The following is a 72,089-nucleotide window of genomic DNA, read 5'->3' as shown; positions in this document are numbered from 1 at the left end:
GACCGTCTTGATCCATTTCCAAGGACTGGTCCCACTGCAAGTTCTGTGACATGTTAATTATGAAAAATTCTCCCAGTCAGTACCCACACAGAAGTCCCCGTGACTGAGGATATGGGGAGCTGGCTAGTTCTCCCTCTGAATCAATTGTTATTCAAAGGATGAAAAGTTGGATTCTGGTGGGAGGAAATGATTCTGGGCGTGAAGGGCTCAGTGAGTGCCGTGTTTGGAAACCTGAAGCCCACACTGCTTTGTCGAGTTTGAGGGAGTTTCTGCCCTTTATTCTGCACTGGGCTCCGTACCGAATGTGATCAACCTAAACCTACTCCGAGGGTAGGCCGAGGTAGCCTGGCCTCCCTTCACTCACGCGCGCATCTTCTTCCTCCTAGCGCAGCGTAGCCGGCCCAGGCCTGAGTCGCCAGCAGCCAGAGCCGCTGGCTCGGGGACCGCAGCCATCAATGGCCTGAGCAGCGGATCCAGATGCGTCCGCAGCTGCATCTCCTTCTGGCTCCGCTTCGGGACAGAGGGAGTAGCTGGAAGAGCAGAAGGCTGGAGGCGCCCCGGTGCCCGTTGCCCCGCACTCCTCAGGGGCCTGCAAGCCTCTCGGCCGCCCTGCCCTCCCCTACAGGCGGCTTTGTCCTCCCGCTGTGCAGAATCTCCCTTCTCCTCCCCCTCGCTTCAGATTCCCGCCCGCCTTTCTGCGCCCCCCGCCCCTCAGCCTCCGGAGGGCCCCTACTTCCCCCGCGCAGGTGGCGCCAGCGAGGCGGCGACTAACGGGTTAACCAGGGGTTCTTCCAGGCGAAGGGGGCGCGCCAGAGGGGGCGCTGGGGCCATGTCGGTGCTGAGACCACCCCAGCGACAAAAATGCCCGCCCGAGGCGGCCCACCGGCTCCGTTCCCGGAGACGGCCCCCTCGCCCGGGAGGAAGGGGCGATCCGGACGGTGGGCCGCCTCCCTCTTCTGGACTCAGAGCCCCTGCTCTGGGTGAACCAGAGGCGCTCTCCCCACTCAAGGAACTGGAATCCGGGTGGCTGGATGCTACTGTGGGGCGGCTGGCAGTTTCGGGCTGGCGACGGGGAGACGAGTGACCCTGGCCCGCGCCCCGACTCCCGCGCTACCGCGGGGAACCTCTGGCCCGGTCTGCACTGGGGAGGGATGGGGGCCGCGAGTCCGGGATCGCGAGTCTGCGGGCGACATGGGGGTCTGGGGCCGGGGCCCGGGCTCGGGGGCGCGTGGGCCAGAGCGCGGCTTCCGAGCCCAGCGAGCCTTGTGGTCTCGGTAGGTGCCGAGCTGGTGGTCGGCCGGGGGCACGACGGCAAAAGTGGGAGGAAGCCAAGCCAAGGGAGGAGGATGCTGGGCGACAGCGAGACGTTGTTTTCTTTTTAACAACGGTCCTTGGACCCGCTTTCTGACTCCAGGGCCCCGTTGAGGATATCCGGCGGCCGCTCGGACCTGGCCCTGCCACAGGCGCCTTCCCAGCATCAGGGCCATTCTATGCTTGAGGGGCGAGCGGGTCACTTCTTGTCTCTACTGGCCGCCGCTGCTGCCCAGCTGGCAGGGATGCCCAACTGACCTCTTACCCGGCCTGGGCTCTTCCGCCTCCCGCCCGCACCGCTTTGGGAACTAGTAGGGGACCTTGGGAATCAGCCCGGCGCCCCCAACCTTCTTTCTCTTTCCTGACGCCCTGCTCCATCTGCCCACTCCCCACTCTGGCTTTGGTGGTCTCTCACTAAACCTTTTTCCCCAGTTTAGGACCTGCTGGAAGGGGTCCTAAGATGAAAGTCAGCCGCAGCGCGTGGCCACTGTAGAGACCTAGGAGCTGAACAACCTGCTCCACTTCAGTTCGGTATGAGAACTTTCCGCGGCATGTTGGAAAGCTGCGGAAGTTTATAAACAAAAAAAAGGCAAGAAAAAAATTGCGGGAAAAAAGCGATCTGGAGGTTAGGCAGCTTGAATTCCACCGGCTTTGAGCAATAGTTCTCGGGGCCAGAGTCCAGCTTCCCTGACTCGGACATCTGAATTTTGATGTAATGTCTAGACTTGCAGATTTAAAACTTGACTGCCAGAGGGGTCATTTGATTTAACCAGTTGAAAACAGTGAAATCATGAGTCACTCTCTGACCCTGATACCTATTAGGAATTTAGGTATTTAAAGTATTATATGAAAAAAGGTTAATTTTTTTTTCAATATCCCTTTCAAGTCCCTTCTCCAAGATCAGATTAATACAGTTAATGCTATCTGGGCTTCCCAGGTGGCGCTAGTGATAAAGAACCTGCCTGCCAATGTAGGAGATGTAAAAGACCCGGTTCAATCCCTGGATGGGGAAGATTCCTCTGGAGAAGCAAATTATAGCCCACTCCAGTATTCTTGTGTGGAGAATTTCCATGGACAGAGGAGCCTGGCAGGCTATGGTCCATAGGGTTGCAAAGAGTCAGACACTACTGAAGCGACTTAGCAGGCATGCAGGTGACATCTGAAAGATGTCAGTTATAAGAAAGTACAGGGCTAGAATTTTCAGCCAGTTTTAACTGGGCACTTTTATTTTAAGACTGTTTTGGCTTTTTATTTTTGACATAGGAAATAATTTAATACCTTAAAAACCCCTTTGGTTTTGGCTGATATTCTTTGTTGTTAAATAGTTGATTTTTGTTGTTAACTGCTGCATAAGAGGCAGAACCAACACTTGTTCTATCAAACTGTCATATGGTGAATCTTTACTGTGTGTGGTAGTGTCATTCGACACAATTTTGACTGCATATATGTAAATGTAGAGTAAATGTAGTGAGATATTCTTTCTTCCAAAATGAAGCTCAGAGGTAAAAAATTAGAATGCAAATTTAACGATCTTAAAATCTCTCATGTAAGTGACTAGTTTTTCAAAACAGAACCACTGTATTGTTGGAAAGTCAAATCACTCAATGCATTTGCTGTATATTTGTGGACTATTATTTACAATGTTAATGAAATAAATGATACAAATAAATAGAAATTTAGATTTTAAATTAAATGAGATTTTTATTGCTAGATTAGTGCTGTCTTGAAGTTTACTTTCTGTGTATTTATGACTAACTCCATTATTAAACATTTAGCCCATTTTTGTACTTTGTTTTTCATACTTTTGAAACATAAATTTTTATCAACATTCCAGAAGCAAGGTCTATCTTATCTGTAAGGGGAGTGTGAGAATTACATAAAAGAAGCTTTATAAATTGTTTAGTAGAATATCTGGAATTTATTAAGCACTCTATAAACACTCAGTCCTCTTTTTACTTCTGTTCCCATGAAAAGTTACAAATTGATTTTGATACAAACCATGTTGGGAACTCTTAACAGTCTTGGATGCTCCTTGGAGAGGCAGCTGTTTTGAATTCCTGCAGTTTGTTCTGAGCAAGATATGGACCTCTTAACCATTTTTTTTAAAGTGCTCAACCAAAGGTTGTGTAAGTCAGGAAAATTAAACTCTGTAAAATTGGAGACATTGGAGAAGTTCCCTACATTAAGAGGTTTTTCTTGGTTTGGGAAGTTATTGAGAAAAAAACTGAGTCAACCCAGATTCTTATGACAGAATGCAGATTCTTAGAAGACAGAACGCCTCAGTTTCTCAAATCTTTTTAAAGGCAAGGGGAGCTATTTACCTCACAGGGTAGTTATGAGACCTAATGGGGTGTGTCTGTCAAGAGTTTGTCATGCTCAATAAATATTAGTTTCTTTCGTTTATTTATTTTTGGTTGTGCTGCGTCTTTGTTGCTTCCTGCAGGCTTTCTCTAGTTGTGATGAGTGGGGGCTACTCGTCCTGAGGTGCATGGGCTTCTCACTGGGGTGGCTTGTCTTGTTGTGGAGCATGGGCTCTAGGTAAATGGGCTCCGTGGTTGCGGCTTGCAGGCTCTGGAGCACAGGCTCACTAATTGTAGTCCATGGACTTTAGTTGCTCTACAGGCTTGTGGAGTCTTCTCAGCCAGGGATTGAACCTGTGTCCCCTACATTGACAGGCGGATTCTTATCCCCTATACCACCAGGGAAGTCCTTCTTTTTGTGATGTGCTTTTGTTTTCATATATTCTAATACTTTTATTTTGAGAATAACAAGCTTGAAATGATTTCCCTCAATATATTGAATCTCTACTGGTTTATGATATATATCCAGTGTTACCTAACTGAAATGATTATTTTAATGTTAATATGTCTTACTGTGCACTTTTTTTTTTTTTTGCATGGAGCAAGGCATTTTCTTGGCCTTTAGCATAGCTAATTATGCAGTAAGGTACCAGCTGTCCTGAACCAAATATCTTCTCTGAATTAAAGATACCACTGTATCTAACTGTTTCTTCTTTCCTGATTTCTTGCTGTGCTGTTCTTAATTTCCCACCAATCCTGTCTCCCTCCATGGTATCACTTTTGCTCAGTATCTTTTTTCCAACTTGGAGTCTTGTACTCTTAGATATCTGTTCTCTTGTCCTTGGACTGTTTACATAGAAATCTGCCCCCTCCTTTCATTTGTGAAACATTTATTGATATTCTGTCATATTCAAGTCACTGGAACTGCGTGGACAAAAGAAAAATGATCAGTTCACATTCCCTGGGCAGGAGTGCTGAATTTCATGGGAAAGACAAGTGATTGTACTATATGCTGATAAGTGATATAATACAGACAGCCCATGGAGTAGTGGAAACACAGACATACAGGCAACACTTGTTTAATGAAGCCTTCAAAGCATACACCAAACTGAATGAAAATGATAATCTGTTGTGTAATACAAGGAGCAGAAGATTTCAGCCTGGAGACATGTTCTATTATTCAAGTGGTCTTGATCAAGTGAATCACTCTATCTAGATATCCCATTCCTCGTGTGTAAAGCAAAAGTTTGGAACAAGACCATGGTTTCCAAAGTGTATTTTATACAATATTACTAGTGTGCAGATAAACAGCTCCATGATCAAATATATTTGTGATTACTGGGTGAAACCAAATTAAGCAGATTTGTTTATTGTTGAATTTCTCAGTTTTTGATTGGATATTGTAAATTATACATCTTCAAGAGAGGAATCTAATTCTTTACATTTTTTATACCATAGAATCCTTTTGTATCAGAAATTAACTGCTACATAACATTTCAAGAAAGATTTATCCTTTAGGTCTGTGATTCATTGCGAGTTTATTGCTATATGAAACATAAAATGAGTGATTTTTTTTGAGTGTAAGATTATCCAATTTTTACAGCATCATTTATTGAAAATATTATCCTTGTCACCTCAGTGGAAAATCAGTTGACCATACATGTATGGGTCAACTTCTGGACCATCTGTTCTGTTCTGTTGATCACTGTGTCTATCCTTCCAGCAGTACTATTATGTCTTGATTACTGTACCTTTATGATAAATCTTGAAATCAGATAGTATAAGTTTTTAACTTTGTCATTCTTTTTCAAAATTGTTTTGTCTATTCTAGGTCCTTTGCATATCAATTATGAATTTTAGAATTAGTTTATCAATTTTTACTGGAAAGCCTCCTAGGATTTTGGTTGGTATTGTGTTGAATCTATTCCTCAACTCGAGGAGAACTGACATCATATCAATATTGAGTCTTTCAGCTCATGAGGATAGTATCTCTTCCTATTTAACCAGTCTTTAATTTTGCTTAGTGATCTTTCATAGTCTTGTAGTTTTCAATGTCTAGGTCTTGCACATTTTTCATTCCATCTATCCCTAAATATTTCATATTTTGCTGCAGTTTTAAATTATTTTGAAAATCTAAATGTCTAATATATGAAAATACAATTGACTCTTGTATATTGACTTTATATGCTGTAATGAGCCTTACAGCCTTATATGCTATAAATGAGCCTTTCTAGGCTCATTTGTTAGTTGTTGTAGCTTTCTTGTATTAATACATTCTTTAAGATTTTCAGTTTCAACAATTTATCATGTTTGAATAATGAGAACTTAACATTTTCCTTTCTACCCTAGATGCATTTTTTCTTGTCTTACTGCTCTGACTAGAATTTTTAGTATAATATTGAATACAAGTGGTAAAAGTAGATTGCTTTGATTTGTTCCTGATGTTAAGGGAAAATCATTCAGTTTCTTATTAAATATGATGTTAGCTATAGGATTTTCTTCAGACTGAGGAAGACCTCTTCTATTCTAAGAGATTTTATGCTTTTGCTAAGAAATTTTATGCTTTTGTCCAATGCTTTCTGTGTCTAATGAGATGATTATATATTTTCTTTATTCTTTTATTAATATGGTGAATTACAGTGATTAATTTTCTTTTTATAATTGAAGTACAATTTGCAATGTTGTATTAGTTTTAAGTGTACAGTAAAGTGATTTAGTTATACATATTCTTTAAATTTTTTGTTTTTAATTGATTTTTTATTGAAGTATGATTGACTTATAATGTCGTGTTAATTTTAGGTATACTGCAAATTCATTCAGTTATATATATACATGTGTGCATATATATTCTTTTTCAGATTCTTTCCCCATATAGGTTGCTACAAAATATTGAGTATAGTTCCCTGTGCTGTACAGTAGGTCCTTGTTATTAATTTGTTCAGTATATAATAGTGTGTATTTGTTAAACCCAAACTCCAAATTTATCCCTTCCCTCTACTTTCCTCTTTGGTAACCAAAAGTTTGCTTTCTATGTCTGTGAGTCTATTTCTGTCTTATAAATAAGTTCATTTATATAATTTTTTAAGATTCCACAAAGTGATATCATATATTTATTTTTCTCTGACTTACTTCACTTAATATGATAATCTCTGGGCCCATCAATGTTGCTGCAAATGGCATTATTTCATTCTTTTTTATGACTAATATTCCATTTTGTATGTACCACATCTTCTTTATCCATTTATTGATGTACATTTATGTTGCTTCCATGTCTTGACTATTGTAAATAGTGCTACTATGAACACTGGAGTACTTGTATCTTTTCAAATTACAGTTTTCTCTGGATATATGCCCAGGAATGGGATTCTGGGATCTATGGTAGTTCTATTTTTAGTTTCTTAAGGAAGTTCCATACTGTTCTCAATAGTGACTGCACCACCAATTTACATTTCCACCAACAGTATAGGAGAGTTTCTTGTTCTCCACACCCTCCAGCATTTATTGTTTGTAGACTTTTTGATGATGGTCATCTTGAATGGTGTAAAGTGATACCTCATTATAGTTTTGATTTGTATTTCTCTAGTAAGAGTGATATTGAGCATCTTTTCATTTGGCCATCTGTATGTCTTCTCTGAAGAAATGTCTATTTAGATCTCCTGCCCATTTTTTGATTGGGTTGTTTGTTTTTTTGCTATTAAGCTGTATCAGCTACTTGTGTATTTTGGAAATTAATTACTTGTTGGTCACATCATTTGCAAATATTTCTGCCCATTCTGTGGGTGGGCTTTTCATTTTGTTTATGGGTTCTTTTGCTGTGCAAAAGCTTTCAAGTTTAATAAGGTCTCATTTGTTCATTTTTGTTTTTATTTCCATTACTGTAGGAGACAATCCCCCCCAAAAAATGTTGCTGTGATTTATGTCAAAGAGTGTTCTGCCTATGTTTTCCTCTAGGGGTTTTATATTATCCGGTTTTACATGTAGGTCTTTAATGTGTTTTGAGTTTATTTATGTATATATATAATTTCATTCTTTTACATATAGCTGTGCAGTTTTCCCAGCACCACTTATTGAAGAGCCTGTCTTTTCTCCATTGTATATTCTTGTCTCTTTTGTTGCACACTGTGCTGTGTATTTAGTCACTCAGTCATGTCCGACTCTTTTGTGACCCCATGAACTGTAGCCCGCCAGGCTCCTCTTTGCATGGGGATTCTCCTGGCAAGAACACTGGACTAGGTTGCCATGCCCTCCTCCAGGGAATCTTCTCAACCCAGGGATCAAACCCAGGTCTCCCACATTGCATGTGGATTCTTTACCATCTGTGCCACCAGGGAAGTCCAGGAATACTGGAGTGGGTAGCCTATCCCTTCTCCAGGGAACCTTCCTGACCCAGGAGGTCCAACTGGGGTCTCCTGCATTTACCAGCTGAGCTACCCGGGAAGCCCTTGTTGTACATTAATTGATCTTAAGTGCATGGGTTTATTTCTGGGTTTTCTATCCTCTTCGATTGATTTATGTGTCTGTTTTTGTGCCAGTGCTATACTGTTTTGATTACAGTGATTGATTTTTGATAGTCAAACATAATCTGCATTCCTCAGATAAATCCCACATAGTCATGATGAAGCATCCTTTTTACATATTGTTAGACTTTACTTCGGAGAAGGCAATGGCACCCCACTCCAATACTCTTGCTTGGGAAATTGCATGGACGGAGGAGCCTGGTAGGCTGCAGTCCATGGGGTCTCGAAGAGTTGGCCACAACTGAGCAACTTCCCTTTCACTTTTCACTTTCATGCATTGGAGAAGGAAATGGCAACCCACTCCAGTGTTCTTGCCTAGAGAATCCCAGGAATGGGGGAGCCTGGTGGGCTGCCATCTATGGGGTCACACAGAGTTGGACACGACTGATGTGACTTAGCAGCAGCAGCAGACTTTACTTGCTAAAATTTTGCTAAAAATTTTTGCATATAAGTTCTTTAGGAATCTTGTTCTTTCTTTTCTTTCTTATAATGTCTTTGAATTTACTGCTAAGTCACTTCAGTCTTGTCTGACTCTGTGCGACCCCATAGACGGCAGCCCACCAGGTTCCCCTGTCCCTGGGATTCTCTAGGCAAGAACACTGGAGTGGGTTGCCATTTCCTTCACCAATGCATGAAAGTGAAAAGTGAAAGTGAAGTTGCTCAGTCATGTCCGACTTAGCGACCCCATGGACTGCAGCCTACCAGACTCCTCCGTCCATGGGATTTTCCAGGCAAGAGTGCTGGAGTGGGGTACCATTGCCTTCTCCGGTCTTTGATTTTGATTCTGGAGTAATGCAGGTCTCACAGAATGGGCTGGAAAGTAATTCGGTAGCTTCTATTTTCTGGAAGAGTTTGTGTAGAATTGCAATAATTTCTCACTAAATGTTTAGGAACATTCACCAGTGACATCATCTGGGCCTAAAGTTTCTTTTGTGGAAAAGTTTTTAAACTACAAATTAATTTTTGTAATAGTTGTAGGGCTAGTTGCGTTGTTGATTTCTTCTTTTGGAAGCTTTTTAAAAAATAAGTTAATTTTTATTGGAGTATAGTTGCCTTACAATGTTGTGTTAGTTTGTGCTGTACAGCCAAGTGAATCAGCCATATGTATACTTATATCTCTTTTTTCTTTTCTGGATTTCCTTCCCATTTAGGTCACTACAGAGCATTAAGTGGAGCTCCCTGTGCTATACAGTAGGTTCTCATTATTTATCTATTTTATTGTACTAGTGTATATTTGTCAATCTCAGTCTCTCAATTCATCCCACCCTCCCCACCAGTATCCATATGTCTGTTGCTGATTTCTTTTTTTCAAGACTTATTTATTTATTTTTAGCTGCACTGGGTCTTCGTTGCTACACTCAAGCTTTGTCTAGCTGTAATGTGCGGGGGCTACTCTTCATTGCAGCGCATGGACTTTTCACTGCAGTGGCTTCTTGTTGCAGAGTACAGGCTCTAGAGCCTGGGCTCAGTAGTTATGGCACACAGGCTTAGTTGCTCTGAGGTATGTGGAATCTTCCAAGATCAGGGACCAAACTGGTGTCCCTTGCATTGCAAGGCAGATTTTAACCACTGGACCACCAGGGAAGCCCCTGATTTCTTCCTGAATGAGCTTTGACAGTTTGTGTATTTTTTAAAAATTTTCCATTTATCCTTTTCATTATCAAATTTATTATCATAAAGCTGTTGATAGTATTTCCTTATCATTTTACATTCATACTACTTAGCTATTTCTAAATAATAAATTACCCAAAACTTAACAGCTTAAAACAATACATATTTATCATCTCACAGATTCTGCAGTTCAGGAATTTGGGTACAGCTTAGCTGGGCTTCCCTGGTGGCTCAGATGGTAAAGAATCTGCAGTGTAGGAGACCCAGGTTCAATCCCTGGGTTGGGAAGATCCCCTGGAGAAGAGAATGGCAGCCCACTCCAGTATTCTTGCCTGGCAGGCTACAGTCCATGGGTTCACAAAGTCGGACACAACTAAGCAACTTAACACTTTCACTTTCACTAGCTGGATCCTCAGTTCAAGGTCTCCCATAAGGCTGTAATCAAAGGCCCTGTCAGCCAGGGCCAGGGTCTCATCTGAAGACTTGACTAGGGAAGAATCCAATTCTATGCTCACATGAGTGTTAACATGATTCAGTTCCTTGTGGGTTGTTGAACTGAGGTCCTCAATTTTTTGCTGGATGTTGGCAAGAGGGGCCCTCAGCATGGCAGCTTGTTTCATTCAAGTCAGCCATAGATGGGGTTGTTGAACTGAGGTCCTCAATTTTTTGCTGGATGTTGGCAAGAGGGGCCTCCAGCATGGCAGCTTGTTTCATTCAAGTCAGCCATAGAGGGTAGCAAGATGGAGTCATAGCCTAGTTATGGAAATGACATCCCCCTACCTTTGTCATGTTTTACTGGTTAGAAGCAAGTCACTAGGTCACTTCAGACTCAAGGGGAGAGGACTACACAGGGGCATGAATACTGGGAAGCAAGCATCAACGGGGATCATTTTAGACACAATATTTGTAGGATCTATGTTTTATAGTTTATTGACATTCTCAAAGAACCAGCTTTTCTTTGTTTTTCTGTTTTCATGGTGTTTGGATTCTGTCATCTTTATTTTGGGTTTATTTTCTTACTTTAAGTTTAATTTGCTTTTTATCTTTTAATTTCTTTTTTCTTTTTTGGCCACACCATGAAGCATGCAAGATCTTAGTTCCTTGACCAGGGATCAAGCCCATTCCCCCCTGCAGTGGAAGCACAGAGTCCTAACCACTAGACCACCAGGGAAATCCTTTTTAATTTTTTAATGTGAAAGCTAAAGTCATTGTTTCCAGGTCCTTAATGTTTTCTAGTATAGGCATTTAGTGCTATAAACTTTCTTCTAACAATTGCTTTAGCTACATCCTATAAATTTTTATGATTTCATTTTCTTTTTAGCTGTAGAATATTTATTTTTATTGAGGTGTAATTGGCATATAACATACTAGTTTCAGATGTACAGCATAATGATTTAGTATTTGTATATATTGTAAAATGCTCACCACAATAAGTCTGCTTATTTGTGTGTTCATAATTTTCAGTTGCCAACAACTGGCCATGACCGGAAAACTCAGCACCCTAACATTCTAGTTGACTCAAGCAATGAAAATGGGTTCACGCCATCAATCTTGATATTTCTGTGTGAAGCAACCCTAACAAGATGATACAACAGTGACTGCTACTCCAGGTGTACACAACAAAATCATCAGTCCATTGGTGATATAAAGAACACTCTGACAGACACATTCTTTTGGGTTGGCTAAGGATCAGTTATGGTTCTCTTGGAGACAGGCAAGGAGTAAGTTACCAAGCCTGCTGTGTGAACTCTTCTACCCACAACATGCAAACATGAGATTTCCCTATTGTTAACTCCTGCAGTTTGAGGCACAGGTATCAGTGATGGGGCAGTGAAAGAGGGTCAGGGATTGGGCACCCTTTGAATCTATAATCACATATAACCTGGGGCCATTTGTTTTAATGGAAATTACTCTCTTCTTCATTTAAAAATAAAAATGTGAAGAATAGATACCTCCGTTTTTTGTGGGTTTGCTCTTTCCTGACAATGTCAACTATCTCAGACTCTTAGAATAAAATCCAAAGTTGTTACCAGGGTGTTATAGCCCTACATGGTTTGCCCCAGCTCTTATGTTTCTGACCTCATCTCCAGCTGCTGTCCCTCTTTATCCATCTGCTCCAGCCACCCTGGTGATCTGGATGTTCCTCAAACACACCTGGCTCGCTCCTGCTTAGGGGCCTTTGCTATTGCTGTTCTCTTTGCCTAGAATGATCTCAAAGATCCTGAGGGCTCCCTCTCTCACCTCTTTCATGCTTCTCTTCAAATATCATTTCATTAGAGAGGCCTTTCTGACCATTTAATCTAAAACAGCAGCCCCTGCCATTCTCTGTGTCCTTTCCTTGCTTCATGTTTCTTTACACTTAATAATATGTTATTAACCTGAATATTTCCTTCCTTTTTGCCTGCTCCTCCCTCAACCAGACTGTCTGTTCCATGGTGGCAGGGGCTGTTTTTAGTTCATCACTAGGTTTCCCATGCCCAGCAGAGTACCTGGCACACAGTAGGTGCTTGTAGGTACTTATCAGTGAATTAATGAATGAATCTGATATACAGACATATGTCTGTCTATCTAGATGTATTTATATATGTATCCATAGATATAGAGAAGGAAGGCATTTAGAACACAAGATTCTTTATCTTCAGCTCCAGACTATAGAGGAAAAAAGCTTAACTAAAGCCAACTTTTCTTTCAGGATTTGAGTATGCAAATATATTTAGTATCATAAAATCTCTTTTATAAAGATGATTTTTTTTTAACTGTTTTCAGATTAGAAGTAACACTTTCAGAAAAGAAAATGTAAGCAATGCAGAAAGGACTCAAATGGAAAGTGAAAGTCCTCTGGACTGAAGGTGAGGAGAGAGAGCAGGCCTGGAGACTGAATTGCGCTGTGCATTGGGATGGAACACTGGGGAAACCGCAGCTGCACTAGAGTAGTTGTGTCAACAGGGCTCATCAGAATATCCCCACAGAAGCACTGGCCACATCAGAATGTCTTGCTTTGCTGCTTATTATCTTCTGTCCACTATTCTAGGAAAATAACCTTTCAGCGTTTGTATTGTTTTAAGTTATGAAGCTCATTGTATACTAAAGAGCTTTTAGTCTGTCAAATTTGTTAACAATTTTTTCCCTAAATTATTGTTTATCTTCTAACTCTTTGGTGTTTTCTGCCATTCAGAAATGATTTTTATTGTGTTGTCAGTTCTAATAATCCTTTTGTTGTCTCTGCCTCTGATAGCATGCTTAGAAACTCTTCTTCAGCCCCACAGTTATAGAAGTGTTCACTTGAATTTTCTTCTACTACTGTCATAGTTTGGTTTTCTTTTTCATGTTTAAATTTTCAGGGGACCTGGAATTTACTTGGTGAAAAGGCATGTCTGGAATGCTTGTGGTGTGCCAGGTTTTATTCCAAGTGCCTTACATGGATCATCACATTTGAATGCTCAGAAACTCAGGAGGTGGGTGCTAATAGGAGCGTTGTTTTCACAGGGGAGGAAATTTAGGAACAGGCAAGGTGGGTACTTGTCCAAGACCACACAGCTGGTGAAACCTGGCCCATCAGTGGGAAAGCCTAAACAGAGTTAAGGAATAGAGTCGGCATGTGAAAAGTTTCTGAAATATAGAAGTCAATAGAAGGTAGAGGTTTTTTTTTTACTACTTTTATTATTACACGGTTCTCATAAACATAATTTCTGACAGCTGCAAATTATTTGAAAAATCATGTATATTTAAGGCAAGCACAACTCTAAAATACTATTCCTTCAAAAACATGTTTAGAATTCCATGGTAACAAAACCTTTATTTAGAGAAACAGTTGTCATAAAAAGAAATTCAGAAAGAACATTTATCAACATGTGAAGAATTTTATAGGATATCGGATTATAGATTTTTACAAAAATCTTATCTTTCCACTCCAGTTTTCTTAAAAGAGGATATTTTTAAAATGTTCTGATCAGAAATAAAGCCACAATAACTGTTCTTATTTTTTTTAAAAAAGCTATAACAAAATAATGAAGCTGCTATGAAAAGCAGTTTGGTAGTTCCTTGAAAAGTTTAACATAGAATTACCATATCGCCCAACAGTTCCACTCCTAGGTGTAGGCCCAAGAATTCAAAGCAAGGAGCCAACCAATATAATTCAAACCAAGGAGTCAAACAGATTCTTGTAACCAGTTTTCAAAGCAGCATTATTTACAGTGACCAAAAGGTGAAAACAACCCAAATGTCCATCAACATATGAATGGATAAGCAATATGTGGTACATATATCAGTTCAGTTCAGTTCAGTTGCTCAGTCATGTCTGACTCTTTGTGACCCCATGGAGGGCAGTACACCAGGCTTCCCTATCCATCATCAACTCACGGGGCTTACGCAAACTCATGTCCATCAAGTTGGTGATGCCATCCAACCATCTCGTCCTCTGTCACTCCCTTCTCCTCCTGCCTTCAATCTTTCCCAAAATCAGGGTCTTTTCCAATGAGTCAGTTCTTCACATCAGGTGGCCAAAGTGTCAAGAGTTTCAGCTTCAGCATCAGTCCTTCCAATGAGTATTCAGGACTGATTTCCTTTAGGATGGACTGGTTGGATCTCCTTGCAGTCCAAGAGACTCTCAAGGGTCTTTTCCAACACCACAGATGAAAAGCATCAATACTTCAGCACTCAATTTTCTTTATAGTCCACCTCTCACATCCGTACATGACTACTGGAAAAATCATAGCTTTGACTAGACAGACTTTTGTTGGCAAAGTAATGTCTCTGCTTTTTAATATGCTGTCTAGCTTTTCTTCCAAGGTGTAAGCATCTTTTAATTTCATGGCTGCAACCACCATCTGCAGTGATTTTGGAGCCCCAAAAATAAAGTCTTCACTGTTTCCATTGTTTCCCCATCTATTTGCCATGAAGTGATGGGACCAGATGCCATGATTTTAGTTTTCTGAATGTTGAGTTTTAAGCCAGTTTTTTCACTCTCCTCTTTCACTTTCATCAAGAGGCTCTTTAGTTCTTCTTCACTTTCTGCCATAAGGGTGGTGTCATCTGCATATCTGAGGTTATTGATATTTCTCCTGGCAATCTTGATTCCAGCTTGGGCTTCATCCAGCCCAGCATTTTGCATGATGTACTCTTTATATAAGTTAAATAAGCAGGGTGACAATATACAGCCTTGACTTACTCCTTTTCCTATTTGGAACCAGTCTGTTGTTCCATGTCCAGTTCTAACTGTTGCTTCCTGACCTGCATACAGATTTCTCAAGAGGCAGGTCAGGTAGTCTGGTATTTCCATCTCTTTAAGAATTTTCCACAGTTTGTTGTGATCCACACAATCAAAGGCTTTGGTTTAGTCAATAAAGCAGAAGTAGATGTTTTTCTGGAATTCTATTGCTTTTTCAATGATCCAACAGAAGTTGGCAATTTGATCGCTGATTCCTCTGCCTTTTCTAAATCCAGCTTGAACATCTGGAATTTCTCAGTTCATGTACTGTTGAAGCCTAGCTGGAAGGATTTTTGAGCATTACTTTGCTAGTGTGTGAGATGAGTGCAGTTGTGCAGTAGATTGAACATTCTTTGGCATTTGCTCTTCTTTGGGATTGGAATGGAAGCTGATTTTTTCCAGTCTTGTGGCCACTGCTGAGTTTTCCAAGTTTACTGGCATATTGGGTGCAGCATTTTCACAGCATCATCCTTTAGGATTTGAAATAGCTCAACTGGAATTTCATCACCTCCACTAGCTTTCTTCATAGTGATGCTTCCTAAGGCCCACTTGACTTTGGACTCCAGGATATCTGGTTCTAGATGAGTGATCATCGTGGTTATCTGAGACATGAAGATCTTTTTGGTATAGTTCCTCTATGTATTCTTGCCACTGCTTAATATCTTCTGCTTCTGTTAGCTCCATACCATTTCTGTACTTTATTGAGCCCATCTCTGCATGAACTGTTCCCTTGGTATCTCTAATTTTTTAGAATAGATCTCTAGTCTTTCCCATTCTATTGTTTTCCTCTATTTCTTTGCATTGATCACTGAGGAAGGCTTTCTTATCTCTCCTTGCTATTCTTTGGAACTCTGTATTCAAATTGGTATATCTTTCCTTTTCTCCTTTGCCTTTAGCTTCTCTTCTTTTCTCAGCTATTTGTAAGGCCTCCTCAAACAACCATTTCGCCTTTTTGTATTTCTTTTTCTTGGGGATGTTCTTGATCACTGATTCTTGTACAATGTCATGAACCTCTGCCCATTGTTCTTCAGGCACTCTATCAGATCTAATCCTTTGAATCTATTTGTCACGTCTACTGTATAATCATAAGGGATTTGATTTAAGTCATACATGAATGGTCTAGTGGTTTTCCCCATTTTCTTCAATTTAAGTCTGAATTTGGCAATAAGGAGTTCATGATCTGAGCCACAGTCAGCCCCCAGTCTTGTTTTTGCTGACTGTATAGAACTTCTTTATCTTTGGCTGATTTCAGTATTGACCATGTGGTGATGTCCATGTGTAGAGTCTTCTTGTTTCGTTGGAAGAGGGTGTTTGCTATGACCAGTGCGTTCTGTTGGCAAAACTCTACTAGCTTTCGACCTGCTTCATTTTGTACTCCAAGGCCAAATTTGCTTGTTACTTCAGGTATCTCTTGACTTCCTACTTTTGCATTCCAGTCCCCTATAATGAAAAGGGCATCTAAAGGGTGTTAGTTCTAAAAGGTCTTGTAAGGCTTCATAGAACCATTCAGCTTCAGCTTCTTCAGCATTACTGGTTGGGGCATAGACTTGGATTACTGTGATACCAAATGGTTTGCCTTGGAAATGAATAGAGATCATTCTGTTGCTTTTGAGATTGTATCCAAGTACTGCATTTTGGACTTCTCTTTACTATGCTGGCTACTCCATTTCTTCTAAGGAGGTCTGCCCACAATAGTTGATATAATGGTCATCTGAGTTAATTTCACCCATTCCAGTCCATTTTAGTTCACTTATTCCTAAAATGTCATTGTTCACTTTTGCCATCTCCTGTTTGACCACTTCCAATTTGCCTTGATTCATGGACCTAACATTCGAGGTTCCTATGCAATATTGCTCTTTTCAGCATCAGACTTTACTTCCATCACCAGTCACATCCACAACTGGATGTTGTTTTCACTTTTGGTCTGCTGCATCCAGATCCCTTGCTTATGCGGCAGGCCATTGCTGACCTGTACCTTCACAGGAGATACCTAAACCCATTTCAGGCTCAGTCTCTGTGGGGTCTCTGGGTCCTGGTGTGCACAATGTTTTTTTGAGCCCTCTGAGCATCTCTGGCAGGTAAGGGGTTTGATTCTAAATGCAATTTTGCCCCTCCTACTGTCTTGCTGGGGTTTCTCCTTTGCTCTTGGAAGTGGAGTATCTTTTTTTGGTGGGACCCGGCATTCTCCTGTTGATGGTTGTTCAGTAGTGAGTTGTAGTTTTGGTGTTCTCGCAGGAGAAGATGAGCGCACGTCCATCATCTTAATTAATCTTACTCTATAATGTTGGTACATATATACAATGGAATAATTATTGTACAAAGGAAGGAAATTCCGAAATAGAGTACAACATGGATTAACACTGAAACCCTGTACTAGGTGAAAAAAAACTAGATACAAAAGGACAAATATTGTATGATTTCACTTATATGAGATACCTAGAATTGTCACACTCAGAGAGACAGAAAGAACAGTGGATATTAAGGGCTGCGGCGAGAGTAGAAGGGGAAGTGATTGTTTAATGGGCTTATGTTTGAAATAATGGGAAGTTCTGGAAATGGATAGTGACTCATTCCAGGTGGCAGTGGTAAAGAACCTGCCTGCAATGCAGGAGAGGCAGCAGGAGCCACAGGTTTGACCCCTGGGTGGAGAAGATCCCCTGTAGAAGGCAATGGCCACTCACTCCAGAATTCTTGCCTGGGAAATTCCATGGACAGAGGAGCCTGGTGGGCTACAGTCCAGGTGGTTGCAAAGAGTCAGATACGACTTAGCCATTGAGCATGCATGCAGTGTTGTTTGCACAACACTGTGAATGTACTTAATGTCACTGAACTATTAAAATGATAAATTATATATATTTTACCATAAACAACAATGACAGCAGCAACAATGACAAAAGGAGTCAAAATTAGACTATTTCATAGAGTTGTAGTTGCTAAGTTGATAAAGTTTGCTCAATTTCGTATGCATTGAGTCGGTGATGTTATTTAACCATCTCATCCTCTGCCACCCCTTTCTCCTTTTGCCTTCAGTCTTTCCCAGCATCAGGGTTTTTTCCAGTGAATCGGCTCTTGCATCAGGTGGCCAAAGTATTGAAGATTCAGCTTCAGCGTCAGTCCTTCCAATGAATATTCAGGGTTGACTTCCTTTAAAATTGACTGGTTTGATCTGCTTGCAGTCCAAGGGACTCTCAAGAGTCTTCTCCAGCACCACAATTTGAAAACATCAATTCTTTGGCACTCAGCCTTCTTTATGGTTGAACTCTCACGTCTCTCCACGACTATTGGAAAAAACATGGCTTTGACTATACGGATGTTTGTCTCAGAGTGCTGGGCTTAAATGAGATAATTCTTGTGCTGTGCTTAGCCTAATGCTGGGCTTATGGATAAATTTCTAATACTTGGAACCATTTGAAGATGGAATGGGCTTCCTTAGGGATGGGATAGTGAGTGAGTCCATGCTACTGGATGTGTTTAACAGGAGGTGAATCAGACTTAAGTTTCCTATGCAAATGAATCACCTGGGGATAGTGTTTAAATACAGATTCTAATTTAAATAGGTCCTTCATGGGGCATGAAATTCTGCGTTTCTAATAAGCCCCAGGTGATGATGAAGATGCTTAGTGATGAAATTTGAATAGCAGGGAGCTAGATGATTCTTTCGAGTGAGGGGATGCTGGAGAAGGTCTGTGATCCTCCATCAGGTGGAACATTGAATTAGATCTCTGCTGTCCATTATGGTGGCCACATCACCATATGTAGCTGTTTGAAATGTATCTTGTCTGAGATGAGTTGTGGGTGTAAAATACACAAGAACTCAGTATAAAGAAAAGAAACTGTAAGACAGCTCATTAATACTTTTTATATTGATTGCATTCTGAAATGATATTATTTTGGTTATGTTGGGTTAAGTAAATATTGTTAAATTTTTTACAAGGGCTGTGAATAGAAGGTGATTGGGCAATAACTAGAGGGTGTCAAAGGATTAGAAGAGGATTTTCTTGCTTTTGCAGCCTGGAAAGAATATGAAGCTAATAAGAAAGGGAGACTTTGGCTCTCCAGGATCGGCAAAGTGGGTGAGTGAGGGAGTGAGGTCTATAAGAAGGAAAGGAGGTTAAAACAAGGTTTGTGTGGCTTGTATTGTTGTTTAGTCGCTAAGTGGTATCTGACTCTTTGCGACCCCATGGACTGCAGCACGCCGGGTTTTCCTATCCTTTACTCCTGTGGGTTGTATACAGTTATATAAAAGATGGTAAGACTGGAAGGAAACATGTAGAAATGTTAACGTTGCTTTGCAGGCAGATTCTTTACCGTCTGAGCCACCAGTACTTCTTTGTATATGTTTTTATATTTTCCTTTTTCTTCCATAAAGATGCATAACTTTTAAAATTGGGGAAATGTGGAGGGACCAGAAATTAGAGGTAGCTTGGAACACTGACTTTAGCACATGAGGAACACCCCAGAGGAACGTGTGACAGGAGCACACAAGTCACAAGAATGATAGTATAATAAGCAAATGTGTAGGCATAGAAAGAAGACTAGGAAGAGGTGCTCCACACTGTTAAGAGGAGTGTCTGTGGATATTAGGATTTCAGGTAATTTATTCCATCTTTTCACTCCCAATCCAGGGATTGAACCCAGGCCTCCTGCATTGCAGGAGATTGTGGATTCTTTACCAGCTGAGCCATAAGGAGAGCCCTAAATATCATCTTTTGACTTTTGTGTATAATTCACTTTTTGTGTATAAAGTTTAAAAATGATTATGTACTTTTTTATAATCAGAAAAAGAAGCTACTGTACTTTTGAAAAATAAGCATGTTCTTGCCTCACAGAAATAATAGTCCCACTATATCCTGTGTTGATAAAACCACATCTTAGGCTCTCATCTTCTACCAGCTTGGAAGAAACAAGTGGCCTATAGAACTGCCTGTGAACTGCCTATGGAGAGGGCCAAATCACGGGAAACTGGGCCTGCTACAGGGGCTGGGAGTGGCCTCTGGCCAACAGCCAGCAAGAAAGTGAAGCCCTGGTGGTACAGCTGCATAGAAGTGAATTCTGCAACAATCTGAGTGAGTTTGGACATGAATTCTTCCCCAGTCAAGTCTTGAGATAAAAACACTGGCTATTTACAGGATAGGAGGCAGGCGGTCACTACAGGTGGGTCACTGCAAGATTATTGCATAACACGCAATAATTTGGAGAGAAAAGGGAGGAGGGAATGTCTTTTAGGGCTGTTTAAGAATCACTGAAACAATGGAATATTACTCAGCCATAAAAAGAATGAAATAATGCCATTTGTAGCAGCATGGATGGACCTAGAGACTGTCACACTGAATGAAGTAAGCTAGAGAAAGATAAACAGCTGATTCTTAAACAGCCCGAAAAGACACTCCCGCCTCCCTTTTCTCTCCAGACTTTTATGAAGTGTCTTTTAAGTATTTTTCCTATTAAAAAAAAAATGAGTTGCCTATCTTTTGATTGCTGAGTTTAGGAGTTCTTTATTTATACTGGCTATGAGATTTGATGGGATACATGGATTAAAAATCTCTTCTCCCAGCCTGGAGCTTACCTTTTCACTCTCTTAATTGTGACTTTTAATGAAAATAAAAATGTTATCAATATTATTTATTTTTTCCCTCAGTTTTATTGCAATATAATTGACATAATATTGTATTAGTGATGTGAACTTCACCTCAATTAATTTAAAAAAAGGGCTTCTGACTCCAAATAAAATTCTTTTTTCATTTTTTTAAGACGAGGTGTTTCTCTTGGGACAGTAGAAAGATGAAAGCACTTTTTGGTTCAACATAAGTGAGAGTTTTCAAACAGAACTATTGAAGAGCTTAATGGGTTAACTTGTGATCTATGCTTACACTGGAAATATTCTAGCAGGGACTGGACAACTGTCTGTAATGAGTATTATAGAAGGGAGCTCTAAGTCTCCTTCTGATTTGAAGATTCAAGGATTCTATTCACTTGACTAGCTGATCTCGGAGAGATCAGAATTTGAACATTCCTGGCACCTATAACTACTACATAACCCAAGACAGAGTATAATCAAATTTGGGTTGTGTGGTACAGACTATAAACAGAAAGTGATTAAAAAGTGGCCAACTTTGACAAATTAGATTTTTTTTTAATTTGCAGTTTAAAAAAATTTTGGAAACTAAGCAAACAGCAAATGTGTTAAATAAAAGTGTGCTATATGTTTATAGTGTTGTTTCTACAAATGCTATTTTAAAATTAATCTATTGTAGATCTTTTAAAATAAGTCATTTGAAAACAGTGCTTCTTTTAACGAAGTTTACCTAGGTGTTGGTGAGATTATCTGGCAGTGGCTGAGGTGACAAAAGTGCAGCGCAGTCTTGTAGAAAAGCTAAGAGAGTGATTTGGTCACAAAGAGAGCCATAATTCTACAAGGTTGGGCAGTCTGGATGTGAGGGACAGGCCCAGGTCACAGCTACAGCTAGACATACGGTTCATGTCACTGGAGAGAATATAGTCCTTCCAATTTAGAAAGACTCTAAGCTGTAACCCCCTTAGTCTGGCTGGAAGAGAGTACTTTGCTGAGATGTAAATTTAAGGGTATTTACATTTTGGAATGCATGTATAGGTTTCTCATATTATTTTTAGTAAGGAAGTTTCTGAAGGTAACAAGGCTATTCAGTTCAGTTCAGTCGCTCAGTCGTGTCCGACTCTTTGTAACCCCATGAATCACAGCACGCCAGGCCTCCCTGTCCACCACCATCTCCCGGAGTTCACTCAGACTCACGTCCATCAAGTCCGTGATGCCATCCAGCCATCTCATCCTCTGTTGTCCCCTTCTCCTCCTGCCCTCAATCCCTCCCAGCATCAGGGCCTTTTCAAATGAGTCAACTCTTCGCATGAGGTGGCCAAAGTACTGGACTTTCAGCTTTAGCATCATTCCTTCCAAAGAAATCCCAGGGCTGATCTCCTTCAGAATGGACTGGTTGGATCTCCTTGCAGTCCAAGGGACTCTCAAGAGTCTTCTCCAACACCACAGTTCAAAAGCATCAATTCCTCAGCGCTCAGCCTTCTTTACAGCCCAACTCTCACATCCATACATGACCACTGGAAAAACCATAGGCTTGACTAGACGGACCTTAGTCGGCAAAGTAATGTCTCTGCTTTTAAATATGCTATCTAGGTTGGTCATAACTTTTCTTCCAAAGAGTAAGCATTTTTAAATTTCATGGCTGCAATCACCATCTGCAGTGATTTTGGAGCCCCCCAAAATAAAGTCTGACCCTGTTTCCACTGTTTCCCCATCTATTTGCCATGAAGTGATGGGACCAGATACCATGATCTTCGTTTTCTGAATGTTGAGCTTTAAGCCAGCTTTTTCACTCTCCACTTTCACTTTCATCAAGAGGCTTTTTAGTTCCTCTTCACTTTCTGTCATGAGGGTGGTGTCCTGTTACTAAAGTTGAAAGCAGTGTGGCATAGTGGTAAAGAGTTTGGGCTCTTAAGTCAGAAATGAATTTGAATACCAGCTTTGCCACTCACCATGATACTCTCTTAACTTAAGACCTCACATTTCCTATCTATCAAAAGGGGGAAATAATAGCCCCTGTCTCATAGGGTAGTTTTGTGCACATGAAAGCTTTTGGCACCACCCTTGGTAAGTATTCTATAGTGTCAGCTGATACTATGTGTGCTGCCTGAATAAATTTTTTAAGTGGGGGCAAAAAACCAAAATGTGAACTAAAATGAGAATGATCCTTTTGGAACAAAGGTATTCTGAACATTCATTCATTTAACAAATGCTCATTTAGAGCCACGTGCTTTGCATTGACTTTTACTCAACATCTAAACCATACTATTTTGTATTCCCGTGTGATTATGGATCCTTCACACAAGAGGCTTAAAAATGTAGCCCATTGTTTTAACGTAATCACCTAGGGTGATTTGAAGTTGTCCCTTCTGGTTCCTGGGGGTGGCTAGAGCCCGAAGCTGTTCACCAGGCCCTCATATCATTTGCTGGCTGATTGTGAGGTCCGGATTAACTCTCAGACTCCCCTGTTATATTTACACTCTTTATTTTATCTAAAACTTTTTATGGTTCCCTTTTTTGCTTCTAATTTGCTCTTTCTTAACCATGCTTTTGGTTCCAAATAGGAAAAGGAGTACGTCAAGGCTGTATATTGTCACCCTGCTTATTTAACCTATATGCAGAGTACATCATAAGAAATGGTGGGCTGGAGGAAGCACAAGCTGGAATCAAGACTGCCAGGAGAAATATCAATAACCTCAGATATGCAGATGACACCACCCTTATGGCAGAAAGTGAAGAACTAAAGAGCCTCTTGATGAAAGTGAAAGAGGAGAGTGAAAAAGTTGGCTTAAAGCTCAACATTCAGAAAACTAAAATCATGACATCTGGTCCCATCACTTCATGGGAAATAGATGGGGAAACAGTGGAAACAGTGTCAGACTTTATTTTTCGGGGCTCCAAAATCACTGCAGATGGTGACTGCAGCCATGAAATTAAAAGACGCTTGTTCCTTGGAAGGAAAGTTATGACCAACCTAGACAGCATATTAAAAAGCAGAGACATTACTTTGTCAATAAAGGTCCATCTAGTCAAGGCTATGGTTTTTCCAGTGGTCATGTATGGATGTGAGAGTTGGACTGTGAAGAAAGCTGAGTGCCAAAGAATTGATACTTTTGAACTGTGGTGTTGGAGAAGACTCTTGAGAGTCCCTTGGACTGCAAGGAGATCCAACCAGTCCATCCTAAAGGAGATCAGTCCTGGGTGTTCATTGGAAGGACTGATGTTGAAGCTGAAACTCCAGTACTTTGGCCACCTGATGTGAAGAGCTGACTCATTTGAAAAGGCCCTGATGCTGGGAAAGATTGAGGGCAGGAGGAGAAGGGGATGACAGAGGATGAGATGGCTGGATGGCATCACTGACTCAGTGGACATGGGTTTGGGTAGACTCTGGCAGTTGGTGATGGACAGGGAGGCCTGGCGTGCTGCGGTTCATGTGGTCACAAAGAGTCGGACACGACTGAGTGACTGAACTGAACTGAACTGAACCATGCTTTGAGGGCCTGGCGACCTCAGACCTGATGCTGAGGTTATTTGCTTACTTGATGTTTATTTCTGTCTCCTCTACCCCGTCTCCTCCCTCCGCACCCGCCCCCCCCCCCCCCCCCCCCCCGCCAGCTCAGCTGCTGCTGCTAAGTCACTTCAGTCGTGTCCGACTCTGTGTGACCCCATAGACTGCAGCCCACCAGGCTCCCCTGTCCCTGGGATTCTCCAGGCAAGAACACTGGAGTGGGTTGCCATTTCCTTCTCCAATGCATGAAAGTGAAAAGTGAAAGGGAAGTCGCTCAGTGGTGTCCGACTCTTCGCGACCCCATGGACTACAGCCCAGCTCAGGCACCCCTCTAAATACCACTCATGCCTTTTCCCACTTTTAAGATCTTTGCCCCGCCTCCTCACGCTCCCTTCATTCCCGTACTCTGCGCGCAGGCGCCCCACCCCTCTTCTTTCCCTAGACCTTGCACGCACGAGGTGGGTGGTGATACTGTAACAAGGCATCACTGCGCCCACGTTAGCTGCAGAAGCTGCTACATTCTCATGCCTTAGCCTCTTCTCCCTGCACTTCCCTAAAGTCAGGTTACCACCTCTGGGCCTTTGCGCTGGTAGCCTGCCCAACTCCCCCGTTAAGACCCTTGTCATTTCCGCCTCTTCTTTTCGCGCCTCCGTTTTTAGGCTTACAGGGGCGGAGTTGGGATGGCTGTACCACCGTTGCCGAGGCGACAGCTTGGTTACTTCCGTTGGTATCAATGCTTCCGGGTTGGCGTTGCAGTGGCGCTTCCGACTGTGGGAGCCTCGGCTTCCCAGTCGTCCGATGAGCCCGAGCAGGTGAGGGGGAGCTCCTGCACTTCCAGGCTGGGGAGCGGGGCTGGGCCGCGCCAGGCCGCGCGGGGCCGGGCTGGCCTGGTTCCCGACCTGGGAGGGGCTTAACGGTCCTTTGATCTCTCTCTCCCCTCAGCTGAGTCCCTTCCCTGTTTTTCACTCTTCTGGCATCGGTGGTTTTACTTCTTCGATTGAACCCTGCTTCCTCGACCCCCCAGGGAGGCCGCCTCATTAAGGCGCCTCCCTTCTCTCCACGAACTCGCTCTGACAGCTGAGGAACTGGCAAGATCCTGCTACCCAGAGGGTGAATGGGTATCTTTCCTGGAATAATCCTAATTTTTCTAAGGGTGAAGTTTGCAACGGCGGCCGTGATTGTAAGCGGAGTAAGCAAACACCTCCATTGTATTAGTGTGAGGGATGCTGTTGAAAGGTGCTCCCTTTCAATTTCTAGCCCCTGTCACTCTTGAGATCAAGGCATTGAAGGCATCTATTAAAATGCAGTTCAGCTAACTGATTGGGATGACAGCCATTATGAATATGAATTAGCTTCTCAGACAAGGTAACAGCAGGGACATTTGTAGTTCTCTGTCAGTGTTTCCTTGTTTTTTTGTTTTTTGATTTTTTTTTTTTTCAGGCCAAGGGTGCTTCAAGTCATCATCAACTCTTCCCTCACCTTCATTCCCTACATCATCAAGTTCCTTTGTGTCTCCATTTTAGAAGTTTATCTCTAACCTTGCTGCCAACAATCATCTTGTCTGCTTTACTTCACACCATCCTAAGCTAGTTTCCCTGCCTCTCCTGTTTGTAATGCATTGCTTGCTGCAACCCTAGTAGGCTAACTAAAATGTGGTCGATTTCATCAGGTCACTAGTCTATTCAAAAATTTACAGTATCCCTTCCACTCTGCCACACTCACTTTGATTTCATGCCTTTCAACTGAATCTGTTCCTTATCATACTGTTTGTCTGATATTGTTTCAATATAAACAATATGTAAACAACATATTGTTTCAATATAAAATAATTCTCTGTTCCAGTTAGGTTGTGTTCTTCCTTCTGAGAACAAACCATACTGATGCTTGCCTCCACATCCTGTGTTTTTCCCCAACTTTGTGTCTATACAGCCTGTTCTCCCCTTACTCTCTCCTTTACCTACACCTGTTAATATTCTACCTGCCCTCTATCATGGCCCACTTTAAGTTCTCTCATCTCCATAAGCTTTTTCAAATTATTCAAGCTCACGTGGATTGGTTCCTTTTCCATGCTTGTCCTGCTCTTATAGTTTGTGCTATATAGTTTAGCACTTATTTTTTTTCTCTGATGAACTACTTTGATTTCTTCCACCGGATTATAAGCTCTTGAAAGGCAAGTACTGTATTTCATACAACTTTTATCCCCACACCCATCTCCTTAATTATCCAGGAAACATAAATATTGCCATGGTGTTAGAACATGTTATGTGGTTTTTTTTTTTAAACTGGCATTTGCACCTGTAGCACATTTGGGCATTTAGTATGCCTTCAATAAGCATTTGCTTGAGTCTCTATTTTATCTTCTGAATCTGAGAATATCTAATGCCTACTCTTTCTTAAAGGGGAAACCAAGAAAAGCGCCTGGATTTTTCTGACCAGAGCTTTGCAGTAGTGTGACAGGATTATGTAACTTGTGTTCTAGGACATTCTTCTCACTCTTTAGGCTATCAAATTTTCCTTAGTCAGATTTCAGAATACATGTCTGCATTTTGAAGGCATTTTTCATTGGCTTCTTTACACAATAAAAATACTTAAGGTACTGTATTTCTATATTAACTCAGATGTGGCTTCTTTTACCCATATCTGGGGATAGACCCCACAAATCAAAATCCTTTGGGGAGTATTTTGCACAAATAATTTTCTGCAACAAAACCTAGGGAGAGAGTCTCTGAGGATCAGCAAAGTGTCATGTACAGAGTGTGTAGTATTGGTTGGGTCCAGCAAGTTATCTTTCTGATTTCCCCTGTAACCTTTTACATACAAATGTTTATAAAGGACATCACGCTGGAACCAACCAGGTATTTAATGGATGTGTACCCAATTCTATGTAAGCTATACTAGGGGTTATAAAAAGTACTGTGAGACCAGGTGCCAGCCTTCAGGGATCTTACCTAGTTAAGAGAAAATAACATGGGGCAACCAGAATATAAACCTCATCCTAGTCATTATTTGTATGCCTGAGATTTAAGATATAGAAGGGATAAATGAATGCTCAAAAGAGCATTACACAGCTGTGAAATAGGTATGACATAACATGCATGCATATATACAGCCTTATGTAAAAGACTTGGGGATTATAGCTGACATTTTAATGATTCAGTAGTGTGATATGACTCCCATAAAAGTGACTGCAATTTTCAGCTATAGTAATTGAAGTGTAATATGGAGAACAACAAAAATTATTGGTAGATATTTAGCCTAAAAAATAAGATGTAGGAGGAAAATGGTAGCTGTCTTTAACTGTTTGAAGGACTCCCCTAAGGGAAAAGAATAAATTGTTCATACTGCCTCCAAAATATGAGTGAAAACTAGAGGAAGACAGACTTTTGGCTCAGTATGAGGAGGGAATGTCTAAAATCAGACTTAAAGATGATACAGGATTTCTTCATAACAAGATTCTTTCCCTGCATTGGAGGGAAAGAAAGTTTATTATCAGATGGGAGCGGGAAGATGGCAGTGGTCCCAGACTTTTAGTCTTCATGGACCAGTAAAATTGAAATGAAAGTGTGGGGAGGCAGCACAAATTAGGGTAGCCAGTCTTATTTGGCCAAATAAGAACACTAAACAAAATCAACTACCAGCTATTACATTTCATATAAGAAAGGTGATTTTTGAAAAATGCTCTAGGAGTAGGAAGGACATGATCTTCTAATAGTCCTTTAAATGAGATACATTTTTAGCTGAAAAAAGGCACTTGGTGCCCTTATTTTCCTTATTTCAACTCAGAATTGTGAAAATTTCATTAAAGAACTACTGGGCTAACTGACCAGAGATTGTGACTGGTCTTTCTGCTCTCTGCTGTGACTTTGCCCCGTGCCTTTAACTGCATTACTAGTATTCTCTGAACCCTGAGTACATCTTTATTAAAAGGCTGGGTAGCAGGTAGTCAAGTCAGGCTTCTTCTATAATGAAGAGTTGAAAGAAGTTATAAAGAGAGAGCTTTCGAGAGAAGCATAGCTGCCTTTTGAAATATTTGACTGTTTGGGGAAATCTCTAAATTAGTGAATGGAAAGGGCATTCCCCCTCCCCTAAACTTAGAAAAGGGATATGCCAGTTCCTTGCTTTTCCATGTCTACCCTTTCATTGTGTGTGTCATGTGTTGCTATTATTTGTAGTCTTAAAATATGGGCATAACTGAAAATGTTGATTAGGTAGTATTTAGTACTCAAGACTCTTCTTTCAAGCTGCAGCTGATATTTAAAGTACTTATTCCTACTTTGCTTTTTAGAATTCTTTTAAGCAGTTTTCCTCCAAAAGAGCTATGTATTGCCGACCCTGTATGTCAGATGGACTGGATGATCATATTATGCATGAAAGGAAGTTTCCATAATTATTTTTGTGGCCTCTTAAACATTTGTCTGCATGTTAGCTATCCTTTCTGGAAAGCTGTTTTTCTGTCGTTAGTTACAGAGGATTCCTTATGCGGAAACAAAGCAAAACCTTGTCTCCTCTTAAAAGAGACTGTCAGTTCAGTGCTAATCCCAGATTGGGCAGTAGGGGAAGTGGGCAGTAAGTATTATCTGTTAAAATATATATATTTGAGTACTTAACTATTCAAAAAATGTAATAATGTTAACTAATAGTTTTTGAATTAGGTGCCAGATACTTTTTCTAAGAGTTTTATATGTGTTATTTAATTTTCACAACAATCCTATAATACAGTACTTATTATTATCATCCCCATTTTACAATTCAGCAAACTCAGGGACACGTGGTTAAATAACTTGCCTGAGGTCACAGAATGAATAAGTGGTGGTGCCAGGATTTAAACCTAGGCAAGTCTAACTTTTTGAATCCTCATTCCTGGCCAAAGACCAATTGAAGTTGCTTTTGAAATTCAATAGTAGGCAGACCTTGAAGATCTGAAAAAAGGAATATTTAAGAGAAATCTGAGAAGCCATCCTAAGAAAATAGCTTCCAGCTGGACCAGAATTTAGTAGGCAAGGCCTAGAGCAGTAGGTCTTAAAGCTTGAAAGTATCAGCATTGTTTGCAAATTTTCACTTTCTCAGGCCAGACCCAGACCACCAATCAAAAACTTGCAGGGGTAAGACCCAACAATCTGTGTTTTAATCTGCCTTCTGGGTGATTCTGGTGCCCATTAAAATTTGAGAACCACTCATGGAGAAAGCAGAGCTGTGGGGAAAATAAAATTCCAGAGAGAAATAGCTGGGAGTGGCAGGAAAAGAAAATAGGCTGAAAAGATTGAAGGTGACAGGTCTAATGGGGGCAGGAGGGGGAGGGAGGTAAGGAGGACTGGGAGTAGAATACTTTGTTAAAGAACTCAAATATCAAAGAGGAACAGCATTTGTATTTATGTGCTTTAAAAGGACAGGGACAAGGAGATTCACTAGATGGATATATGTTAAATGTCAGAGAGAAGAGAGACATCATCCATGTTGCTGTCATTCCTCAGAGAAACAAAGGAAGGTGAAAAGGTGCTTAACCTGGCCTGGGCCTAGTGTGAGGAGGTTTTGTGTAGCTGGGAAGTAGCTAGATGAAATAAAGTTTAGTGGAGAGATGAGGGCTAAGAATATGAGAGGGTAGTGATGCCAGTCTGTGCTTTGCACCTGAATCAAGCTAACAATACCATGAACTGCTTTTATGAGATGCCTCAGCCTATGTAATTTAAACTCCAGATTCCTTCACTTGTCATTGTCTAGTTGAATGTCTAAGTTGGGTGTGCTAGATGGACTGAAACCTCTTCTTCGGGTGGGATGGGGATAAAACACTAAAGAAACTAGAGAACGTGAAGTGCACAGGTTGACATTTGAGTAAATCGCACACTTACCCCTACAGAAAGGCAGCAAAGAACACATTCACGGTCATCTATCACATAAAACAGGAGCCTTCATTTTGTGTCATTCCACTTGGTAGGGTTTTTTTCTATGTCCGTTTTGTTTGCTCTAAGTTGTGATCATACACTGACAGGTGCTCCTCACTCTTGTGCCTTGTTCTGATTTGTGTTTATTTTTAGCACCAGAAAAGTGCCACTGTAAGCCATGAGATGTCTGGTCTGAATTGGAAACCCTTTGTATATGGCGGCCTTGCCTCTATTGTTGCTGAGTTTGGTAAGAATGTGGAAACTGACATATCTGCTCCTTTAGGGTATAGATATGGTAATGTTATTTTTGGTAAAAAGTAGAGAAAAAGAAGCTTGCCCTGTTTGTTTTAAAAACTGTTGTCTCGTACATCAACATGGATCATTCAGAAACCAACACAATACTGTAATTATCCTTCAATTAAAAATAAGAAAAAAACTTGCCTCAATGCTATCAAGTAATATTTTCTCGGAAAGTACTACTACTGTAAGTGATGTTAAGAAAAGTCAAACTTAGGACTCTGTTTTGGTGGTTTAATGATTTAATTTGCTAGGCTTAAGAAGTGTGCATGAACATATAGAGGAGTTTGGTAAGATAGCGGTTTCTACTATATTCTTATACTAATGGCCTTTCCTTTGTGCTAAGTTGTTCATAAATTTCTTAGTAAGTGTTCAAACTCCTTGTTTTCAAACCTCTTTCCCATTTTGGAAGAAAATTGACCAACAAGATCAAACCAGATTCTTCTCTTTTTGATTTTAACTTTGAAGTACTTTTAGATTGTTTTTCATTTTCCAGATTCTCTTTCCTAAATTGTTAAGTGACCCCACTAGCTTTTCTTGACTTTCTTGTCATGAACTCTGATGTTATGATATCAGGGTCATCAGTGACCAGAGTTGCATAATCACTGTGTTAGTTTTAGACCTTGAAATAGTCCTTGAAACATTTTGCCAATATAATGACTACTTTGTGTTGATATAATAAGAGAAAGAAGTTTGGTTAAAGAAATTTTCCTGCTAAACACTGTGCTGGTTACTCCTGAATACCTAAGGAACCAGATGAGTAGGCTATTTAGTCCTGTTTAGGACTTTACCATTATCTTTCATAATGCTAGAAAACTGTTTCTTATAAACAGATAAAAGAAAAACCCACAAAACTTTGTAACAGTATTTAAAAGTATGTGGAGCAGCGATCCCATGCTTTCCTATCTTCTTTGCAAAAATTTGCGGAGATTTTATGAGGGGGAAGTGGGGAGACGAGGTGGGAGGTGGAGCAGAAGGAAGAGACAGAGAATTGCCAGATTGTATGTTAAGATGAAATTAAAACAGCATGTAAGTTATTTTGCATTTACAGTGTGTTAGGACTGTGCTAAAGCACTTTATTATATCATAGTTTCAGTTACACTGTGGATCAAATCCTGCTGCCTAGATATAGTACATTTCACTTTATCATATACAGCCCTTGTCCTCTGATAGTAATATTTTAGTGAAGATCTAGCTGTTATAAAAAGGACTTTGCCTTATGTTTTAAAAATTACCATTGGCCTGAATCATCCAAAATTTAACTATGACTCTCTGGAAAAACTTATAAATGAGTGTGTTACTTCATAGGAACTTTCCCTGTGGACCTGACCAAAACGCGACTTCAAGTTCAAGGCCAAAGTATAGATGTCCGCTTCAAAGAGATAAAATACCGAGGAATGTTTCATGCCTTGTTCCGAATCTATAAAGAAGAAGGTGTTTTGGCTCTATATTCAGGGTGAGAATGGATTCTTGCCTTACATCATGAATAGAAATAATTTTTTGAGAAGCCATGTAGTTCAGCGTTCGATAGTTTGTGCCCTTTATATTCACCATTTCAACTTGTAATTCAATATTTTTTTAACTTTTTGTTTTATATTGGAGTATAGCTGATTAACAGTGTTGTGATAGTTTTAGGTGAACAGTGAAGGGGCTCAGCCATACATATACATGTATCCATTTGCCCCCAAACTCCTGTCCCATCCATGCTGTCACAAAATGTAATTCAGTATTGATGTGCCAATTTATATTTCACTTGCTTGTAAATCTTGAACTTTGGATTTTGTGTTTATTTGGCTATAAGTGATACATTTTAAAAATAGATATCTCAGTGTAGCCCTGGCTTTCTCCTTTTTTTCCTGAGAGTCGTCCATAGCCACCATGAATATAATTGACAGTATATATTTCTGTGATATTCTTCCTGAGTTGCCAAATCCTGACTTAAATACTATTCTGGCAGTTTAAACAGAAAATGAAGACTAAGAGAGAGGGAGACCCGTCATTTTTGGGGGGGAAATCATCTTTTGATTATTCATAAATTGGTGGCTTATTGTCCACTGTGTTGTTTAATCTCCTGCCAATTTACTAGTTCACTTCTGCATCTAGGGTCCCAGTTCATTGCTCTGGGAATGGATATCAATTTTATTATTAACTTATGTTGGACTTAATTTCAAAGATAATTTACTTGGGGAAAAAAATCAAGAATTATATCCTGAAGCAAATGAGTCATGGATCATGTGTTTCACCTTGTTCTTTCATCGGCACAGATAATCACAAGATATTTTTTTCAGATAGCAAGCAATAAAGTCAGAAATATGCATGTTTTGTCATCATTTTAAAATCTTAACTGTTTGAACTGCTGCTGTCTTTCTATTTATAACTGCTAAAGTTTAATTCTGCAATATGGAAGAATCTCAAAGGAGGTATGAGTGAGAATGTCTCCAGTTAATAAGCAGAACTTAAATAGAGTGAAATCTTGGCTCTGGTGTCTCCTGGATAAGATTAAAGTTGTATCTGCAACTGCTAGGAATTAAGGTGGATTTAAAAAAAAAAGCTATGAAGCAGGTAATAGTGTATACTTCTTCTGCATTACTGGATTCAATTTGCTAATATTTTGTTAAAGATTTTCGTATCTAAGTTCATGATAGATATTGGGTTGTAGTTTTCCTTTTCTGTACTGTTTTTTTCTGGTTTTGTTATCGGGGTAATACTAGCTACATAAAATAAGTTGAGACGTGTTCCCTCTTCTGTTTTCTGGAAAAGATTGTGTAAGATTGATGTTAATTTATTAAATGTTTGATTGAATTCCCTAGTGAAATTATCTGGGCCTAGAAATTTCCTTTTTGGAAACTTTTAAATTATAAATAAAAATGTTTTAGATGTTATGAGATTATTTGGATTATCTGTTTCATATTGATTGAATTTTGGTAGTTTGTGGTTATCAAAGAATTAATGCATTTCTTCTAAGTTGTTGGATTTATAGCATAAGGTTGTTTATTGTTGTTGTTGAGTCACTAAATCATGTCCAACTCTTTTGAAACCCCATGGACTATAGCCCGCTAGGCTCCTCTGTCCATGGGATTATCCAAGCAAGAATATTAGCCATTCCCTTCTCCCAAGGGACCTTCCCAACCCAGGGATCAAGCCCAGGTCTCCTGCATTGCAGGTGGATTCTTTACCACTGGGCCACCATTCTTCTAATGACTGTAGGGTTGTAGTGCTATTCCCCATGTCATTCCTGATATTGGTGACTTACTGTTTTTCTCCTATTACTACCATGGCTCTTACTAGAGGTTTATTACTTTTGTTGACTTTTTTCGAAATAACTTTTTGTTTCATTGATTTTTCTCTATTTTCCTGTTTTCAATTTTATTAACTTATGCCATTTATTATTTACTTCCTTCTGCTTGCTTTGGGTTCGCTTTGCTCTTCTTTTTTCTTGTTTCATGAGGGTAGGAACTTAGATTATTGATTTTGAGACTCTCCCTCTTTTCTAATGTAAGCATTTTGTGCTATAAATTTCTCTCTCAGCACTGCTTTGGCTGCATCCCACATATTTTAAAAGGTTGAAATTTCATTTTCATTCAATTTTATGTGTTTAAAAAATACACCAATGTCACCCAAGGATTGTTTAGAAGTACCATTTAATTTCCAAGTGTTTGTGGGTTTTCCTTACCCTACTGATTTCCAGTTTAATTCCATTATGGTGAGAGAACATACTGTATATAATATCAATTATTTTAAATTTTTTGAGGTTTGTTTTATGACCCAAATATGCTCTCTCGGTGCATGTTCCATGGATACTTGAAAACAATGCCTATTTTGCTGTTTTTATGGAATGAGGCTGGTGATGGAAGTGAATAGGCAGTCTAGATATGTATAATCTGCAAGTATATGATAAGGATAACTTTTTTTTCTTTCCTTCTCTTTGGCAGAATCGCTCCTGCTTTACTAAGACAGGCATCATATGGCACCATTAAAATTGGCATTTACCAGAGCTTGAAGAGATTATTTGTAGAACGTTTAGAAGGTCAGTGTAGACTCCTCATCCTCTTTTGAGATAACACTCAGAGGGATTGTTGAAATTATGCTTAGTGAGAAGTGTTAATCATGGGGTGTCTGAGAATAGATAACAGTCATTGCAAGGTCAAAGTAAGCTTGTACTGATTTGAGATTAATCCCACTATAGGTTTGAGGGATCTGCTCTTCAAGTTTGTCCCTTTTCCTGTCAAACAGAAAAAGGCTTCTGGTCATCAGAAGGAGGACATGGAACAAACTTGTTGAGAAAATTAATGCTGTCCTCATCTATAAGAGAACTTCAACTATAAGGAATCCTCTAGCTGTGGATTTTGATAAGCTTTGGTTAGATAGAATGGTTTTATATATACATAAAATATGCTCATCTTAACCCACATTCAACATTACCATATGTCTATTTGCTGCTATAGCTTTTTCAGCTAAATACTGTACTAAAATGATTATTTTACTACAGGCCTGAGGCTGTTGCATAGTTGGGGACAGCTGGAGAGCCTTTCGGTTAGTAATGTCCTTTGAATTGCTTTATTTTCTAACTCAGCTTTTTCTGAAGCCTCTTCTTTGAGGATCCTGAAGTCTTCTAGTCCTGAAATAATTTCCTCTCACATTTTCTTCACTTGGGTTTACCTCCTTTCTCTTCGTATGCTTTTCATGGTGAGGAGGCAGGGTGAAGATTGAATTTTAGAATAATATGCTCTGGTTTCTTTGTTCTTTTTTCTAGCTGAGAGAATTTAGTTCCAAATGACTAGTTTTTCACATTTAACTACAGAAATCTTCTGTAAATAAATAGACGCTAGTAGCTATCAAGGCCAATTAAAACTAGTATTTAGGAAATTTTTTTCTATTAGACATAAGATTTTATTTTTTAATATTTGGTTCTGAGTTTATAGAGTTGATTATTCTCTAGAAAGAGACTTAAAATTTTTTCTTTAGATGTTTGAAGTGATTAAAGTGCTATTTGCACTTCCTGAATTTATATGGAATATTGGCAGTTATATAGAATAATAGGATATATTCCAGTGTATTTTAGAAATATTTTAAAATAATCTATGTTTTACAGATTTTTTGTTTCAGTACTCATTTGGAACCTAGAAATATTTGAGTTTCTTTATTTTCATAAGCTTTGTAGTTCATTCCTACGGTCATTTTTCTGACCATGGTTCCCTTCCTCTGATAGCTCAGTACTCTCTTTTCAGAAACTCTCTTATAAGCAGACTTTTCTTTTTCTTGTTCCTTTTTACAGATGAAACTCTTTTAATTAATATGATATGTGGAGTAGTGTCAGGAGTGATATCTTCTGCAATAGCCAATCCCACTGATGTGCTGAAGGTAAGAAAAGTCTGGTTGCATTGGGTGTGTTCAGTGTGAAGCAAAAAGACATGAGCTTTGTATCAGATTTGGTCACAAATCCCTACTGTGTCATTTGCCAGCTGTAAAACCTTGGGCAGATCACTTAACTGCTTTAAGCCTCAGTTTTCTCATTTGTAAAATGAAGATAATTCAGTATATAATACATAAAGTTGTTAAGAATTAAAGATAATATATGTAAACTATCATGTGTAAACATGGTAGGTAGTAGATGCTCAATAAATAGTCAGTTTATTATGATATGCTTTAATCCATTGGTCTTCAGACTATAAAGTATGCAAACCTTTAAACGTTCTTTCCAAGAGCTATGCAATTTTAAGGGAATCAATTTCCAGATCTTCTTTCCAAGAGCTATGCAATTTTAAGGGAATCAATTTCCAGATCCCTTACTTTCTTTATACCCTTCTCAAAAACTGATCTAAAAATGAACTTATAACAACCCTTTCCCTACTTTAAAAGAGAAAGGCATATTATATTCCCCCACCCATCCCAAATCTTAGTATGGTATATTGACCTGTAGTGTAACCTGGAATATCAAACAAAGGGATACACTGAAATACAGTTTTAGAGAAACCTCCTTTAATGACTAATTGAGGTATCTTAAGTCTATAATGTTGATGTCTTTTCCTGTCTTATCCATATTTCTATTAAAGATGAGATTTGGCTTTAAAATTATATATTTTGGCTTATGTTGAGATATTCTGAATTCAGGACCAGAACATTATAGGTTAGTGGTACTGAATTTTTTACAATATAATTGGATTTCTTTCAGTATTTATCAGAACACAAAATGAAACATTTATTTAATTATATCAGTAACATCAGTCTATATTTTATTTAATCTAATAATTGAATTTGATCTAATAGTATCAATCTATATCTTATATTTGAGATAGAGTGGTAAACATTTCCAACTTATTAACTCATTTAAACTTATGATAATTAAAATTACTAAATATATGATTAAAATGTATAAGAAGATCCCAAGTTTAAAAAAATTATTTTAGGGGAAATGTGGGGGAAAAAAAGTAGGAAAACATATACTTTATTTATTTGAAACCACAGGTGGCTAGGTTAAGTGGAAAGGGCATCTGTTGTGATTCAGAGAGTTTTGAGAGCTGAGAGAGTGACTTGAAAAACACATGAAAGAAATCAGTGGTGGTTGATGATATTTCTGGATTGAATTGAGAAAATTTTACCTACTGAATTTTTATATCACTTTAGAGTATACAGACCAAGTATTTTTAAAGATAACTGCTGCTAAGCCGCTAAGTCACTTCAGTCGTGTCTGACTCTGTGCAACCCCATAGACGGCAGCCCAACATGCTCCCCCGTCCCTGGGATTCTCCAGGCAAGAACACTGGAGTGGGTTGCCATTTCCTTCTTCAATGCATGAAAGTGAAAAGTGAAAGTGAAGTCGCTCAGTCGTATCCGACTCTTAGCGACCCCATGGACTGCAGCCTACAAGGCTCCTCCATCCATGGGATTTTCCAGGCAAGAGTACTGGAGTGGGGTGCCATTGCCTTCTCCGAAAGATAACTGACTGTATCCTAAAACTCTAAAATATTTGCCATGTAATTACACTTGTTAGAATGTGCTTTTCAGATTCACTTCAGTTTCCTGTCCCTCTGACCTGTCTGGTACAGTTGCAACCACTGACGAATGCTACAGTCTGCCTTTTCCTTTCTTATACTTAGGTATGGCTGAGTGGTGAGTGGTCCCAGGGAGTGGGGGACCAGTGTAGTCACAGTCTTATTAGGAGTTATAATCACTGTTGATCTGTTTAATCCTTTCACTTATCCTTAAAGGGTTCTCTGAACTATGTGCTGCTTTCTTGCCTGTGTGCCTGTAGTTCTCTTTTCGCCTGCAATGATTTCCCCCCCTTTCCTCATGAATTTGTCCTTCAAGACAGCTCAGAAACAGGGTCAGGACTAGGACAATACAAGTGAGATACTCCGCTTGGGTGCAAAATGTAAAGATGTGCCCAAAAAAACCTCAATAATCAGGAGGAAATAACATTTTATGCAGTCTTTTTTAAAAATTTAAAAGAGTGCAAAAAACTCATGATGAAACAAAATAGCCATATTTTGTACACTCCATCTCACTTGCTTATGTTAATCCTGCCCTGTTGGATCCTGTCTTTAGTTACAGTTTTGATGATTGGTTCATCGTAGGTTTTTGTGCATTCATTTTTATTTTTAAAAATATTGCATTGAAATATCATTTATCTGAATTTCTGAGGTTTTTTTTTTTTTACACCCCCCTGCTACATTCTGTGGCTGAGGAAAGTGCCACACTTACCTCAATGTCATCCCAACCCTGCTCAGGAATTACCTCCATAAAGAAGTCCTCTACTTACCATAGGATATTTATGGTTTCAGTTTGTCTTTGTGATAGTTTCTATTTCATTTTAATATGGTTTAGGTTTTATTTCTACACTCTTAGTAGTAGCAGTTGACTTTCCACATAAAAACATATTGCTGTACCATGACTTACCAAGAACATTTATTAAAACCTAGAGTTGTGCTTCATGAAAGTCAGGCCTGAATTTGGTCCAGTAGAATTTAGTGGCTGACTACTGTGATCTGTGTGTGCTCTCAGTGGTGAATTGTACCAAATCTTTCACATGGCCTGTCAATGCTATCTCCCCTTTCTTGTGCTTCTCAGAGGCTACTTTGCAGAGTACAGTGTCATGCTTTTTACAAGTAAAACTCAATGTGAGGTCTTGTGAGCATTAGATTATATTTTAAAACTCCCCTCTCCTGCTTTTTACACCTCAGTAAATAGTGCATGTTCAGTGTAGCAAAAAGTGGAAGGCGGGAAAAACACAAAAGAGAGAAATGCCCGTTTGCGGCTTCATCACTTAAACTTAAGCTACCATCAACATTTGGTTGTGCGTATGGTTATTTTTAAGTTTACATATTTTTGATAAAAATGATATGCCATATACACTGCTTTGCAACCTGCTTTTTCTATCTAGCAGTTAATTGTTGACATTTTCAAATATCCACAAATATTATTCTACAATCAAATTTTATGGCTGCATACTACTCCATTAAATGGATGTTTCATACTTTATGAAACTAATCCTTTGTTATTTTTGAACATGTAGGTTGTTTCTAGTTTTTCACTAAACTAATCATAGTTTAAATGGATTCTTTTCTATCCTCTCTGAGTACATGTTCCTTTTTTTCCCCCAATTTTCTTCCAAATCCAGAAATGATGGACTTAGTATGAAGAATGTGAGGCTGATGAAAATCATCTTTATAAAATATACTTTGACACAAATAATGCTTTCTATACATAGCTTAAGTCATTAATTTCATCATAATAGCAGGCTGATTTTTTTTATAATTCCCAAATACTGTTTTCTTTATTTTAAATGAGTGAAACGTTTCATTTTGGTTCTCTGGCAAAACAAAATGTGCACCTCTTCTGATTTTAGATTCGAATGCAGGCTCAAGGAAGCTTGTTCCAAGGCAGCATGATTGGCAGCTTCATTGATATATACCAACAAGAGGGTACCCGGGGTTTGTGGAGGGTGAGTACTCTTGGTATTATTCTTTACACCTGGAATTTGTGAAGAAGACCTTTAATGTAAAGGCATAAAATTGTGAATTGTCACCTTATACTATGTAAGATTCTTGATAACCCCCCAAAGATAAGAGGGTAAGAAGCTCCTTATCACCTTTGAAAGGACTAAAACTTATCAGTTGTCTTTCAGTTCAGTTTAGTCGCTCAGTTGTGTCTGACTCTTTGTGACACCATGGACTGCAGCACGCCAGGCCTCCCTGTCCATCACCAACTTCCAGAGTTTACTCAAACTCATGTCCATTGAGTCAATGATGCCATCCAGCCATCTCATCCTCCATTGTCCCTTTCTCCTCCTGCCTTCAATCTTCCCAGCATCAGGGTATTTTTTAATGAGCCAGTTCTTCACATCAGGTGGCCAAAGCATTGGAATTTCAGCTTCAGCACTAGTGCTTGCAATGAATATTCAGGACTGATCTCCTTTAGGATAGACTGGTTTGATCTCCTTGCAGTCCAAGGGACTCTGAAAAGTCTTCTCCAACACTGCAGTTCAAAAGCATCAATTCTTCGGCACTCAGCTTTCTTTATAGTCCAACCCTCACATCCATACATGACTATTGGAAAAACCATAGCTTTGATGATATGGACCTTTGTTGGCAAAGTAATGTCTCTGCTTTTTAAAAAATTTTATTTATTTTTAAATTGAAGGATAATTGCTTTACAGAATTTTGTTGTTTTCTGTCAAACCTCAACATGAATCAGACATACGTATACATATATCCCCTCCTTCTTGAACCTCAAAAGGAACCACAATATGATGGGCATATTGTGCCCATCTTTGCGTGAAATGCTCCCTTGCTGCTACTGCTGCTAAGTCGCTTCAGTTGTGTCCGACTCTGTGCTGCCCCAGACGGCAGCCCATCAGGCTCCCCAGCTCCTGGGATTCTCCAGGCAAGAATACTGGAGTGGGTTGCCATTTCCTTCTCCAATGCATGAAAGTGAAAAGTGAAAGTGAAGTCGTTTAGTCGTATACGATTCTTCCCTTGGTACCTCTAATTTTCTTGAACAGATCTCTAGTCATTCCCATTCTATTGTTTTTCTCGATTTCTTTGGATTGATCACTTTAACATTATAAAAGTTAAAAGATATACTATAAAATATTGAGAAAATATATGAAGAAGAAAAATATCCAATAATTCCACTAGCAAGTAATGTCTGTGCTTTATTAATATGCTGTCTAGGTTGGTCATAGCTTTTCTTCCAAGGACCAAGTATCTTTTTATTTCATGGCTACAGTTACCATCTGTATTGATTTTGGAGCCCAAGAAAATAAAATTTGTCACTGTTTCCATTGTTTCCCCATCTACTTGCCATGAAGTGATGGGACCAGATGCCATGATCTTCGTTTTCTGAATGTTGAGTTTTAAGCCAGCTTTTTCACTCTCCTCTTTCACTTTCATCAAAAGCCTCTTTAGTTCCTCTTCACTTTCTGCCGTAAAGGTGGTATCATCTGTATATCTGAGGTTATTGATATTTCTCCTGGCAATCTTGATTGTAGCTTGTGCTTCATCCAGCCCAGCATTTTGCATGATGTTCTCTGCATATAAGTTAAATAATCAGGGTGACAATATACAGCCTTGACGTACTCCTTTCCCAATTTGGAACCAGTCTTGTGCTCCATGTTCAGTTCTAACTGTTACTTCCTGACCTGCATACAGATTTCTCCGGAGGCAGGTGAGGTGCACTGGTATTCCCATCTCTCTCAGAATTTTCCACAGCTGGTTGTGATCCACACAGTCAGAGGCTTTAGCGTAGTCAATGAAGCAGAAGCAGATGTTTTTCTGGAATTCTCACATTTTTTCTATGATCCAGTACATGTTGGCAATTTCATCTCTGGTTCCTCTGCCTGTTTTAAATCCAGCTTGAACATCTGGAAGTTCTTGGTTCATGTACTGTTGAAGCCTAGCTTGGAGAATTTTGAGCATTACTTTGCTAGCATGTGAGATGAATGCAGTTGTGCAGTAGTTTGAACATTCTTTGGCATTGCCTTTCTTTGGGATTGGAATGAGACTGACTTTTTCCAGTCCTGTGGCCACTGCTGAGTTTTCCAAATTTGCTGGCATATTAAGTGCAGCACTTTCACAGCATCATCTTTTAGGATTTGAAATAGCTCAACTGGAATTCTGTCACCTCCACTGGCTTTGTTTGCAGTGATGCTTCATAAGACCCACTTGACTTTGGACTCCAGGATGTCTGGCTCTAGGTGAGTGATCACACCATCGTGGTTATCTGGGTCATGAAGATCTTTTTTGTATAGTTCTTCAGTGTATTCTTGCCTCCTCTTCTTAATATCTCCTGCTTCTGTTAGGTCCCTACCATTTCTGTCCTTTATTGAGCCCATCTTTGCATGAAATGTTCCCTTGGTATCTCTAAATTTCTTGAAGAGATCTCTGGTCATTCCCATTTTGTTGTTTTTCTCCATTTCTTTGGATTGATCACTTTAACATTATAAAAATTAAAAGATATACTACAAAATATTGAGAAAATATATAAAGAAGAAAAATATCCAGTAATCCCACTAACTAGAAATATCACTGTTAACATTTTGTTATATTAACTTCCAGTATTCTATATATACTTTGGGTGTTTTTTTTTTTTTTGTTGTTGTTGTTCCTATAACTTTTTATCCTATGTTAATCACTTAAGTTTGTAATATTAAATAAGACTACTAGTTCAGTTCAGTTCAGTTGCTCAGTCGTGTCCGACTCTTAGCAACCCCAGGAATCGCAGCATGCCAGGCCTCCCTGTCCATCACCAACTCCCAGAGTTTACTCAAACTCATGTCCATCGAGTCAGTGATTTTATCCAGCCATCTCATCCTCTGTCATCCCCTTCTCCTGCCCCCAATCCCTCCCAGCATCAGAGTCTTTTCCAATGAGTCAACTCTTCGCATGAGGTGGCCAAAGTATTGGAGTTTCAGCTCTAGCATCATTCCTTCCAAAGAACACCCAGGACTGATCTCCTTCAGAATGGACTGGTTGGATCTCCTTGCAGTCCAAGGGACTCTCAAGAGTCTTCTCCAATACCACAGTTCAAAAGCATCAATTCTTTGGCCCTCAGCCTTCTTCACAGTCCAACCCTCACATCCATACATGACCATTGGAAAAACCATAGCCTTAACTAGACAGACCTTTGTTGGCAAAGTAATGTCTCTGCTTTTGAATATGCTATCTAGGTTGGTCATAAATTTCCTTCCAGGGGTAAGCATATTTTAATTTCATGGCTGCAATTGCCATCTGCAGTGATTTTGGAGCCCAAAAAAATAAAGTCTGACACTGTTTCCACTGTTTCCCCATCTATTTCCCATGAAATGATGGGACCAGATGCCATGATCTTTGTTTTCTGAATGTTGAGCTTTAAGCCAACTTTTTCACTCTCCTCTTTCACTTTCATCAACAGGCTTTTTAGCTCCTCTTCACTTTCTGCCATAAGGGTGGTGTCATCTGCATATCTGAGGTTATTGATATTTCTTCCGGCAATCTTGATTCCATCTTGTGCTTCTTCCAGCCCAGCGTTTCTCATGATGTACTCTGCAAACAAGTTAAATAAGCAGGGTGACAATATACAGCCTTGATGTACTCCTTTTCCGATTTGGAACCAGTCTGTTGTTCCATGTCCAGTTCTAACTGTTGCTTCCTGACCTGCATATAGGTTTCTCAAGAGGCAGGTCAGGTGGTCTGGTAGTCCCATCTCTTTCAGAATTTTCCACAGTTTATTTTAATCCATATAGTCAAGGGCTTTGGCATAGTCAATAAAGCAGAAATAGATGTTTTTTTGGAACACTCGCTTTTTCGATGATCCAGTGGATGTTGGTAATTTATCTCTGGTTCCTCTGCCTTTTTCAAAACCAGCTTGAATATCTGGAAGTTCACGGTTCACGTACTGCTGAAGCTTGGCTTGGAGAATTTTGAGCATTGCTTTACTAGCATGTGAGATGAGTGCAACTGTGTGGTAGTTTGAGCATTCTTTGGCATTGCCTTTCTTTGGGATTGGAATGAAAACTGACCTTTTCCAGTCCTGTGGCCACTGCTGAGTTTTCCAAACTTGCTGGCATATTGAGTGCAGCACTTTCACAGCATTATCCTTCAGGATTTGAAATAGCTCAACTGGAATTTCGTCACCTCCACTAGCTTTGTTCATAGTGATGCTTTCAAAGGCCCACTTGACTTCACATTCCAGGATGTCTGGCTTTAGGTGAGTGATCACACCATCGTAATTATCTTGGTCGTGAAGTTCTTTTTGTACAGTTCTTCTGTGTATTCTTGCTACCTCTTCTTAATATCTTATGCTTTTGTTAGGTCCAGACCATTTCTGTCCTTTATCGAGCCCATCTTTGCATGAAATGTTCCCTTGGTGTCTCTAATTTTCTTGACGAGATCTCTAGTCTTTCCCATCTGTTGTTTTCCTGTTTCCTTGCATTGATCGCTGAGGAGGGCTTTCTTACCTCTTTTTGCTATTCTTTGGAACTCTACATTCAGATGCTTATCTTTCCTTTTCTCCTTTGCTTTTCGCTTCTCACTTTTCACAGCTATTTGTAAGTCCTCCCCAGACAGCAGTTTTGCTTTTTTGCATTTCTTTTCCATGGGGATGATCTTGATCCCTGTCTTCTGTACAATGTCATGAACCTCTGTCCATATTTCATGAGGCTATCTATCAGATCTAGTCCCTTTAAATCTATTTCTCACTTCCACTGTATAATCATAAGGGATTTGATTTAGGTCATACCTGAATGGTCTAGTGGTCTTCCCCACTTAATTCAATTTAAGTCTGAATTTGGCAATAAGGAGTTCATGATCTGAGCCACAGTCACCTCTCAGTCTTGTTTTTGCTGATTGTATAGAGCTTTTCCATCGTTGGCTGCAAAGAATATAATCAATCTGATTTCGGTGTTGACCCTCTGGTGATGTCCATGTGTAGAGTCTTCTCTTGTGTTGTTGGAAGAGGGTGTTTGCTATGACCAATGTGTTCTCTTGGCAGAACTCTATTAGCCTTTGCCCTGCTTCATTCCATATTCCAAGGCTGAATTTGCCTGTTACTCCAGGTGTTTCTTGACTTCCTACTTTTTTATTCCAGTCCCCTATAGTGAAAAGGACATCTCTTTTGGGTGTTAGTTCTAAAAGGTCTTGTAGGTCTGTATAGAACCGTTCCTCTTCAGCTTCTTCAGCATTACTGGTTGGGGCATAGGCTTGGATTACTGTGATATTGAATGGTTTGCCTTGGAAACGAACAGAGATCATTCTGTCATTTTTGAGATTGCGTCCAAGTACTGCATTTCGGACTCTCTTGTTGACCATGATGGCTACTCCATTTCTTCTGAGGGATTCCTGCCCACAGTAGTAGATATAATGGTCATCTGAGTTAAATTCACCCATTCCAGTCCATTTTAGTTCGCTGATTCCTAGAATGTTGACGTTCACTCTTGCCATCTCCTGTTTGACCACTTCCAGTTTGCCTTGATTCATGGACCTAACATTCTAGGTTCTTATGCAATATTGCTCTTTACAGCATCGGACCTTGCTTCTATCACCAGTCACATCCACAACTGGGTATTGTTTTTGCTTTGGCTCCATCCCTTCATTCTTTCTGGAGTTATCTGTCCACTGATCTCCAGTAGCATATTGGGCACCCACCAACCTGGGAAGTTCCTTTTCCAGTGTCCTGTCTTTTTGCCTTTTCATACTGTTCATGGGGTTCTCAAGACAAGAATACTGAAGTGGGTTGCCATTCCCTTCTCCAGTGGACCACATTCTGTCAGACCTCTCCACCATGACCTGCCCATCTTAGGTGGCCCCACATGGCATGGCTTAGTTTTATTGAGTTAGACAAGGCTGTGGTCCGTGTGATCAGATTGGCTAGTTTTCTGTGATTATGGTTTCAGTGTGTCTGCCCTCTGATGCCATCTCACAACACCTACTGTCTTACTTGGGTTTCTCTTACCTTGGATGTGGGGTATCTCTTCACAGCTGCTCCAGCAAAGCACAGCTGCTGTTCCTTACCTTGGATGTAAGACCTTGCTCCTTACCTCTCCCATGTCCTCGTCCAAGACTACTAGTAGTACAGTCTATAATGGGAAATTTTTTAATAGGTTCTTAAAAGGGAGAGACTCACTTTTATTCTTTCTTTATTATTTTCCCTAACTGTGCTGTGCTGTGCTTAGTCGCTCAGTCGTGTCTGACTCTTTGCAACCCCATGGACTGTAGCCCTCCAGGCTCCTCTTTCCACAGGTATTCTCCAGGCAAGAATACTGGAGTCGGTTGCCATGCCTTCCTCCAGGGGATTTCCCCAACCCAAGAATCAAACCCACATCTGCATTGCAGGCAGATTCTTTACCTTCTGAGCCACCAGGGAATGTCAGACATACAGAAAAGTTGAAAGAACACAACAGTGAATAGAACCTACTCACCTGGATTAAATGACTCAAAGTTTAGTCATATTTGCTTTATCTACTTACATATATATATACACATATGCATACCTACCCACCCACCCCCCCCCACACACACGTTTTTTGCTAAATTATTTGAAAGGAAGTTGCAGACGTCATAGTACTCCCCTAAGTACTTCGTTATGTGTATCCTAATAATAAGGACATTCTCCCTCATAATGACAGTAAAAGCTCCAATATTTTGGCCACCTGATGTGAAGAACTGACTCATTAGAAAGGCCCTGATGCTGGGAAAGATTGAAGGCAGGAAGAGAAGGGGACATCAGAGGATGAGATGGTTGGATAGCATCACTGACTCAATGGACATGAGTTTGAGCAGCTCTGGGAGATGGTGAAGGACAGGGAAGCCTGACGTGCTATGGTACATGGGGTCGCAAAGAGTTGGACATGACTGAGTGACTGAACAACAACAACAAATTGTCACAACTCAGAAAATTTATAAGTCCCTAATACCTAACACCCAGTCCATATTCAGTTTTCTTATAAAATGTTTCCTTGCATTTCCCCTATATTTTCTGTATGCTGGAGGTTAGATCTGTTGGCTTGATTAGATGCATGTGAAATGTTTTTGGTAAGAGAGCTTCATAGGTGACCCTGTATGTCATATTGCACCACAGCAAGAGGCACATAATGTTAGGTTGCCCCCAAATTAGTGATGCCAAGTTTGTTCACTTGTTAAGATACTGTCCACCACCTCTTACCATAATAAAAGATAAGTCTTTCCCCCTTTGCAATTAACAGGTAATGTCTATGGTAATATATCTAACAACAACATGTATATATTCTGTTACTTAATAACCTTTAATCAGTGGCATCCATCAGTGATACTTGAGGTTTGCTTTTTGATAAAAAGGCTCTTTGAGGTACCCTATCTTGATTAGTCTAATTTAAAACCAGAAAATGGAACTAACTAGAACTCTTTCACAAACTAATGCTAGGAGAAAGACAAAGACAGAGCAATAAATAGAATTGGAGATTTTGTCAGGGGAACATAACTACTTAATTTTTATTTAAAATAATCTTTTAATTGTAATAAAATATATACAACACAATTTTACATAGTTGTACAACCAGTCTCCAGAATTCTTTTCATCCTGCAAAACTGGGACTCTGTACCCATTATACAGCAGCGTGCCATTTCCTCCTCCCCCAGCCCCTGGCCACCAACCTTTTATTATCTCCTTATGAATTTGATGGTTCTGGGTACCTTGTGTAAATGGAATCATACAGTATTTGTCTTTTTATTACTGGTTTATTTCATTTAGCATAATGTCCTCAAGGTTCAACCATGTTGTCACATGGGTCAGAATTCCTTTTTTAAAGCTGAACAATATTATATACATACACTGCATTTTGTTAATCCATTCATCCATTGATGAACATTTAGTTTGTTTCTGTATTTTGGCTGTGAACATGGATGTGCAGATGCCTTTTCAAGACTGGTTTCAATTCTTTGTGTGTATACCCAGAAGTGGGACTGCTGGATTATATGATAATTCTGTTTAATTTTTTGAGGATTTGAAAATGGCTACTTTTACAATCCAGGCTATTTACATCATCCAGACATGTAAGGTAAAGAAGTGAAATACATTGTGTTATGTATTCTTTTGACTTTCCAGGTGGTGCTAATGGTAAAAAACCTACCTGCCAGCGTAAGAGACATGGGTTCGCTTCCTGGGTCGGGAAGATCCCCTGGAGGAGGAAATGGCAACCCTCTCCAGTATTCTTGCCTGGAGAATCCAATGGACAGAGGAGCCTAGCCGGCTACAGTCCAGGGGTCACAAAGTGTCAGACATGACCGAGCAACTTAGCACATTCTTTTGACACAGACACGTATTATTTACATATTAAAATACAGGAATATTTTTTTCATTTCAACAGGGAAATGTGTTTGTGTTTTTCTTCAAACACAGGGCCCTTTTCGTCTGTATTTTATTTTCTTGCTTTGATTGTAATAACATGGGTACTGGAAACATTTCTTTTTCACTGGAAGCATTTCCCTTTCTTCCTAACTCCATTGTGAGAAATAACAGCAGGAGCACAGTAAAAAAGTGACTGGCGCTTAAGTCAGGGTCGGAGAGACAGTAGAGTGGTGACCTGGAGAGCACTTGCCCTGTTCATTGCTGCCATGCACCGTGGGAGTCCATGGCGCTTTCAAGAGAGGCTGAAAATCTGCATTCCTGTGTGAAGTATCCATTCCTGTGGTAGTTTTTTTTTTTTTTTTAAATGTTAACAGCTAATTCAGCCTTCTAGGAAATACTGTGTAGGCCACACAAAACATGTCTGTGACCAAAATTCACCCTGTGGAGCCATACTGTTCACCAAACTAGTCTTCTTGGGCTACCTTCTAACAGAGTTGAGCAAGTGGAAGGGTCAAAGAGGAAGGTACTGCTGGGCAAACCAGCCAGACCAGCTGAATCAAGCATCGGATGATAGCACAGCTCCATCACGTCCACATTATGAATTGCGTTTGGGAATTTAGAGAGGATTGAACTCTAATTTTAACAGGTATCCCAGAAAGCAGTTATTCTTCCTGGTATATTATTTTCAGTTTTTTTTTATCAAATTATTTTAAATTTTATTTTTTGGCCACGTCACACAGCATGTGGGGATCTTAGCTCCCCAACCAGGGATCAAACTCATGCCCCCTAGATTGGAAGCATGGAGTCATAACCACTGGACCACCAGGGAAGTCCCTCAGTTTTTTAAATGATATTTAAACACAGTTATAAAAGTAAAATATTCCTTGTAAAAATTTTTACATAAATTTGTCATTTGTGTATATACCTCTCCTCCTAAAGTTAGAATGCTCAGTCACTTCAGTCGTGTCTGATGCTTTGCGACCCCATGGATTATAGCCCACCAGGCTCCTCTGTCCATGAGATTTCTCAGCCAAGAATACTGGAATGGGTTGCCATTTGCTACTCCAGGGGATCTTCTGACCCAGGAATCAAACCTGCGTCTCCCATGTCTCCTACATTGGCAGGTGGATTCTTTACTCACTGAGCCACCTGGGAAACCCAGTTAGAATAATTCTATCTCTTCCCTTCTTTAGCATTATAAGCATTTTCTTGTGTTATTCTTATTCTTCAAAAACATGACTTTTTAATGCTCTAGCAACCCTGTGTTGTAATGTAAGCTGTGATAGGAATAGTGTGCTTGTGACTGAAAAGCTGGTAGTGTTACTGCAGGAGGACTTGTAAGGAAGTGCAATTTGCCTTGGCCTTCTCCCTGGCTATGGCATACCTTTTGTGTGATCCTAGTGTATCCTTTCTGCACATCCTAAATTCTGTGAATTAAACTTGAAAGCTCTCCTCTCCCTACTGACTTTTGCTTCATGCTTTTATTTATTTATTTATTTATTTATTTATTTATTTATTCTTGGCTCTGCTGGGTCTTTGTTGCTGTGCATGGACTTTCTCTAGTTGTGGCAAGTGGAAGCTACTCTTTGTTGCAGTGTGTGGGCTTTTCATTGTGGTGGGTTCTCCTGTTGTGGAGCATGGACTCTAGGGCAGGCTCAATAGTTGTTGTTCCAAGGCTTAGTTACTGCTGGCCATGTGGAATGCTCCCGGGCCAGGGATTGAACCCGTTTCCCCTGCATTGGCAGGTGGTTTCCCAACCACTGGACCACCAGGGAAGCCCAACATCTTTATTGAGATAATTCACATACCATAAAATTTGCCATCTTAAAGTATATATTTTAATGTTTTTTGGATATCCACAGACTTGTACAGCCATCACCACTGTCTAAGTTTAGAACATCTCATCACCAGAGAAAAAACCCTATACCCATTCACAGTCACTTCTCACAACCTCCAACCCTCCCAGACCTAGGCAACCACTAATCTGCTTTCTGTCTCTATAGATTTCCCAATTCTGGCATTTCATGTAAATGTAATTATACAACATATGGCATTTATGACTGGGTTCTTTAGTTTAGCATACTATTCTAAAAGTTTCATCTGTGTTTTAGCATTTATCAGTACTTCATTTCTGTTTATGGCTGAATAATAATTGTATGTACATACCACATTTTGTTTATCCTTTCATCAATTAATAAGTATTTATTTGTACTTTTGGGCTATTATGAATAATGATGTTATGAACATTTATGTACAAGTTTTTGCATAAATACATGTTTAATTCTCCTGGATATATCTGGATGCGAAATTGATTGGTCATATAGTAATTCTGTGTTTAACTTTTTCAGGAATCACCAAAGTGTTTATCACAGTGGCTGCTCTATATGGTATTCCCACCAGCAGTATATAATTGTATATCTTCTTTGGGGAAATGTCTATTTAGGTCTTTTGCACATTTTAAAAATTGGGTTGTTTGTCTTTTTATTGTTGAGTTGTAACAGTTCTTTATATATTTTGGCTACTAGGCCATATCAGTTCAGTTCAGTCGCTCAGTCGTGTCCGACTCTTTGCGACCCCATGAATCGCAGCACACCGGGCCTCCCTGTCCATCACCATCTCCCGGAGTTCACTCAGACTCATGTCCATCGAGTCCGTGATGCCATCCAGCCATCTCATCCTGGGTCGTCCCCTTCTCCTCCTGCCCCTAATCCCTCCCAGCATCAGAGTCTTTTCCAGTGAGTCAACTGTTCGCGTTGAGGTGGCCAAAGTACTGGAGTTTCAGCTTTAGCATTATTTCTTCCAAAAAAATCCCAGGGGTGATCTCCTTCAGAATGGACTGGTTGGATCTCCTTGCAGTCCAAGGGACTCTCAAGAGTCTTCTCCAACACCACAGTTCAAACGCATCAATTCTTCGGCGCTCAGCTTTCTTCACAGTCCAACTCTCACATCCATATATGACCACAGGAAAAACCATAGCCTTGACTAGACGGACCTATGTGGGCAAAGTAATGTCTCTGCTTTTGAATATACTATCTAGGTTGATCATAACTTTTCTTCCAAGGAGTAAGTGTCTTTTAATTTCATGGCTGCAGTCACCTTCTGCAGTGATTTTGGAGCCCCCAAAAATAAAGTCTGACACTGTTTCTACTGTTTCCCCATCTATTTCCCATGAAGTGATGGGACCGGATGCCGTGATTTTTGTTTTCTGAATGTTGAGCTTCAAGCCAACTTTTTCACTCTCCACTTTCACTTTCATCAAGAGGCTTTTTAGATCCTCTTCACTTTCTGCCATAAGGGTGGTGTCATCTGCATATCTGAGGTTATTGATATTTCTCCCGGCAATCTTGATTCCAGCTTGTGTTTCTTCCAGTCCAGCGTTTTTCATGATGTACTCTGCATATAAATTAAATAAGCAGGGTGACAATATACAGCCTTGACGTACTCCTTTTCCTATTTGGAACCAGTCTGTTGTTCCATGTCCAGTTCTAACTGTTGCTTCCTGACCTACATACAGATTTCTCAAGAGGCAGGTTAGGTGGTCTGGTAGTCCCATCTCTTTCAGAATTTTCCACAGTTTATTGTGATCCACACAGTCAAAGGCTTTGGCATAGTCAATAAAGCAGAAATAGATGTTTTTCTGGAACTCTCTTGCTTTTTCCATGATCCAGAGGATGTTGGCAATTTGATCTCTGGTTCCTCTGCCTCTTCTAAAATCAGCTTGAACATCAGGGAGTTCACGGTTCATGCTTTGTACTAGTCCAGATATACGACTTGCAAATATTTTCTACCATTGTGTGGGTTGTCATTTTACTAATCACAAGAATGTTTAATTATGATGAAGTCCATTTATCTATTTTTCTTTCATTGTTTGTGCTTTAGATGTCATATCAATGATTTTATTTTTAGTACAGTAAGTGAATTGGGAATTTATAAGTGTTTCAGTATATGCAGTTGATGTGAAATAGTTATCTTATGCTTCAGACTTGGATTTTTTTCTGCCATTTTAAAATTCCTGACCTATTTTGTTCACCCTTTGACTCAACTCACTACCAGTGTATTTCCCCAGTGTCTCATGTCACTTATGTTTTGTAGGGTGTTGTCCCAACTGCTCAGCGGGCTGCCATCGTCGTGGGAGTAGAGCTACCAGTCTATGATATTACGAAGAAGCACTTGATATTGTCAGGGCTGATGGGAGACACAATCTTAGCTCACTTTGTGTAAGTCTGATAGGTTGTGTTCATTCCATATTGTCAGTACTTCAAGCACAAAAAGCATCTTTCACTGAAGCCCTCATTTAGAATTGATAATGAGTACATATGGCCTAAATACCTTTTTCTCTCTCATCACCAGAACTTCAAGCCTTCTGATAAATGTACAGAGATTCCAGATGCAATAGGCACTTTCGTACTTGGGAGCAGTGTCTAATTCCAGATGTCTGCAGTATTTGCATTTGTTCATATACAGACTCTATACCTAATAAACTCATCCATTATTTGCTTTGATTAATTTTGGGTCAGAAAGCAAATTTTCTCAGTGATAAGCAGAATAAAAGGGTGAAATTTTATAGGGCTTGTGAAGCAAGACCACAGTTTTGGACTGAAATGTTGCTCATTTCATCTTACATTTTCTTCATCTTGCAACTTTTATGATATTTTACTACTCAAATTCCTTTTGCATATGATGTTGTGACTTGAAAATTTTACATAACTAACAGATGATGCATAATACTTCCTGCTTGGGAAACTTGCTAGACTTACAAGCTCTTTAAAAAAAAAAAAGGCTATCTGAATTTTGGATTGAAAAGTGAAGGGGACAGCTTTTGACTAATGTCTCTTTAGTAAATATTTCCTTTCTCTTTAGATTGTAATAAAAGAGCAAGTGCCAGGTTTTATGTGATGTCTGACTCATTGTACATTTATGTTTGACCTAATTTCTGTTTACGTGGGCAGGGGTGGAAATGGAGCAGCCTGTCTTCTTACAGTTTTTATCTTTAGTTCCAGCTTTACATGTGGCTTGGCTGGGGCTCTGGCTTCCAATCCAGTTGATGTGGTACGAACTCGCATGATGAACCAGAGGGCAATTGTGGGACACGTGGACCTCTATAAGGGCACTTTGGATGGCATTTTAAAGGTACGCACATAGTAAACTTGGATTGTATTTTTGACTTTCTTTGATGTCTCAGACTTGCAGTCCTTATTCTTAGTTGCTGCTCTGAAGATGGAAGAATCATTATATCTATTTTTAGTAGCCTCTCAGAGTAGTTCCCAGGTAGGAAAACTGTCTCCTTGGTAATCTGCTGATGCTTAGTGGTCCTTGATATTATTATTCCAGTTTGAATGCTTAAGACTGCAGGATACCTTATCAATAGCACCATGTAGAATTACTGATGAAAAGGACCTGACATATTCCACATTTGCCCACTTCAGACAAGGCAGAGATGCTGTAATAGAAAATCTGATACTCGATTCTAGTTCAGTATTGTACTATTGTTCCCAGTTTGGCTTTGAAAGTTTTTGCTGTGTTATATTTGTAGGAAGCTGAGAATCATACAGGTATTATGCATTATATAACCACTAGTAATAATACTTCTAAAAAGGCAAATTTGGAGCTAAAATATGATACTATCGTATGGTTTCTCTGCTGTTATCAGTTAACTATTATCTATCAGATACCATTTTATTTTATTAATATTTTATTTTTTAATTAATCAGTTATTGGTTGTGCTGGGACTCCATCCTCCTGGATCAGGGATCAGACCCATGTCCCCTGTATTGGCAGGTGGATTCTTATTCACTACCACCAGGGAAGTCCCCTCAGACCATTTTAGTAGAAACAGAGAAATTACAGTGTACTGCAGGTATACAAACAGATAATCAACACATCTTGTTAAGTGATAAACTCAGGGCTCTATGGGAGGAAATTTTAGTCCAGTTTGGAAATTTGGGATAGGTTTCCTATAGATGGAAGAATACTGAATATAATAATTCACATCTGTTGAATGCTTTACTATGTATCAGATTGTTCTAACGAGACTTACATGTATTCATTCATTTAATCTTCACAATTACAGCACACTGAAGCACTAAGAGGTTAACTAACCTGCCCAAGGTTTCACAGCTAGTAGGTGGGAGAGCTGGGATTTCAACTCAGACCATTGGTTTCAAACCAACATTTTTAACTACACTGTAGTGCCTTCCCTATGTTGGTGGCTGAGGGTTAGTTAAATTATAAAGGATATTAAATGCTATGTTGAGATGCTTGGGCTTATTTTTTTAGCTGATGAGGAGCTGTTGAAAGATTTAATCAGGTCAGATTTATGTTTTAAATAGATCATACTGGCTTTGTGGAGAGTGGATCTAAGACAGTGGTTCTCAATCTTAAGTGCACATTGGAATCACCTGGGGAATGTTCTCAGCTTCTGTGCTCACCTTAGACCACTGAAATCAGAATAGATGTCCCCACCCTCTGGGGTCTAGTGCCTGATAATCTTAAATGGAGCTGATGTAATAGTAATGGAAATAAAGTGCACAACAAATGTAATACACTTGAATTACCTCAAAACCATCTTGTTCTCCCAGTCTATGGGAAAATTGTCTTCTACAAAACTGATCTCTGGTGCCAAAAAGGATGGTGACCACTGCTCAGAATGTCTGGAGTAGGAGCCAGGTTGTCAGGATTTTCAAAACTCCTCAGGTGATTGCAATGTTCACCCAAGGTTGAAAACCATAAAACCAAGGGAATAAGCCTGAAAACTTTAACATGTATCTGTACCACCTGGAGGGCTTGTTAAAATGCAGATGGCTAGGCCCCATCACCAGACTGTGATTCAGTAAGTTTGGTGTAGGACCTGAGAATTTGCATTTCTAACCACTTCCCAGGCAATACTGATGCTGCTAGTTTGGGACCACACTTAGAGAACTGCTGATCTAGGGATAGGGAAACTTAGTGGAAGGCTCTTAGAGTGGCCTGAGCAAGAGGTGATGAGAGGCTGAACATGGCATGAATAGTAGGGATAGAGCTGAGAATAATTTAATTGATAAAGTCAACAGGATTTGGTTGACCTGGTGTGGAGAGGTGGGAGAGAGAGAAGGTGTCAGAGATAACTTCCCAGTTTTTGGTTTTGGTGACCATGTGGTGACTTTTATTGACAGAGACATTACAGGAAAAGGAACAGGTTTTGTGGGAGACATCACAGTTCTGAGATACTTAGTTTGAAATGCGGGAGGAATACCCAGTGAGTATATTTGGATATCCTAGTCTTAACTTGGAGGTTCAGGGGTGGAGGTCAGAACTTGAGGAAACAGTAGTATACAGGGGTTACATAACTGTGGAGGGGAGGCCAAGGAGAGCAGGAAGAAGCATTCACAAGTTTGTTGCTTTCATCACACACTGGAGTATTGTAAAGCTCCTGCCATTACTAGAGATTCACAGAAGCAATGATTCTCATACTCTGAAGAGTAGAATTTTGCAAAATCCCTCCTTTCTATTTCTAACATGCTCACTCTTCCACTTGACAATCACTGGTATAGAGAGAGAAGAGTAGGGCCAAAGAAAGAACTCCCAATTTTTAAGGGCTTGACAGATGAGGAACTCAGGAAAGACACCAAAAGATAACAGTTCAAAGATATGAAGGAACTTACAAGAGATACTATTGTCATAGAAGCCAAAGGAGAAATGAGTTTCAAGAATGGATGAGAAGTTATTTAATACTAAATAACTGGGATAGAGAGATCCAATATAAGGGCTGCAAAGTCTGTTGGGTTTAATGTTTTCTAGAGGAGGTTTGCTGGATTGGTATTTGCAAAAGCCAGATTGCTGTCCACTGGAGAGTGTGTTTAATCCTTCATTCATTTTTGCAAAGTTGTTCAAGTGTCTTTTGTGCTAGGTACTGTTCTAGGTTGGTGAACAAAAAAGTCCCGGCCTTCGTGACATTTTAATTCTAATAGGAAGAGACAGATAAACACATAGGAAGTGAGGATAAGTAGACAAGTGTAAAATACTCTTTCAAGAAGGTTGGCTAAGAGGAGATAGAGGTTACAGTAATATAGTAATAGTTAGCATTTATTGAATGCTTATTATGTACCACACACTAGAGTATATGCTTTAACTATCAGCAACCATGTAGAGTAGATAATATCTTTGCCATTTTATAAATGAGAGAACTTAGGTTCAGAGTAGCTAAGTATTTACCCAAGATTATATACCTAGTCGGAGAAGGCGATGGCACCCCACTCCAGTACTCTTGCCTGGAAAATCCCATGGACAGAGGAGCCTGGTGGGCTGCAGTCCATGGGGTCACGAAGAGTAGGACACGACTGAGCGACTTCACTTTCACTTTTCACTTTCATGCATTGGAGAGGGAAATGGCAACCCACTCCAGTGTTCTTGCCTGGAGAATCCCAGTGATGGGGGAGCCTGTTGGGCTGCCGTCTGTGGGGTCGCACAGAGTTGGACATGACTGAAGCGACTTAGCAGCAGCAGCAGCATATACCTAGTAAGTAGCAGATCTGGGATTTAAATCAGAGTTCATCTGGTTCCAAAGTTTATATTCGTAACTACTATGCCATATGGTATCGTCAAACATATTTTCGTGTTGACAGTAACCTTTATGTACTTATATTTACCAGCCATTCATTTATTTGCTAGTAAAACAACTTTGCTCTATATTGTCATCATCCTTTATTATTTTATCTGTAAGAGTACACTTGGGTGAATGGAATGATGCATTCCTCTTTGATTTAGAAATGAGCAGCTGTACATCTCATCCTCTTAACCTCTATCTGCAAACACTTGAATTGCTTCTCATTGACACAAAGCTCATATTATTAGATCCCTCTTTACTTCTTACAGTCTTATCTTTGCTACCTTTATTCTATATTCCAGACAGACTGAACAGGTTCTAGTACTAGACTTTGTTTCATTGCCAAGTTTTCACCCATGCCATGTACTTAGTTAGATGGCTAGCTCCTACTCATTCTTCAGATTGCATTATTTTTTAATATTTTTTAGCATGTGTGAGAATTCTCTTCTTTTTATTTTTTTAAAAACATTTTTCAAATGGGATCTAATTAAAATTAAAAGCTTCTGCACAACAAAGGAAACTATAAGCAAGGTGAAAAGACAGCCTTCTGAATGGGAGAAAATAATAGCAAATGAAGCAACTGACAAACAACTAATCTCAAAAATATACAAGCAAATTATGCAGCTCGATTCCAGAAAAATAAACGACCCAATCAAAAAATGGGCCAAAGAACTAAATAGACATTTCTCCAAAGAAGACATACGGATGGCTAACAAACACATGAAAAGATGCTCAACATCACTCATTATGAGAGAAATGCAAATCAAAACCACAATGAGGTACCACTTCACACCAGTCAGAATGGCTGCGATCCAAAAATCTGCAAGCAATAAATGCTGGAGAGGGTGTGGAGAAAAGGGAACCCTCCTACACTGTTGGTGGGAATGCAAACTAGTACAGCCACTTTGGAGAACAGTGTGGAGATTCCTTAAAAAATTGCAACTGAGGAAACCAGAATTGAAAGAGACACATGTACCCCAATGTTCATCGCAGCACTGTTTATAATAGCCAGGACATGGAAACAACCTAGATGTCCATCAGCAGATGAATGGATAAGAAAGCTGTAGTACATATACACAATGGAGTATTACTCAGCCGTTAAAAAGAATACATTTGAATCAGTTCTGATGAGATGGATGAAACTAGAGCCGATTATACAGAGTGAAGTAAGCCAGAAAGAAAAACACCAATACAGTATACTAACACATATATATGGAATTTAGAAAGATGGCAATGACGACCCTGTATGCAAGACAGCAAAAAAGACACAGATGTGTATAACGGACTTTTGGACTCAGAGGGAGAGGGAGAGGGTGGGATGATTTGGGAGAATGGCATTGAAACATGTATACTATCATGTAAGAATCGAATCGCCAGTCTATGTCCGACGCAGGATACAGCATGCTTGGGGCTGGTGCACGGTGATGACCCAGAGAGATGTTATGGGGAGGGAGGTGGGAGGGGGGTTCATGTTTGGGAACGCATGTACACCCGTGGTGGATTCATGTCAATGTATGGCAAAACCAATACAGTATTGTAAAATAAAATAAAGTAAAAATGAAAAAAAAATTTTTTTGAGCAGTTTTTTTTTGGCTGTGCCACATGGCATGTGGGATCTTTTCTCTCTTTGCTTTGTTTTTTTTTTAAAATTTATTTATTTTTAATTGAAGGATAATACTGTAAAGAAATTATTTTTAAATTTTTAATTGGAGGATAATTGCTTTACAATGTTGTGTTGGTTTCCACCGTAAGATTGCATCATTTTCATAAGTGCCTTCCCTGACCATTAAACTATGTATGTGTGTAGTTATATGTTCTTGTTCTCTCATAGCATTTATTATATTTTGAAAAACATCTTTTTGAGGATCAACTCACTAATTCATAAAATTCATCATTTGTGTGGTTTTTGGTATGTTCCGAGCTATGTGCAACCATCAACCCCACCGTCAATTTTAGAACATTTTCATGACCTCAGAGAGAAATCCTGTGCCTTTTAGCTATTATCCCACTATCCTCCCAGCCCTAAGCAACCACTAATGTACTTTTATTTCTGTAGATTTGCCTATTGTTGGGTATCTTATATAAATGGAATCATACAATATGTGAGGTTTTTGACCAGCTCCTTTCACTTAACATGTTTCAAGGTTCATCCATGCTGTAGTATGTATCAGTCCAGGCAGAGCTCTGGAAGAGATGTGCTTCCAGACCACCACAATAAAGCCACACTGCAATAAAGTGAGCCACATGAACTTTTTGGTTTCCCAGCACATGTACAAATTATTTTTACATCACATAATAGTCTATGAAATGTGCAATAGTGTTGTCTAATAAAACAATGTACATACCTCAAAATGTTAACCATCATCTGAGCCTTCAGCAAGTCATAATCTCTTTACAATAGTAACATCAAAGGTCACGGATCACAGATCACCATAACAAAAGTAATATAATGAAAAAGTTTGAAATATGATGAGAATAGCCAAAAGTGACAGAGAGATACAAAATAGGCAACTGCTGTTGGAAAAATGGTGCTCATAGATTTACTCAACTTAGGGTTGCCACATACTTTCAGTTTGTGAAAAATCCATTATCTGCGAAGTGTAGTAAAGTACAATAAAATAAGATATGTCTGTACTTTGTTCCTTTTAATGGTTGGGTAATATTCTGTTGTATGGCTATATCACATTTATTGACATTTGTTACATTTTATTGTACAATTGACCCTTGAGCAACTCAAATTTGACCTGCACAGGTCCACTTACATGCAGATTTTTTTCAGTAGTAACTACTACAGTACTACATGACCTGTGGTTGGTTGAATTTGTGGTTGCGGAGGGCAGACAAAAAGTTATACCAGGAGTTTTGACTGCACAGAGGGTCGGTGTCCCTGACAACTGTGTTGTTCTAGAGTCAATTGTAGTTGCTTTTAATGTCTGTCTGCCCAGTAGACGTAAGTTCCCTGAAGGCAGAGACATATCTTATTTGTCTCTCTATCCACAGCAAATTACTTATTGAATGAATGTATAACTTCATAAAGTAGCCTCTTGTCTCTGTGTATCTACAGAAGTTCTTGTTTGTTTTTACTCAACTGCCTCAAGCCAAAGAGTGGTGCATCCCAGTTCTAATGTTTGGAAGTTGGTCCCTGTTTTGGAACTCAGCAAGGAATCATTAGGCTCATGAGATTATTAGCGACTGTGTGTGTGTAAAAGTTTGTGTGTTCATTTACTCAACAAATATTTATTCAGATATTTAGTGGAGACTTTACTATGCCAGAGAGTGTTCGGTAGTGGAGTAGAATGGTGAAGAAGACCAACATGGTCCCTGCTCTCTGGCTTTCCTGGAGATTACATTCTAGTTGAGGGAGACAGAGAATAAACACACAGATAATAAACAGTGTAATTTCATAAAGAAGTAAATGCTGTGAAAAAACTAACACAGTGTAATGAAATAGTGACTCTGTGATGGTGGTGGGGAACTACTTCAGCTAGGATGGTGAGGGAAAGGGTGTGAGGGGGTGATATTTATTTGAGCAGGGGTCTGAATGATGAGAAGAGGGTGGTCATGAGAAAATCTGAGAGAAAAGCATTTCAGAAAGAGGGAATGGGTACAAGGGCTCTGAGTTTGGAATGAGCTGGACACTTTCAAGAGTTAAAAACAAGGCTGGTGTGACTGTGTGTGATGAATGAAGGGAAAAGTGGTAGAAAATGAAACTGGAGAGAGGCAGGGCTAAATCATGTAGGATCATGCAGGTCACTGAAGAAAACTTACAATTAGAATCAAATCCACTGGGACGTCATTGGACAGCTTTAAGCAGGAAAGTGACACTACTGATTTATAATTTTAAAAGATGGCTTGGCTTCCTAGGTGGAGATCATAGACCAGTTAGGAGGCTTGTTGTGGTATTCCAGGTGAGAGGTGATGAGATTGGCTTGAATCTCTAAGGTCCCTTGTCTTAGCAGTCTACTACTGCGGGCAGGAATCCCTCAGAAGAAATGGAGTAGCCATCATGGTCAACAAAAGAGTCTGAAATGCAGTACTTGGATGCAATCTCAAAAAAGACAGAATGATCTCTGTTCATCTCCAAGGCAAACCATTCAGTATCACAGTTATCCAAGTCTATGCCCCAACCAGTAATGCTGAAGAAGCTGAAGTTGAACTGTTTTATGAAGACCTACAAGAACTATTAGAACTAACACCCAAAAGATGTCCTTTTCATTATAGGGGACTGGAATGCAAAAGTAGGAAGTCAAGAAACACCTGGAGTAACAGGCAAATTTGGCCTTGGAACGGGGAATGAAGCAGGGCAAAGGCTAATAGAATTTTGCCAAGAAAATGCACTGGTCATAGCAAACACCCTCTTCCAACAACACAAGAGATGACTCTACACATGGACATCACCAGATGGTCAACACCGAAATCAGATTGATTATATTCTTTGCAGCCAACGATGGAAAAGCTCTATACAGTCAACAAAAACAAGACCAGGAGGTGACTGTGGCTCAGATCATGAACTCCTTATTGCCAAATTCAGACTCAAATTGAAGAAAGTAGGGAAAACCGCTAGACTATTCAGGTATGACCTAAATCAAATCCCTTATGATTATATAGTGGAAGTGAGAAATAGATTTAAGGGCCTAGATCTGACAGACAGAGTGCCTGATGAACTATGGACTGAGGCTCATGACATTGTACAGGAGACAGGGATCAAGACCATCTCCATGGAAAAGAAATGCAAAAAAGCAAAATGGCTGTCTGGGGAGGCCTTACAAATAGCTGTGGAAAGAAGAGAGGCAAAAAGCAAAGGAGAAGAGGAAAGATAAGCATCTGAATGCAAAGTTCCAGAGGATAGCAAGAAGAGGTAAGAAAGCCTTCTTCAGCGATCAGTGCAAAGAAATAGAGGAAAAGAACAGAATGGGAAAGACTAGAGATCTCTTTAAGGAAATTAGAGATACCAAGGGAACATTTCATGCAAAGATGGGCTCAATAAAGGACAGAAATGGTATGGACCTAACAGAAGCAGAAGATATTAAGAAGAGGTGGCAAGAATACACGGAAGAACTGTACAAAAAAGATATTCATGACCCAGATAATCACGATGGTGTGATCACTCATCTAGAGCCAGACATCCTGGAATGTGAAGTCAAGTGGGCCTTGGAAAGCATCGCTACGAACAAAGCTAGTGGAGGTGATGGAATTCCAGTTGAGCTGTTTCAAATCCTGAAAGCTGATGCTGTGAAAGTGCTGCACTCAATATGCCAGCAAATTTGGAAAACTCAGCAGTGGCCAAAGGACTAGAAAAGGTCAGTTTTCATTCCAATCCCAAAGAAAGGCAATGCCAAAGAATGCTCAAACTACTGCACAATTGCACTCATCTCACATGCTAGTAAAGTAATGCTCAAAATTCTCCAAGCCAGGCTTCAGCAATACGTGAACTGTGAATTTCCTGATGTTCAAGCTGGTTTTAGGAAAGGCAGAGGAACCAGAGATCAAATTGCCAACATCCTCTGGATCATGGAAAAAGCAAGAGAGTTCCAGAAAAACATCTATTTCTGCTTTATTGACTATGCCAAAGCCTTTGACTGTGTGGATCACGATAAACTGTGGAAAATTCTGAGAGAGATGGTAATACCAGACCACCTGACCTGCCTCTTGAGAAATCTGTATGCAGGTCAGGAAGCAGCAGTTAGAACTGGACATTTAACAACAGACTGGTTCCAAATAGGAAAAGGAGTACATCAAGGCTGTATATAGTCACCCTGCTTATTTAACTTCTATGCAGAGTACATCATGAGAAACGCTGGACTGGAAGAAACACAAGCTTGAATCAAGATTGCCAGGAGAAATATCAATAACCTCAGGTATGCAGATGACACGACCCTTATGGCAGAAAGTGAAGAGGAGCTAAAAAGCCTCTTGATGAAAGTGAAAGTGGAGAGTGAAAAAGTTGGTCTAAAGCTCAACATTCAGAAAACGAAGATCATGGCATCCGGTCCCATCACTTCATGGGAAATAGATGGGGAAACAGTAGAAACAGTGTCAGACTTTATTATTGGGGAGCTCTAAAATCACTGCAGATGGTGATTGCAGGCATGAAATTAAAAGACGCTTACTCCTTGGAAGGAAAGTTATGACCAACCTAGATAGCATATTTAAAAGCAGAGACATTACTTTGCCGACTAAGGTCCGTCTAGTCAAGGCTATGGTTTTTCCTGTGGTCATGTATGGATGTGAGAGTTGGACTGTGAAGAAGGCTGAGCGCCGAAGAATTGATGCGTTTGAACTGTGGTGTTGGAGAAGACTCTTGAGAGTCCCCTGGACTGCAAGGAGATCCAACCAGTCCATTCTGAAGGAGATCACCCCTGGGATTTCTTAGGAGGGAATGATGCTGAAGCTGAAAGTTCAGTACTTTGGCCCCCTCATGTGAAGAGTTGACTCATTGGAAAAGTGTCTGATGCTGGGAGGGATTGGGGGCAGGAGGAGAAGGGGACGACAGAGGATGAGATGGGTGGATGGCATCACTGACTCGATGGACGTGAGTCTGAGTGAACTCCGGGAGTTGGTGATGGACAGGGAGGCCTGGCATGCTGCGATTCATGGGGTCGCAAAGAGTCAGACACGACTGAGCGAGTGAACTGAACTGAACTGATTCTAGGTTATCTGCATCCAGGATTTATTTTGGTTGATTTTCACAATTTTCCAACATCAATTTTGGTCTGATACCTTTAGCATTTGCTGATGATCAGTTGGGACAAGCATATTACCACTATGTTTTCATAAATAGTGCCCTTATGTTACTGTTTGCTTCAAAAATGATTAGTAAGGATATTCATATCAAGTCTTCTTAATCTATAGCATAGGATAAGGGATATTTAGAAGTCTGGATTTTCATTGTTGTTTTATCCAAATATATTCATTTTTTAGTATAGTGGTGGGTTTTACTTTACCAGTGATAGGGCAAAAGTACACTTTTCAATGTAGAAATGATATCTTAAACACAGGAGTTACTTAATATTTATCCATTAAACAGGAACTGTTTCTGTTGACTGAATTTAACACACATCATCAATTTATGACCTTTGGTATGCATTATTCGTCATTTAATTCTAATAACCACTCAGTTGGTATATGTAGGACCTCCATCATATAAAACAGAAAACTTAAATTCAAAATATTTCACGTTGTCCCTCACCTAATCCTCCAGCCATTCCTATAAAGTCAGCCATTACATATGCAGAATTTGTAATGTTGAAACAGACTCAGAAAGGATAGTGACTTGCCCAATTTCCTATTCCCCTACCCTGCTTTAGTTTTCGTATTAGTACTTATCCCACTCCAGTACTCTTGCCTGGAAATCCCATGGATGGAGGAACCTGGTAGGCTGCAGTCCATGGGGTCGCGAAGTCAGACATGACTGAGTGACTTCACTTTCACTTTTCGCTTTCATGCATTGGAGAAGGAAATGGCAACCCACTCCAGTGTTCTTGCCTGGAGAATCTCAGGGACGGGGGAGCCTGGTGGGCTGCCGTCTATGGGGTCGCACAGAGTCGGACACGACTGAAGCGACTTAGCAGTAGCAGCAATATAATATTATTAATTTGTATATTTGTTCATCAGTTCCACTCGAGAATACATTCTATGGGACTTCCCTGGTAGCTCAGTGGTAAAGAATCTGCCTGCAATGAAGGAGACACAGGATACACTAGTTCAATCCCTAGGTCGGGAAGATTCCCTGGAGGAGGGCATGGCAACCCACTCCAATATTCTTGCCTGGAGAATCCCATGGACAGAGGAGCCTGGTGGGCTACAGTCCATAGGGTCACAAGGAGTTGAAGATGACTGAAGCTACTGAGCACACACATGCACGTGTGCATTTTATGAGGGCAGAGAATGTATAAGTTATCTGCTGCTGCTGCTGCTAAGTTGCTTCAGTCGTGTGTGACTCTGTGTGATCCCATAGACGGCAGCCCGCCAGGCTCCCCTATCCCTGGGATTTTCCAGGCAAGAATACTGGAGTGGGTTGCTATTTCCTTCTCCATTGCAAAAAAGTGAAAAGTGAAAGTGAAGCCGCTCAGTCGTGTCCAACTCCTAGCGACCCCATGGACTGCAGCCTACCAGGTTCCTCTGTCCATGGGATTTTCCAGGCAAGAGTACTGGAGTGGGTTGCCATTGCCTTCTCTGTATAAGTTATCTATGGCTGTGTAATAAATGACTCCAAAGCTCAGTGCCTTAATACATCATACATTTATTATCGCATAATTTCTGTAGATTTGGAATTAAGAAGCAGCTTAGCTGAATGATTTCAGTTGTAGGCTCTCTCATGAGGTAATTGTCCAGATGTCAGCTAGGGCTATAATCATCTGAAGGCTTGACTGGTGCTGGGACATCTACTTCAAAGATCACTCATGTTATTGTCAGCAGGAAGGTTCTGTTCCTCTCTGACTGTTGGCCAGAGGCCTTAGTTTCCCCTCACGTGGGCTTCTCTTCATGATATGGCAGCTGGCCTCCTCCAGAGCAAATGATCCAAGAGAGAACAAGGCAAAACCTTCTTAAATGCAAAGTATCTTTTATAGCATAGCATAGCATAGCATTGTTAACTACTGCCATATGCTATTGGTGACACAGACCAATCCTGATATATTGTGGGAGGGACTACACAAGGGTATGAATAACTAGAGATGGTTATCATCGGGGGCCATCTTGAAGGCTGGCTACCACAGCTACTTTCTCTCTTGTTTACGATTATCACTATTATCCCAACACTGAGAAGAGTATCTTGCATATTGTAGGTGCTTAGTAAATATTTGTTGAATGAGTGGGTGGATGGATTTAGAATACCATACTAATTAAAAATGTATGTCGATAGCAAAAAGGACCATTCTTGGATCCTAAGTTGTTGGGGAGGGGCGTGGAAGATGAGTACTATAATAACAGTAATTGTCAGATGTAAAGTGCAAGGAGGATTCACTCTTATTTCTTTGTATCTTTCCCTCAGATGTGGAAACACGAGGGCTTTTTTGCACTCTATAAAGGATTTTGGCCAAACTGGCTTCGACTTGGACCCTGGAACATCATTGTATCCTTTTAGAACGTGAGAATGAAAGCACATGGTTCAAGCTCCCAGGTAATTCGAGGCTATGGGAAGGAAAATTTTGATTATTGGAGCCTTTTAGGCAAATGAGAATCTATTCTAGTGATGACCATTGCAGATGGAACTAAGTACAGAAATGGCTTTCAGTTGGAGTCTAATACAAACTAAAGGGATTAGAAAAGAAATGTCAAAGTTTTTTTTTCCCTCTTTTAAACAAACAACAACAAGCATAGCCAAATGTGGAAGGGGCTAGGAAGGTTTTGAAAGCCCTGCCATGAGGTATCCTCAGGAAGGTCTATGTAGTCCACATTTCCTACCCCCAAGTATAGGACCAGAGTAGCTGGGGAAATAATAAGACAGAAAACACTCATACAACAAAGGAATCCAGAGCCAAGGGGGACTCTTTCCTCCTGGGTAACTTTCCTTCCTTTAGCTGTGTTTGAGTGCCTCCTGTGTGCAGAGCCATGAGTTGGATGGTGTGTGTGGTGGTGTTTGTATCGTGGTGAGCACTGCAGGGTTGAAAAGTCATTCCCTGCCCTTGTGGAGTCTATAGGTTGAGGGAGATGGTGTCTCCGTTCCTCTTCCTGATCATCTAATGTCTGTAACAGTTACTCTAGCACTGAATTTTATGTTGTTGATGTTCTTGGATGTGTGCGCGCATATGTGTGTGTGTGTGTGGCCTTTTTGCCCCTAAAGAATAGAAGTATGTTAGACTTTGAATATGCTTATATTGCTAAATGCCAACAGTCAAAATGGGTGCATGATGGGCACTCAACACATGCTTGATTTGCCAGATGTAGTTTTTAAAAAGACTTTTAAGCAAGTACAACTTAGAATAGTAGAGCCTAAGTATCCCAATAAGAGAATACAGTGTAAAATTTATAACCAGGTTTGACTTTCAGTATCATTCCAGTGATCTTCCGTGACTTACTCTTCAGTTTTTTATTACATACGAGCAGCTCAAGAGGCTTCAAATCTAAGGATGTGAGCCAAACCCTGCCAACCTTTCTACTCTCTTTCCCCTTTTTTCTGTGTTCTAATGCATTTTGATCAAGTTGTAAGTGTTTACTGAACCATTGGTCTCCCAAGGCCCTTCTGGTAGAAGAATGATGGGATGGTTCAAAATTGCTCATGTGTTTGTGTTGCCATGTGAACTGTTCCCTGAGAGGAAGTATTAACATTGAGACTCTGGCCCCAGATTGGTATCTTCTGTGAAGATGGATACTGATGGATGATACTCAAAATGGCCTTCTCTTCAAATGTGGGTTAAAAGTAGTTTGTTAGCCCCAGACTTGGGCTAGAGCAAAAGGCATAGGCCAGGGCAGTTACTGCTATGTATGTTACAGACCTCAGTTCTCATTAAAGTATTTATTGACAGAATCACTCTGGCTTTGTCTTCATTTACTGTTCTCTCATCTGCCCACTCTTTAAGTTATATTCTCCAGAAATTGATAAAGATAAGGTGACTATGAAATTGAGTCTGGACTCTTAAAGCACATTTATGGGAACAGACTAAGTGCGTTGTGCTTTCCCACTGCCATTCATTCTCATAATGCCACTCGCTTGTAAACATCAGACAAGTGGTTCTAACCTAAAGAGTGAATAAGCAAACAAGGGGCTCATTTGGACAGTTTCCACAGATAAAATGCTGAAAGAGGCTTAAAATAGAACCCTGTGTCCAAGGTTCTAATTGCCTTACAGGCAAAAATTTCTGGCTACTTTCTTATACTAGAATAGTATCTACCACATTGTAGGCACTCAAATACTTGTGAAAGGAATAGTTCTTCATCTTTATCCATCCATTTATTTGTTCAGCAAACATTTATTGTATGTTTAGTATGTCCTAGATGCTGGGGGTGTGAAAATATATTAAGACATAATCACTATTTTAGAGGTCACATCCAAGGAGAAACAGACATGTAAATAGATTCTAAGTACAATAGGTACTAAGTACTGTCTGACGAATGAACTAAGTGCTGTAGAAGCACAGAGGAGGGAACAGTCCATTGCCTAGGGGCCGGGCTAAAGGCTTCACAGTAGAGGTGCCATTTGTGCTAAAAAGCGGATGTTACTATGTAGATTAAGGCAGGGAAGGACATTCCAGGCAGGGGAATTGGTGGGGGGGGAGGGGCGGCGGCGGGGGGGATGTTCAGCATGGCTAAAATACAGGGTTCTGGTTTTCAAATACCATGTGAGGCAGAATCTCCTGAAGATCTTGCAAAAAATGTAGATTCTTGTGTCCTATCACCCGAGATTCTAACCTTATTTGGGGAAGAGGTATTTGCTTTTGTCACAGGCATTCGATGGTGGGTGATCCTTAGATTACACTTTGAGAAGCACTTGTAAAGAAATATGGGCTAGAATGAAAGGAAATTATAGTGTGGCCAAAAGGGTCAAATTATGAAGGCTTTCTATATATCCCTAAGAAAGAGTTTGGCTTTTATCCTGGAGGAGGCAGGCAAAGGAAGCTGAAAATAGGGGATAATATAACCAGCTTGTGATTTTTAGGATGATAGCCCTGGTGTGGAGGGTAGCCTGGAAGGAAGCAACCCAAACCAGGTTAGGATCCACTGAGATCTACTCCCCTGTATGTACAAGGTCCAGAAAAGCTAAGAAAATGTGTCCTAAGTCACATAGCCTGATTGTGGCAGGTTTGAGGCTAGCACATAGTTATCAGATTCCTTCTCTGTCTCATTCTACCACCCCACAGTGCCTTCTTATTTGTTAAAGTACTACCTTTTCAAAATAAACTTTAACAGACTATTTTTTTTAGAGAAGTTTTGGGTTAATGGCAAAGTCCTGTGGAAGGGGTGGAGATTTCCTGCATACCTCTTACCCCCACAAGTGTGCAGCTTCCCCCTCGTCAAAATTCCTCAGCAGGGTGATTCATTTGTTAGAGTCAGTGAATCTATATTGGTGCATCATTATTACCTCACATCCATCATTTATATTAGGGTTCACTCTAAGTGTCATACATCCTGTGGGTTTTGACAAATGTATAATGACATGTATCCACCATTATAGTATCATACGGTAGAGAGTCACTGTCCTAAAAATCCTTTCTGCTCTATTCATTCTTCCTTCTCCCCCAAACCCCTAAAATCCACTGATCTTTTTACTGTATCTGTGGTTTTGCTTTTTCCAGAGTGTCATATAGTTGGAATCATACTGTATGTAGCCTTCTTAGATTGGTTTCTTTAACTTAGTAATATATACTTAAGGTTCCTCCATGTTTTTTCATGGGCTTATGGCTCATTTTCTCTTTTTTTCTTTCTGCACATACCACAATGTATCTATCCATTCACCTGTGGAAGGACTCCTGCTTGCTTCTTCCAAGTTTTGGCAATTATGAACAAAGCTGTTATAAATATTCATGTGCAGGCTTTTATGTGGACACAAGTTTTCAGCTCATTTGGTTAAATATCAAGTGAAATTGCTGGATGGTATGGGAAGAGTCTGTTTAGTTTTGTAAGAAACTGCCAAACTATCTTCCAAAGTGGCCATACCATTTTGCATTCCCACCAGCAATAAATGAGAATTCCTATTTCTCCACATCCTTGCCAGCTTTTGGTGTTAGTGTTTTGGATTTTGGTCATTCTTATAGGTGTGTAATGATACCTCATTGTTTATTTTTTATTTTTAATTTGAGTATAATTGCTTTACAACGTTGTGTTAGTTTCTGCCATACAACAGAGTAAATCAGCCATCAGTTCAGTTCAGTCGCTCAGTCATGTCCGACTCTTTGTGACCCCATGGACTATAGCCCACCAGGCTCCTCCGTCCATGGGATTCTCCAGGCACGAATACTGGAATGGGTTGCCATTTCTTTCTCCAGGGGATCTTCCCGACGCAGGGATCAACCCAGGTCTTCGGCATTGCAAGCAGACGCTTTAACCTCTGAGCCACCAGGGAAGCCCTAAGTATATATCAGCCATAAGTATACAAATATCCCTTCCCTTTTGAACCTCCCTCCCCCGATCCCACCTCTCTAGGTCATCATAGAGCACTGAGTGAGTATTACACAGCAACTTCCCACTAGCTATCATTGTTTATTTTTAAGACTACTACACCAGTCAGATACTCTACTCCTTTCCAAATAGATGAACGAAAAAGAAGCCACTTTTTTTCACAGTGGTATAATTTCTTGTACTAGAAAGATAATTTCTTGTAGGGTGTGTATATATTGGAAATTGACTTTCAGCTCAGTTTAAATGTTATTCCTTCAGAGAAACCTTCCATTGATTTCCTCTCCACGAATCTAAATCACTTTCATCATTGTAATTCCTTATACCATGAATTTATAACTATACATTATATTTATGTGATTATTTAATTAATAATATCTATATCTCCCATTAGTCTGTATACTCCACAAAAATAGGGATTCTGTCAGTTTCATTTACTGCTTTGTTCTCAGGGCTGAGTACAGTTATATATACTCAGCAAATATTGGTTAAATAAATTGATCTGTATCCAAAGACCTGATAAAATGTCTAAAGCATAGCAAAGGTTCGCAAATGCTGTGCGATCTAAATGAAATGAAACTAAATTTGGAATTACTAGATAATGGTGGGTGATAGGTTATTTAAGAGATAATAGAAGTGCTTGGGGAATGCATGTCACCTTTTAAACTGATTATCTGTTCATTTGTTCATTCAACAAATACGCCTCATGGAGCTTATAGTTTACAAAGGGAGACATCATAAAAAGATAAATGAGTAATATATAGTATATTAGATGGCAGTAAAAGGTTTCTAGAAAAATAAATTGGGGGAGAGATATGGGGAATATAGGAGTGGGGTTGCACACTAAGAAAGCCAAATTGGATTGAAGTCTATAGTTTGAGAGAAGAAGCCAACCTAGGGTTAAAGCAAATGTAAGACCCCTTAGGTGCGAGTGTGCCTGGAATCTAATGTGATAATTCAAGCAAGAACTAATGGTGGCTTTGAGGAGAGTAGTAGCAGTGGAGGCTGTGAAAAGTGGTTGAAATTCCGATATGTTGGAGAAGAGTGAATAATGACTTGCTAAGGGATAGGATTTGGGCTTTAAAAGAGAAAGAGAGCAGAGGTTGGAGTTTTAACTCCAAGGCCTGGGCCACGAGAAGGGCAGTATTGTCATAGAGGTGGAGAAGACTAGAAGGTACAAGGCTTTTTTGGCAGGGGTGGGGGGCAATAATTTTGTACATGTTAAGTTTGAAGAGCCAGTTAGACTTTTGGAGAGATGTGGTTTAGGCAGTGAGACATTGAAGTGTGTTCAGGGGGGATATGGGCTGGAGATGTATATTTGGAAATCATCAGTATGTAGATGGTGCTTAAAGCTGTGATAATGAATGAGATCACTAAGGGAGTAAGCGTCAATAGATAAGAGGTTCAAGAACTGAACCTGGGCAGTCCTTCATAAAACAGTTGTCTAAAAAAGAACAATATTCTGGTGATAGAAAAAGAGTGAAGGAGGCAAGGAAGTAAATTATTTTCAACATGAAATTTGAAGAAACAGAGTTTGAAGCTAATGAGATCTTTAGCCAAATTGCCAAAGCTTTAATGATTGCTGCCTTTAAGTAGCCATATCATGAGCAGATAGTTCAAATTCAAGAATTTGACTTGCTATTTTTATTTTTGGTGTAGTATTCCTATCTTATCATAGTCAAGATCTTTTTTGTACAGTTGTTCTGTGTATTCTTGCCACCTCTTCTTAATATCGTCTGCTTCTATTAGGTCCGTACCATTTCTGTCCTTTATCGAGCCCATCTTTGCATGAAATGCTCCCTTGGTATCTCTAATTTTCTTAAAGAGATCTCTAGTCTTTCCCATTCTGTTCTTTTCCTCTATTTCTTTGCATTGATTGCTGAGGAAGGCTTTCTTATCTCTTCTTGCTATTCTTTGGAACTCTGCATTCAGATGCTTATATCTTTCCTTTTCTCCTTTGCTTTTCGCTTCTCTTTTCACAACTATTTCTAAGGCCTCCCCAGACAGCCATTTTGCTTTTTTGCATTTCTTTTCCATGGGGATGGTCTTGATCCCTGTCTCCTGTACAATGTCACGAACCTCTGTCCATAGTTCATCAGGCACTCTATCTATCAGATCTAGTCCCTTAATTCTATTTTTCACTGTATAATCATGAGGGATTTGATTTAGGTCATACCTGAATGGTCTAGTGGTTTTGCCCACTTTCTTCAATTTCAATCTGAATTTGGCAATAAGGAGTTCATGATCTGAGCCACAGTCACCTCCTGGTCTTGTTTTTGCTGATTGTATAGAGCTTCTCTATCTTTGGCTGCAAAGAATATAATCATTCTGATTTCGGTGTTGACCATCTGGTGATGTCCATGTGTAGAGTCTTCTCTTGCGTTGTTGGAAGAGGGTGTTTGCTATGACCAGTGTGTTCTCTTGGCAAAACTCTATTAGCCTTTGCCCTGCTTCATTCCATATTCCAAGGCCAAATTTGCCTGTTACTCTATCCACTAATAATTTCGTTGCTGCTGCTGCTGCTGCTGCTAAGTCGCTTCAGTCGTGTCCGACTCTGTGCAACCCCATAGACAGCAGCCCACCAGGCTCCTCCATCCCTGGGATTCTCCAAGCAAGAACACTGGAGTGGGTTGCCATGTCCTCCAATGCATGAAAGTGAAAAGTGAAAGTGAAGTCGCTCAGTCATGTCTGACTTCTCGACCCCATGGACTGCAGCCTACCAGGCTCCTCCGTCCATGGGATTTTCCAGGCAAGAGTACTGGAGTGGGGTGCCATTGCCTTCTCCGATATTTTTGTTAGCCTAGCACAATCAAAATATTGCATATAAGTCAGAGTGATAAAGTTGCTTTTTAAAAATACCATCATATCTTCTCAGTGAAAATGGCTACTTGCAGTAATCTTAATTCCTGAGGTTTCAGTAAAGGATATTTCTTCTCTCTATTCAGTGTCTCAGCAT

General features: G+C 39.9%; 1 protein-coding gene across 1 annotated transcript; it reads left to right on the top strand.

The window, feature by feature from the left end:
- Positions 1–24,774: 24,774 nt before the first annotated feature.
- Positions 24,775–66,506, top strand: SLC25A14 (solute carrier family 25 member 14). The gene is made up of 11 exons (XM_052663314.1): positions 24,775–24,837; positions 24,968–25,214; positions 30,058–30,151; positions 31,510–31,657; positions 34,134–34,228; positions 35,477–35,562; positions 39,047–39,142; positions 51,592–51,716; positions 52,494–52,629; positions 65,073–65,153; positions 66,107–66,506. The coding sequence occupies exons 2-11, from the start codon at positions 25,140–25,142 to the stop codon at positions 66,146–66,148; spliced, it is 978 nt and encodes a 325-aa protein (XP_052519274.1). The 5' UTR covers positions 24,775–24,837; positions 24,968–25,139; the 3' UTR covers positions 66,149–66,506.
- Positions 66,507–72,089: the final 5,583 nt, after the last annotated feature.

This window comes from Budorcas taxicolor, chromosome X (genome assembly GCF_023091745.1).
Source record: "Budorcas taxicolor isolate Tak-1 chromosome X, Takin1.1, whole genome shotgun sequence".
Lineage (NCBI taxonomy): Eukaryota > Metazoa > Chordata > Mammalia > Artiodactyla > Bovidae > Budorcas > Budorcas taxicolor.
The sequence above is the reverse complement of the archived record's forward strand: the minus strand, read 5'-3'. Positions and strand labels throughout refer to the sequence as shown.

What these genes read in the sequence shown, in the direction of transcription:
- SLC25A14 (XM_052663314.1), top strand. Translation starts at nt 25,140, where the DNA reads ATGGGTATCTTTCCTGGAATAATCCTAATTTTTCTAAGGGTGAAGTTT. An exon ending in GTTTTGGCTCTATATTCAGG is followed by an intron (nt 31,658 to 34,133) that starts GTGAGAATGGAT and finishes TCTCTTTGGCAG; the next exon opens with AATCGCTCCTGCTTTACTAA. An exon ending in ACAATCTTAGCTCACTTTGT is followed by an intron (nt 51,717 to 52,493) that starts GTAAGTCTGATA and finishes TTTTATCTTTAG; the next exon opens with TTCCAGCTTTACATGTGGCT.